This window comes from Stenella coeruleoalba (assembly GCF_951394435.1).
Source record: "Stenella coeruleoalba genome assembly, chromosome: X".
NCBI classification, from domain to species: Eukaryota; Metazoa; Chordata; class Mammalia; order Artiodactyla; family Delphinidae; genus Stenella; species Stenella coeruleoalba.
The window spans coordinates 11,953,091-12,014,038 of record NC_137152.1 but is presented as its reverse complement, the minus strand read 5'-3'; the positions used below and the strand labels follow the sequence as shown (position 1 = coordinate 12,014,038).

Here is a 60,948-nt window from a genome sequence, read left to right as displayed (position 1 = left end):
GTTGACATTTTGACCAGATAACTCTGTTGTAAAGGACTAGTGTTTGCACTGTAGCTTGTTTAGCGGCGCCCTTGGTCTCTACCCACTAGATACCAGTGGCACCTTCCTTCCATTTGTGACAACCAAAAACGTCTCCAGGCATTGCAGATGTCCCTTGGAGAAGGGGAATCACCTCTGATTGGGAACCACTGTTCTAAGAGAAGTGGGAACACAATGGAGTTTTCGGAGTAGAGGAGGGACATACTCTGATTTACATTTTTTTTTTTTTACATCTTTATTGGAGTATAATGGCTTTACAATGGTGTGTTAGTTTCTGCTTTATAACAAAGTGAATCAGTTATACATATACATATGTTCCCATATCTCTTCCCTCTTGCGTCTCCCTCCCTCCCACCCTCCCAATCCCACCCCTCTAGGTGGTCACAAAGCACCGAGCTGATCTCCCTGTGCTATGCGGCTGCTTCCCACTAGCTATCTACCTTACATTTGGTAGTGTATATATGTCCATGCCTCTCTCTCGCTTTGTCACAGCTTACCCTTCCCCCTCCCCATATCCTCAAGTCCATTCTCTAGTAGGGCTGTGTCTTTATTCCTGTCTTACCCCTAGGTTCTTCATGACATTTTTTTTCCCTCTTAAATTCCATATATATGTGTTAGCATACGGTATTTGTCTTTCTCTTTCTGACTTACTTCACTCTGTATGACAGACTCTAGGTCTACCCACCTCATGACAAATAGCTCAATTTTGTCTCTTTTTATGGCTGAGTAATATTCCATTGTATATATGTGCCACATCTTCTTTATCCATTCATCCGATGATGGACACTTAGGTTGTTTCCATCTCCGGGCTATTGTAAATAGAGCTGCAATGAACATTTTGGTACATGACTCTTTTTGAATCATGGTTTTCTCGGGGTATATGCCCAGTAGTGGGATTGCTGGGTCATATGGTAGTTCTATTTGCAGTTTTTTAAGGAACCTCCATACTGTTCTCCATAGTGGCTGTATCATCAAAAAATCTAGAAACAATAAATGCTGGAGAGGGTGTGGAGAAAAGGGAACACTCTTGCACTGCTGGTGGGAATGTGAATTGATTTACATTTTAAAAAGCTCATTCACAGTGCCCTACTGGAAACTGACCAGGATGAAAGAAAGAAGCAGGGAGCCCATTCAGGATAATCCAGGGGCTGGAACTAAGGATGTCACAGTGGACGTGGTGAGAAGTGGCTGGGTACTGGATGTATCTTGGGGATACAGCCCGTAAGATGTGAAAGAAAGCAGTCAGAGATGACTGGCAGATGCTTGGCCTAAACAACTGCAAGGATGGACTTGCCACGAACTGAGATGGGAAGACTGTGTATGGAAAAGGTTTTGGGTGGGAAATCAGCAGCTCAGATTTGGGCATGTGGAGTTTGAAATGAAATTCCAGTAATTCAAGTGAGGAAGTATGGTAGAATATTCTACCTCATGGTAGAACGAGGATGAACCCCTGAACAAAGAAACAGAACCCGGCACAGGAGCTGGCGGGGAGGGAAAGATGGCGCTCTTACTACTAATTCTATTGGGTTTGAGGTGCCAAGGGGGCAGGCGAGAGGAAAGGTCTAGGGAGAGTTGGCAGTGCAGCTCTGGTGCTCAAGAGAGGTTGTGAGGCTAGAGAGAGAAGGAACATACCCTCCCCCCAGGGGTAACAGGTGTATAGAGACCAACAAAATGGAGTGATTAAGGAGGCCAAGAGATGGAGGAGGAATGGTCAAAGGCAACCAAGGAAGGAATGGAGCATGGAATGTCAGGGGCAAGGAGGGTTCCAGGGAAATCCTAATAGAAAGAAACTTAATTTAGCTAATGCTAGGCTACAATACGTGTAACAATATGTGAGATTATTAATGTCCAGGTATGTGCTTCGGAAAGAAAGATGCTTATCAGAAAAACGTTTATGAATTTGCACCTAGACTATAAACTGCAAAATTTAGCATTACAAATAAACTAATACTCATTATTAAATAGGCCCCAGGTGAACCCTGGAACGTATAAATGTAGAATACATTTTCTCAATAAGTTATATTTTGTTGTACAGGCACAGGAAAGGTGTGACCATGAGCTGGATGGGCCCTAGGGAAGGTAAGCTTTCTATGCTACATGCCCTTTGCTATCACTGATTATATATGCTCTTGGGTTTTACTTACACCGTCCTTATCTGCTGTTTTGCAGACAGAAATGTGTGAATGAACAGATTTTAACAGCCTTTTAGAATCACTTGTAGATTGTGTATTTATTAAATGCCTTGGCTCTTCAACTCTGCCTGGTTAAGCCATTTGTACTTATGCAAAACACCAAAAAAAACCAAAAAACAAAGCACAAAAACCTACTAAAGGTTACAGTTGCGTTGAAGAAAAATTCCTTGATTCTTATCAGATGGACCCTTCACTTTCTTGCCTTCTGATTTAGAAAGGAAGACAGCGTTTTTGCAATTCTCTGAAATTTAAATTAGAAGTTATGTTTCCTTATCTTGACTGAGAAAGTTCAGCTTGCTCCTCTCACCCACTTCTTCTCTATGATCCCAATATAGGGTTGCCAAAGGTTACATTTCTATAATTGCTTAGCGCACTGCAATTGCTCCAGCGCACTAATTGCTCCAGTGGAATGATATGAAATGCATTTCCCTCCTTCCATCAGATTTCCTCAATATTCATATTCAGTCAAAAGGAACGCAACTAATTGTATTCCAACTACGAGTGGTGGCAGCCTTTTGCCTGGCTCCAGGGACAACGGGGCAGGCGTGCACAGGCACAGAAATGGTGCCCTTGCTGCTTTCAGCCTTTAGGTGCATTTCAGACCTGGCACTGAGTTTACAATTTCTGAGTGAGGTAGGAAAGCCCTAGAAAGTTGAAAGGTTTTCATTTCCAAAATACTCAAGAACAGTGTAGCTCTTTATCAGGACCCAGAAGGGAGAGTGGGGGCATGGGGCTGGGGAACATTGGTTCACTGTGGACTTCAGTGCAGGCTGAGAACAGAGACCGTTCTGAGGGATGTGCAGGGGCAGCTTATGGGTAGCGTGTGGACAAGCTTCCTTCACCAGAGACTTCCAACTTCTCTCCATACTCCAGCAAGACTTTTAAGCAGCAGAGTGGAGATGACCAGAGTGTCAGCAAACGAAAAAGGGGAAGCAGAAAGCAATGTGGTTTTCAGTGGTTGACAGAGAATGAACTCTACTCAACATAAGGTGTACACATCTTCATTATCTCCCCATATTTCTCAAGCTTTCTCAGCAAAAAATAAACAAGAGAGAATTACACTAATAACAACGACTTTCCAGCATCCTCTGAGCAGTAGCTTTCAACTCACGCCACAAAGAATTACAGCCACCAACAGCGTCTGTATTTGGTAGGTTCTTCCCCTCTAGCTCCAGGACGGGGCACTAAAGAAAAAGGATAGAAGAAAGAATTGAGGAGTAGAGAAGACTCAGACTTGTCCACATGATATAGCTGCTGATCCCCTGCCCCGGGGGTGGTTGTGAATCCGTCCGTAGCCCTTGGTATAGTCAGGAAGAAAATCAACAACGCAGATATGAGTGAATCCAGTTTGCTGGGCCTCGGTTTCTGAAACTGCAACCCCCTTACTTCCCAGACTCTCTGGGACAGCTGTTCTACCTTTAAATGCACAAAACGGTAAGGGGGTGTAGTTTTCTGGTGACCCTCAGAGCGGAGGAACAGGACTAGAGTAGAGATGGAGCGACTCCCTGCCTCCCCTACCCCCATCGTACAGAGAAGCCCCGCCGGGACTGTGGCCATCCTAGCGGGGCCAACAGCTGTCCCGCCTCCGGGGCCCACTGCAGCGCCTGATCGTGTGTATGAGAGGATCCCTGTTCTCTCTGCTAGCCTACGCTCCCCTGCTGCCCACGCTCCACATCGCCGCCGGACTTTACCCGAACGTTCCCCATAGCGGGAACCACTCTGTTCGCTACCGGGATGAGAGGCTCAGGCGCGCGGCCATCTTGGCCACGCCCCCTTGTGCCTAGCCGCGCCCCTCACGCCGGGATACGTCATTTCGCCTATTACGTCACTTCCCCGCGCGCCCGGCCCACGTCCCGAAGAAGCTTAAAGTCCCGCCCTGGCCACGCTCCCCGTGTCGGAGCCCGAACCTGTTTTCCACCCAGCTCTGCACCTGTTCTCTGTCCTGACTGCCTGACTGCCCCTGCTGCCATCGCTCCGGGCCTCCGGCCGCGGTGACGCGCCGGCGCGCTAACTTGGGCCCACCTCTGGCCTCGCCGTGGGCCCACCCCTCCTTGGAGCCGGACCATCTTTGTTGCACACCTTAGAACTGTAAAGCCACGCCCCCACGGACATGCCGCGCCCACGTTCACGGTAAATCCTTACACTGCGCCTACACCAGGGCCCTCCTTTTTGTTACGTCACTTGCATCCCATACGCTACTCCGTGGCCCCGCCTTTTCATCGGAGTCCACGCCCCTGATCCGAGTCCTTTCACATTCCTCTTATCCTCTGGGCCACGCTCGTTTCGCTGACCCCCCGCCGCTCTCTTGTGCCCATTTCTCTGCTTTCCACTCTGGTAATTCCTCTGCCCACCTCTCCCGCAGTCTCGACCAAGCCTGTCTTGCCTTTACGAGCGGCTACGCACCGACTGAGTCCCACATTTTCAGGTCAAGCCTCTGTGCTACGCCGAGGCCACGCCCCTCCCGAAGTGGCCGTCGCTGCCGCTCCTTCCCACGGTTGTCCAAACCCCGCCCCTCAAGCCCGGGTTATATTCCACTCCCCTCTGTCCTGGCCAATCCCGGCGCTCCGCCCGTGCCGCACTGTACAACCCTGAGGTCCCCATTGATCACGCTAACTCCGCGCATGCGCGATTCCCTGCATTCCGCATTCCGCCATGGCCACTCCCTGGGTTCCCAGGCCATCCCCTTCTGGTTGGACTCTGGCCTGGTCCACGCCTCCTGCTCTCCCTCTGCTGGCCGAGCCTGGTCCTGGGAAGCCGCAGAGAAGCGGGCGGGCCTCACGAATTTCAGGAGAAAGTCGCCCGGGTCTCGGAGCTAGATGTTAGTGGCGTGTATAGGGTGAGACGAGCCTGCGGATCTCTGCTCCACGCCTAAAAATGGATTTTCTTCATATTTCTCCCAGTTCCAAACACCAGAAGTCCAAGAGCAGAAACCGGATAGGAAACGTAACTGAGGACCAACTGGAACTGTGTTCCTACCAGCTTCCCAGGCGACTTTAAATGCTAGCAGGCTGCATGGAGTAAGCACACTCCTCTACTTCCTGATGGATGTCTCCTTCAGACGACTTTTTTAGGTACCTTGTGCCCTCCTGCTGTCTAGGACCTGTGGAGACAACACCACACTTAGATTTCTGCTTCTGGCCCCCTACTTTGAGATTAATTTTCTTTACTCTCTCCATTTACATTTCTGGGTCCACGGAGAAAAGTGAAGCGGTTATTACCAGCTTTATTTATTTATTTTTTCCTGTCCAGAAACCTTTGAGTGGGCGCTCCTAGGGGAAGGGCACTTTCCATTAGCCATTCAGTTATTCATTCATTGAAGTCATATTTATGGAGTACTATGTTCCAGTGACAAGACAAACTTCAAGGGAGCTTATAGCCTGTTCCCCAGCTTGGGTTTGGATGGGACAAGAATTGATGAGAAAGTTAGGGAAGATGTGGTAAGGGGGTCGGTTATAGGTGGAAAAGGACTTGGTAAGTGCTGGTCTCTTTCTTTTAAATTGAGGGATAATTGACATGTTACATTTTATTGGTTTCAGGGGTACACATAATGATTCAATATTTATATAATTGTGAAATGATCACCACAATAAGTCTAGTTGACATCCACATATAGCTACAAATTTTTTTTCTTGTGATGAGACCTTTTAAGGTTTACTCTCTGCAACTTTCAAATATGCAACACAGTATTATTAACTGTAGTCACCTTTCTGTACATTGCATCCCCATGGCTTATTTATTGTATCAATATAACTGGAAGTTTGTAGCTTTTCGCCACTTTCACCCATTTTACCCACCCCCACACCCTGCCTCTGGCAACCACCAGGCTGTCCTCTGTATCTGTGAGTTAGGTGTTTTGTTTTTTGTTTGTATGTGTGTTTTTTAGATTCCACATATAAGTGAGATCATATGGTATTTGTTTTCTCTGTCTGGCTTATTTCACTTAGCATAATGCCCTGCATGTTCATTTGGGTTTTTTTGTTTTTTATGTTTTTTTGTTTTTTGCGGTACGCGGGCCTCTCAGTGCTGTGGCCTCTCCCGTTGCGGAGCACAGGCTTCGGACGCGCAGGCCCAGTGGCCACGGCTCAGGGGCCCAGCCGCTCCGCGGCATGTGGGATCTTCCCAGACCAGGGCACGAACCCGTGTCCCCTGCATCGGCAGGTGGGCTCTCAACCACTGCGCCACCAGGGAAGCCCCATTTGTTTGTTTTTGAGAAGCACAGTTTTTCTTGATTTTTAGTCCCAACGGAAATCCTGATTCCTCATCACAATGATGCTATGAACTAAGTAGGAAACAAGTGTCATAAAGTGTAAGTGTCATAAAGAGTTTCATACAGATCCCCTCAATGTAAACTGTTGCCACAATCACAAAGCACAACAAAATCAATTTTATGAACCACCCAAACTTTCCTGTTTATTTGAGATCACAGGCCCTCAGTGGTATGACTTAGCCAGGGCAGCATTTAGATCATCATTCCCCACGATGGCAAGTAAGTTTTAGCTCACATGTCGACTGACTGAATAACTGCATTGGGAAGTTTTGTGGCTGAGTCCAGGCTCCGAAGGAAAATGCTCTGTAATAGATTAACAATGTCTGTTGTGAGTCCAGGATGGATGAGTGGTTGCAACAACCTATCTGGCATCTCTGATTTGTAGTAATAGAGGTCTTGCATGCACGTCTTTTAGGCGGTCTTCAAAAACAACATTTCGTACTGTAAGTTTTTGATGTTTTCAGACAGTAGAAAGATCAAGGTCACCGTCACTGGGCAAAACTTAAGGGCAGAAACTTTGATGTGTTGATTACTTCATATGCTTTGTATATCAAGCAGAATGAGGGTAGCTTAAAATTCTGTTATGAAAATGAGAGCATCTAACCTGAAAGATACATGGCCCCTCTACCTCGTTGTAGAGGTTGGTAAAGGCGGTACCTATTGGCAGGGCTAAATGTGACTGGGTGACACTAACTGGCAGCCAGATATAAGATTAAGAATGGAAAATACTACTCCACAGAGCATGGTTACAATAATCTTTAGCCTAGAAAGAATATCATGACTTGTCAAAACTGTGAGAAAACTCTTTTTTTAAAAAAAATTAATTTATTTTGGCTGCGTTGGGTTTTCATTGCTGGGCACGGGCTTTCTCTTGTTGCGGTGAGCTGGGGCTACTCTTCGTTATGGTGCGCGGGCTTCTCATTGTGGTGGCTTCTCTTGTTGCGGAGCACGGGCTCTAGGCACATGGGCTTCAGTAGTTGTGGCACGCAGGCTCAGTAGTTGTGGCTCGCAGGCTCTAGAGAGCAGGCTCAGTAGTTGTGGCGCACGGGCTTAGTTGCTCCGTGGCATGTGGGATCTTCCCGGACCAGGGCTCAAACCTGTGTCCCCTGCATTGGCAGGTGGATTCTTAACCACTGCGCCACCAGGGAAGTCCTGAGAAAACTCTTAATACAACACCCAAGCAAAGTTGGAAAGAGTTAAACATTCAGGAAGAAATGTCAGTAAAGTCTTGTTTTTACTACATGGGACTTATTTTTTTTCATTTTTATTTTTAAAATTTTTATTTATTTATTTTCATTGAAGTATAGTTGGTTTATAATGTTGTGTTAGTTTCCGGTGTACAGCAAAGTGATTCAGTTATATATATTTTTTCAGATTATTTTCCATTATAGTTTATTATAAAATATTGGATATAGTTCCCTGTGGTATACAGTAAATCCTTGTTGCTTATCCATTTTATGTATAGTGGTGTGTATCTGTTAATCACATACTCCTCATTTATCCCCCACCTTTCCCCTTTGGTAACCATAAGTTTCTTTTCTATGTCTGTGAGTCTCTGTTTTGTATAAAGATTCATTTGTATTATTTTTTAGATTCCACATATAAGTGATATCCTATAACATTTTTCTTCCTCTGTCTGCCTTGCTTCACTTTGTATGATATTTTCTAGGTCCGTGCACATTGCTGCAAATGGCAATATTTCATTCTTTTTTATCACTGAGTAATATTCCATTGTGTATCTATACCACATCTTCTTAAGCCTATCGTCTGTTGATGGGCACTTGGGTTGCTTCCATGTCTTGGCTATTGTAAATAGCGCTGCTGTGAACATTGGGGTGCATGTATCTTTTCAAATTAGAGTTTTCATCTTTTCCGGATATATGCCCAGGAGTAGGATTGCTGGATCCTATGGTAGCTCTATTTTTAGTTTTTTAAGGAACCTGCATACTGTTTTCCATAGTAGCTGCAGCAATTTACATTCTACATAGGACTTATTTTAATGTATTGGTCTTCATGCAGATGAGACACTCAGACAGGCGCATATGCATCCTGTTTATGAAACCGTCCTTTAAATTGCTACCTTAGGAATATAAAGTTGGCAGAATTACACTCACTCAGTTTGTCTGAATTAATCTTCATTTCCAAACATTAGTGATTAACTTTCTCTGAACTAGAAAATTGTTACCCTGTGTGAAAAAAAGGCAAGGTTCATAATGGTTACAGTTGTTGATTAACCTACAAAATTTGATGAGCCTTCGAATATCGTAGCTTCAGATTTTTTTTCTCATCTTGAAAAGGGCATAAGGTACGGGAGTGGAGACAAAAATTTTCCAAAGCCCAGGGTTCCTTGTTTATCAAAGATACTGGGAGTTGTTTTTCTCTGGCTGGGAATGTCAAAACAATTGCAGTGTACCTCGTGATACTTCATTTCCACAGTCTTGAGCTCCTTAAACTGCCCATTTATGATTCAAATAAGTCAATTCAGTGTTATTAAATTACCCAATATTCATGGGCCGTGAGAAATGCAAATGGAACCAAATATAGTCCCTGCCCTCCAGGAGCTTAAAATTTGTAGGACCCAAAAGCAAATCATGTTGGCAATAGATCCATGTACAAATGTGAACAAAATGCTATGGGAACATAGGACAAAGAGAGAATAAAAAGTTAGTACATTAGACAAGTCCACAGCAAATAGTAACAGCTAAAAATCTATAACAAAAAGAAAAGAAAAGAAAGATTCCTCGAAGGAGGTGATCATTGAGATAGACCTGTAATAGTGGTTAAGATGTTTAAAGATTAAAAAATGAAAGCTCACAGTGTTCAAGGTTGTATAGGTTTACAAAATACCTGTTTGTGACAGTGAAACAGAACAATCAGCTTCAAAATTTAAAAGCTACATTGGTTCTCCCTGCTACATCTTGTTTTATTGCAGGTAAATGGAGCATACATAATCCCCCACATGCGTTTACAGCTCTGATGTACTTTAAAAGGCATCTTGTGTGAATCAAAAGAACAACTCACATGTTTTCTTTTCGTGTGGTCTCATATTTAATTCACCCTCCAGAGCAGTAGATCAATAGTTATGTGCCAAGAAACTGCTTTCCAGTAGTGTTGTGGAGTACAAAAAAGCACAGAGAAATCAATTTCTCTTTCCTGTCTCAGGAGACTCAGTGCCTTTCATATTGCTCACGGCTACAGTAGTCTCAATTTTTTATCTGCGTTCTCTAAACTCTAAATATTGGCAGTAAATAGGACCATATTCAGAATGATTGAAAATGCTTTATTTGCCATCATTACCACTGTTACTGATAAATTATTAAGCTCCTATTTGTGAAATTGCTGAAATGAGCATTGTATGAAGCAAGTTTGATATGAATTCTCTGGAGGTTTAATACTTAAAATTGTGCATGAAAATAAAGGCTAAGTATGTACAGGATTTTGAAAAGTGGAAGAAAAAAACCCGATATGTTGAGAGGCAAGAACAATAGCATCTAGTTCCACGTCTTTTATTGAACTCTCAAGCTCTTTAGTTGTTAAATCATTTTTAGCATGTTCCAAGTGATCCAGACCTTGTAAGAGTCTTCATATTTTACGTCAAGTTATTGACGGTGTCTTATTTTATCATTATACATTTTCTCTCTCTATTCATCTGACAGGACCTATAAAAGTCAATATTTTAAATCATTTCATTTTTGGCTGCTGTTTCTTTAGCTAATGACAAGTACTCTTCTAAGCAAATACTGGGGTATAGAAAAATAAAACTGTAACTATAGACTATTTAGAAAATAGAATGAGATCACTGTACATCTGTACTTCTTATGTCATGTGGCCAGAACAGTAGTCCAAGGAAAATTCATAGCCACAGATATTTTCACATTAACTGAGAAAGATTAAAAATAAATAAGCCTAGTAGCCAACTCAAGAGTTATAAAAAGAACAAGAAAACCAGTATGACAGAAAGAGTAAAGACTTAATAAATGTAAAGATAGATGAATCAGAAAGCAGAAAGAAAGGAATTAAAAATTAAATGCAAAATCTTGTTGTTTGATTAAACAACAACAAAAATAGGTAAATTTCTGGAAAGAACAAAGGGGGAATGAGAAAAAATTAATATATAACTAGAAAATATAAAGGGAATGTAACAGTGAATGGAGTATTTTATGGGAAATATTGTATAAAGTCCATGAGAAAACTGGAACATCTTAATGAAATGAATGCATTTCTTGGATACTGTAAACAGCGAAAAGGGACTCAGAAAGAAATACGAAACCTGAAATTACTGGCAATATAAGAAAAATTTAAAAGAACTCTTCCTCCGAAATATGTATGGTCCAGAATCTTCAACTCTGAATATTTTATTTCTTCTACATTTTCAAGTATTTGTAAACATAGACAATGTTAGAAATCTATCTGTACCATTTTCAACATGGTAATAATACGAGGGCTGGAGAAAAGAATCAGCGCTTGAAAAGGAACCTAAATATTCTTCTACAAAAATGGATTTAAAAACCTAAAGAAAGAAAAACACAGCAACTAAGTCCAGAAGCATGTTAGAAATCATCAAACTGAGCTTATCTAAGGGTTGGATCAGTGTAAAGAAATTTTAAACTATAATGTACCAAGTGGTAAAAATTCTCGGATCATAATAGATACTGAAAAGGCAGGGGATACAATTCAATATAGGTTATTGAATACAATTCAATAAAGGGAATTTTCAGTAAACTAGGAATAAAATAAATTTGATATATCTCATGATCTGTCAATTTTAAAGTGACTCACCAGGGAATTCCCTGACCATCCAGTGGTTAGGACTCCGTGCTTTCATTGCCAAGGGCACGGGTTCGATCCCTGGTCGGGGAAGTAAGATTCCGCAAGCCAGACAGCGCGGCATGCATGCATGCATGTATGCATAAATAAATAAATGAAAATAAAGCGACTCATCAGATCCCGTGGAGGGCCCATGTGATTGCCACCGTGATGTTTCCCTGTTCCCATAGGGCCACTACAGTGAGACAAAACAACAATAACATCACACGAGAACATACAAGAAGATCCAAGGCTACGGAAGGTGTGTTTCAACCATTAAAATATATTCACATTGGTCGTCCATGCGGGTAGTAGTATGGGTATTTAGTACTTTTCTCTTTTTGCCTCTCTGTATTTTCTGTACAGAACTTCTATTCTTTTTTCTATTGTTTTTAAAAATGAGACAACAAACATTGAGAAATCATAATTCAGAAGAGAAGAGATTTTCTTCTTTTTTCAAATGAGTAGCTTACACTGACAAAAACTCAGCATTTTACTGTCTTCAAGCCTCGTCACATAAGTGACTAAGTAAAAGCAGAAGAGAGACATTTGATATATTTATGAAGTTTTAAGGCGAAAAGAAGGCTGAATCAGATTTCTGTCTCGCTAACACAGCTTTGTTCCTTGATGCAAATAATCAGCTTTGTTATGTCTCTGTCTATTCCCTCCCCGCCCCCAGGATGCATTTATCTAGTCTAACATTTCCTAAGATAACTTCATCTAGTCTGACTATTTTCAGGGGTCAGCTATGCGGGCCCTTCCTTCTAGGAAATTTCCATTTCATCTAATAGTGAAATTTCTGGAATGACTACTAGGCTAACTTTTGGCCACTTCTCTCTCTAGTACAACTTTTCCTGACTCTGTGCCCCGGCAACCAAGGTGAAGGAGATGAGGAAAAGCTCTTAAGTGGAGTTAGCCAACAGCAGTGGGTCATCTACGATAAGCTGTCACCCTAACCAGGAAGGGGAGATGAGAAGTGTAGCTGTTGATATTTTTCTTGTTGCTGCTTTAAAAATCCAGATTGTCCGTTTAACAGCCGGGTCACCCGATCTAATTTTTCCATTCATGGTTTTCAAGCAACGAGGTGGAATGTGGGGACTGAACACATGCAGAGGCAGCATGGTAGAGAGGAAAGTCCTGACACTGACCCGCTGGGGGGCTTGATCGGCACCTGTAGAATGCCCACTAGGGGAAAGGTTCTTCTCCACTCACTGCCGTAGTCCTCAGAGCATCTCTGAGGTTTCGTTACTATTTCAGTTTTGATCAGTGATGACCCTGAGACACAGTCGGGTTCAGTGTGGTGGAGATAGGGTTCAAGTGTAAGTCATCCAGGCTGGTAAAGTGACACCCATTCCACTCCCTGTTGCCAGCAATGCCTTAAATACTGGATCCTCGGTTTCCTCATATGTAAGATGATTATACCACAGCAACTGTGGGCTGCTGTTTTGAGGATTAGAGAAATAATTCAGCAAAGCTAGTTCATGGTCGGTAGCTCCTAATTACTGTCGTGTAGCTGCACTGAGCAATGTAGTTGCTTAGCCACATGTTTCTACTTAAATTAACTTAGTAAAAGTTCATTTTCTCAGCAGCACTGGCCCCATTTCAAGTGCTCAACAGCCACCGATGCGTAGTGGCGTCCGTATTGTATACATAGTGTATAGTGCAGATATAGAACATTTCCATCATCACAGAATGTTCCATTGGATCGCACTGCTGTACATCATTAACTTTTGATTTTACACAGCTACCAGAGCTTAGCGCTGAGCAAAACCATTCTCTTTGAGTTGGAAACTCTCCTGAATGTTTACCTGTGGAGGTGAGAGTCTAATGAGGCCAGTCTTGGAAGGGTGTCCTTTGTTCACCAGAGATAGAAAGGAGTGATGTTTGTTTCCTAAATTAAGAGAGTCTATCTATACGCCAGAGATATTTCAGCCCTGAAAAGATGGGACGTTCATGCCAAGGTAAACCTCCAGAAAGGACTAATGCTTTCCACTGTGCATTTAACCAGACAACAACAGAAGAAAGGTGGGGGGAGGATTCCGACTTTTGGGTCAGCAGAGAAAACATTCTTTAGAGGTAGAATTTGGAAAGGACAGCTAATCTGTTTTCCAAACAGATTTTCGTAAATAACTGACAGGAGATGGGCTGCTTCTCTCAAAAGTATTAACCCAGATGATGGGGGTTAATCATTAAACCTTTTAGTTGGTGGCTTGCTTGTTTGTCTGATATTCTAATCCGGGTCACAGAATGGCTAAGGCAGCTTTAAGCGAAGGGTGGATTTTTTTTCCCTCCGTTTGTCTTGTGTTTTCCACTTTGAAAGAATGTTGTGGCTGCTCTTTTTTCTAGTGAGTGCTATTCATGCCGAACTCTGTCAGCCAGGTACGTAAGCCTTGAAACTTCAAAATAGATGAACAGTTTTCTAAATGATTGACAAGTCTCTGCCTGAAAGACTTCTTTATTTTTCTAAATCTGCCGTCGTGTCATGGCTTGAAAGTTGAGCCTGTGAATGTTTTATGAGTTTGAAATTAAAATTTCAGCCATTTAAGATGATTGCAGTTAAACTTCCGGAAGTATCTGGGGCAGTTTACTTGCAATTCTGTTGATTCGAGTTGCATTAAATATTAGCATCTATCAGGTTCCATTTTGGCAGATTTTATCATCATATAGTGCTCTCTGTCTTTTCTCTCTCTGGCAGATGCAGAAAATGCTTTTAAAGTGAGACTTAGTCTCAGAACAGCTCTGGGAGATAAAGCAGTAAGTGAAGAAACTTGTATGTTCCATTAAAATTTTGTTTGCTGATAACACTGCTTTCTCTTCATAGTTATCTTAAACTTGTATAGATTGCTTCTAAAGACCTGAAATCTGATATTTTCTTAAAGCAAAAAAGATTGTAGTGAAATAGAAATTGTTAGTAAAGTGATTTTGCCTGAAGTATTTAATCTGCAGTGTGTGCTGGAAAATATGTGAAGTTCTGTGCTGCCCCAAACAATTTTGCAAGCCTGCACGTTTCAGCCTAGCAGAGTGGAGCAGAGGGGCCTGAGTCAGGCTCTCAGGTGTGGGCTGGGCTCTGCTCCTCACCGTTGTGGTCATTTGAACTTTGTCAGTGACTTTTCTCATCATTGAAAGGAGGGCACATTTCACCCGCATGAGATCTTTCATGGCACAAAACGTTCCAATTCTCAGGTGAGGTTTCTTCAATTCTTCTCAGATGTCAAAGTAATAGCATGAAATATATGCTTATGAAATTAAAGTTAAAAAAATACTCATGGGGCTCCGGTAGCTATAGGAACAGTAAAGACTGTTGAATTAATAAGATGGAGTTGTGTCATTCTAGTTTTGGTTTTCCGGCATGGTCTGTGACCATTTTCCCGAATAGAAGGTGATAGTAAGACGCCTCAGGCTAGAGATGATAAAAGAGTGCTAAAGATAGTTGGAAGTATTCAGTTGGCAGGGCAATCCAGTTTTGTTCGCTCACTCGCTCCGTGAGTAATAATCATTCTAACCGCCACCATTCCTTGAGAACTTAGTTTACTTTCTAGCTGGGACCCTTCTAATCACTTTGCTCACATCAGCTCATTTAGCCTTCACAACAACCCTTTGAGGAAGGTGGCATGGGTATTCTCATTCTCATTAGGTGGATGAGAAAACTGAGGTGCAGAGACATTACGTGGCCTACTCAAGATGTCAAGTCAGCAAGGGGCAGGGGTCAGGTTTGAACCCAGGCAGTCTGACTGCAGAATCCACCATCTCTGCCAGTGCGTAGGGTTGCTTATCTCAGGATCCTCTGAGGGCAGGCACCGTGCTGGACGCTGGGGATGCAGTGCAGCTAAAACCAGGCTTATCCTTGCCCTAGGGGAGCTTATAGTAGTGGAATTGGTTGCATATTAATGAACCAAATGCAAGTGTGTAATCTTGGCAAGCGTTACAGGGAGGAGAAGTACGTAGGGGCTTTGGCCTCACGAGGGGCCGCAGGGACTGGCATTTGCTGTGAGGTCTAAAGCAGGAGTAAAAGTGAACCAGGGGATGAAAGGAAAGAGGGTGGAGGGACCAGCACATGCAAAGGCTTATTATAGGAAGGAACTTGGGGAGAGTGAAGGGTGGAAGGAGGGCAAGGTGCCTGGAAGTGGAGCAGTGGGGAGGACCATGGCGCATGATGAGCTTCGGGTGGAAGGAAGGGTCAGGCCAAAGAATGTGTGGACTGTGTTGAGGAGTTTTGATGTTATATATATATATGTATATATATATTTTTTTAATTAATGTATCTATTTATTTATTTTTGGCTGCGTTGGGTCTTTGTTGCTGTGCACGGGCTTTTCTCTAGTTGCAGCGAGCGGGGGCTACTCTCTGTTGCTGTGCACGGGCTTCTCGTTGCGGTGGCTTCTCTTGTTGCAGAACACGGGCTCTAGGCATGCTGGCTTCCGTAGTTGTGGCACGTGGGCTCTAGAACGCAGGCTCAGTAGTTGTGGCATGCGGGCTCAGTAGTTGCGGCTCACAGGCTCTAGAGCACAGCCTCAGTAGTTGTGGCGCACGAGCTCAGTAGTTGCAGCTCACGGGCTCTAGAGCGCAGCCTCAGTAGTTGTGGCGCACGGGCTTAGTTGCTCCATGGCATGTGGGGTCTTCCCGGACCAGGGCTCGAACCTGTGTCCCCTGCATTGCCAGGCAGACTGCTAACCACTGCACCATCAGGGAAGTCCTTGATATTATCTTTAAAGCGACGAGGAGTTTCGTGGAAGGGGCGTCATGACAGAATTTGTGTTTACAAGACACTTTGGCTACAGTGTGGAAGACAGAGTCCAGGCGCCTGGAGTAGAGAGGAGGAGCCAGTTGGGAGGCAGGTGGAGTAGTGCAGGTGGGAGATGATGGCTATTTGGAGTATGGTGTGTTGGTGGAGGGGGGGGGCAGTGAGGGGATTTGAGAGTCACGGGGATGGGATGACAAGGAAGAGAGGACGACGGGTGAAGCATAAGCTTTTGTTTCTAATTATGCAACTGGATGCCTGATGGCCCATTTATGAGTCAGGGAACCAAGAACCAACAAGAAAACCATGGCTTTAATTTTGGACTTACTGAGTTTGAGGTATTATTGACAAACAGGCAAGGACAGAGCTGGCTTGAGATACACATTCCTGCGTCACCTGCACTGAGGTGGTAATGACAGTGCTGAGGGAGAAAGCGGAGGGTGGCAAGAGGAGAGGGGCTAGCCTTGAGTTTAGCGATTCTCGAAAGCTTAAAGCCCTTGTAGAGGAGGGTGAACCTGCAAAGGAGGCAGAGGGGCAGGAGGACAACCAGGACGATGCTGTATCACGAAAGGGAAGAGAGTGCCTTCAGATGAAGGGACTGTTCAAGAGCATCAAATGCTGTTGAGAGGCCAAGCGAGGCGTGACTGAAAACTGCTCATTGTGTTGAGCAACGTGAAGGTCATTGGTAACGTGAGAGAGCCGCTTTGTGGAGTGGAGTGATTGGAAGGCAGATGGTGGAGGAGGTTAAGAATAAGTGGGCAATGGGGCTTCCCTGGTGGCGCAGTGGTTAAGAATCTGCCTGCCAATGCAGGGCACATGGGTTTGAGCCCTAGGTCCGGGAAGATCCCACATGCTGCGGAGCAGCTAAGCCCGTGTGCCACAACTACTGAGCCTGCGCTCTAAAGCCTGCAAGCCACAATTGCTGAAGCCCATGTGCCACAACTGCTGAGCCCGCGTGCCTAGAGCCCGTGCTCCGCAACAAGAGAAGCCATCACAATGAGGCCCGCTCACCGCAATGAAGAGTAGCCCCTGCTCGCCGCAACTAGAGAAAAGCCCACGCACAACAACGAAGACCCAACACAGCCAAAAATAAATAAAATAAATAAATTTATATATTAAAAAAAAGAGTAAGTGGGCAGTGACCATGTAAAGACAGAAGGATGGACAACTCCTTTGGGAATTTTGGCTCTGAAGGGCAGGAGAGAGACAGCAATGGGTAGAAGAAGGAGGACTAAATAAAGTGATTTAGTTTTGCTGTTGTTTTAATGGGAAAGAGTTGAGCGTGGTTCAGAGTCAATGGACAGCCTCCAGTCAGCACTGAATGCACAGAAGAGAGGGGAAAACTGTATTGTTTAGATCCTGGGAAGGGCCGAATGGAAGCGTTCCTAATAGAGGTGGACAGAACAGCCGTTGACAGGAGGAGAAACACCACATCTGGCCCTTCGGGGGAGGATGTGGATAAGACATGTGCCTATGGAGGAAGTTTTGTACTTGGTGTCAGGAGGGCGGGGGAGTGTGAGTGGATGACTCGAGATGTATCAGTAACTTATGAAACAAGAGCTCCTAGTGAGAGTGAGGTTTGAGGGAAGCACTGAGATTTGGGGAGGCCTGAAGGAGCTTTGAAATAGTCATTGTGAAGTTTGAGAGAGAGAAAACTGATGGAGAATCCTAAGGGGATCCCGGGCAATTTGGGAGTAGGTCATCATGAGTTTAGAGTTAAGCCACAGAACCTGTTTTGTGATTTTCTCCAGTTACACTTGATTACCACCTAAAATGTGGGGTCAGCCACTTCAGTTTGCTAGGGCTGCTGTAACACAGTACCACAGATTGAGTGGCTTAAACAACAGAAATTTGTTTTTCTCTCATTCTGGAGGCTGGAAGTCCAAGATCAAGGTGTCAGCGGGGTCGGTTCCTTCTGAGTTCTGTGAGGGAGGGATGTGTTCCAGGGCTCTCCCCTTGGCTTCTAGATGGCTGTCTTCTCCCTGTGTCTACACGTCTTCCCTCTGTATGTGTCTGTGACAAATCTCCTGTTCTTCCAAGGACACCCGTCATATTGGATTAGGGCCCACCCTAGTGATCTAATTGTAACCTGATCACCTCTGTAAAGACACTATCTCCATATATGGTTCTATTCTGAGGTACTGGGGGGTTAGGATTTTAACATATGAATTTCTTTGTAGGGGGGTACAATTCAGCCCATAATACACACATACACTCAAGTTTTCAGCTAAGAGTATAAAAAGTAAAATTGTACCAGTGTTAATAAAGGGAAGGAAGCTGAGAAGGGGAGTCAGTTTATGAGGGAAAGGTGAAAGGGAAGAAGGGAATCAACTGTTTATGTCCAGGATGAGATGTCCAAGTGACCTGTTTGTTGACTGGCTACTAATACTGCAGATTTGGAAGAAGATAATGCAATGGGAAACACACCACACTTACAATGATAGAATAGCCGGGAAACTCTATCCTGAACATTATGGTGACATGATTTATCATGGTCTCCAGTCTTTATTGTATGAGGAAGATGAGAGAGAGACACAGACAGACACACACCAACACCAGTGTGGCCACAGTTAGAACCCAGTGGACCAATTTTTACCCCATGCCTCTTCACTTTACCTTCGGTTTTACTTCTCTTTCAGTACGCCTGGGATACAAATGAAGAATATCTCTTCAAAGCGATGGTGGCTTTCTCCATGAGAAGAGTTCCCAACAGAGAAGGAACTGAGTAAGTAAGCAATGAAAAGTCTAAATTGATTGTTTGCAAGTATTATTTGAGACAGGACATTAATTCAAAACTCAATCTTGAAAATAAGGTATACATCTAATTTTTAAGGGACCCACATTTTAATTCAACATTAAAAAGAACCTTTATAATCTAGCTCAGCTTACAGTTTATATCATGTTCTAACAATGCTCTTCATTCAATAGGCACTATGAAGATAAATATAAAAATTTGTAGTTACATGTCATAAGCTTTCTACATTTCTCTCTCTCTCTGCATATATATATTATATAAGTTGAAGTTATATAAGTTGAAGATTAAGATGCTGACAAGGTAGATTTCATTCTGAGGCCTCTTCTTTCAGCTTGTAGGCAACACCAGATCTTTGTATGCTCACACGACCTCTTCTTTGTTGAGGGGGAAGTGGCAGGGGAGAGAGTGAGCATTCTGGTGCCTTTTTGGATGAGGGCGCTAATCCTCTCTATCAGGGCTCCACCATTATGACCTCATTTAATTGTAATTATCTCCTTATAGGCCCTATCTCCAAATATTAATACATTCACATTTGGGGTTAGGACTTCAATATATGAACTTGGGGGGCAAGGGGATAAGTGCATAGCACTCATTTTGAAAATAACTTACATATGTATAGGTTCATTGCACTGTTGGTATCTATCATAGCACCTTGTTTATTTTCTTCAAAGCCTTAGTACAACTTTTAATAGTTTTACATTTGAATCTGTTCTTCCAAAGGAATCTTCCCTATTTGTGATGTTTCCTTCCATCTCCATTTGTGATTAGGGTAACACTCCTGGTTTCTCTCTACTCCCTTACTTCACTCTTCCCTTGAGAGGTGAAATGACTGATTTGATTGGTGGGCTGGAGGGATAAACTGGGCATGGGTTCCCTTCTCTTGAGGAGCCGGCCTGCCCTCAGCATGCATTTTTCTGTGCTGCCCCTCACACTAAGTACAGAATCAGGCCCTGCCTGGGCAAGCTTACACACCCACACGGCTGTCCGTGCTGTCTGTAGCTGTAGACTGTTTAGATTGGTAGGTGCCAGATCCTAAGGTGTTAAATATCTTGCATAGTACACCAGAATATGGCGATACCTGCCTCGGTTCAGCTCTGCCTGGGTCACTATAGATGAATTTATCTCATCGCAGGATATTTTTAAAATTAGGAAGGAAATTTGCCTTTTATTTTGGTCTCCTGTCTGCTTCATTCTTTTGTCTTAATTTTATTGAGAACTTGGCAGAGAGGGTTTCTATTTTTGTCTTCCTCAGACCCACAATGTATTATGCATGGGCTGTGAATATAAGGGATAAAACAGAAGAGTAAAATTTGGGGGAGCAAAATAAACATATGATATGTGGATTTGCATTACACAAACACACACATATATACACAACACACATATGTATTTTTTCACACATATGTATTTTAAGATACGTAACATATTCACATGATTCAAAAAATTAAAAGAAGGAGGTGTAAGGTAAAACAAAATGATGCCCTACGTGAACTTTACTCTTGTTTTATAGATTTTTAGAAAAGATATATTTGCCTTTATCTTATGCCTTTAAATGGAAGCATTCTTTCCAAAACAATTTATAATAACCTTTTAAAAATTAAAACGAGGGCTTCCCTGGTGGCGCAGTGGTTGAGAGTCCGCCTGCCAATGCAGGGGACACGGGTTCATGCCCCGGTCTGGGAAGATCCCACGTGCCGCGGAGCGGCTGGGCCCATGAGCCATGGCCACTGAGCCTGCGCGTCCGGAGCCTGTGCTCCGCAACAGGAGAGACCACAACAGTTAGAGGCCCACGTACCACAAAAAAATAAAATAAAAAAATTAAAATGAGAAGATTGCCTTCCAAAAAATAAAAAAGGAAAAATATAAGGAGAAGAGGGAACCCATGTACACCATTGGTGGGGACGTAAATTGTACAGCCACTGTGGAAAACAGTATGGAGGTTTCTCAAAAAACTAAACATAGAACTACCATATGACCCCACAATTCCATTCCTGGGTATATATCAGAGAAAAAGAAAAACCCTAACTCAAAAAGATACATGCACCCCAATGTACACAGCAGTGTTATTTACAATAGCCAAGACATGGAAGCCACCTAAGTGTCCATCAACAGAAGGATGGATAAAGAAGATGTGGTGTACACACACACACACACACATATCCACATATATACATATACATACAATGGAATACTACTCAACCGAAAAAATGAATGAAAATTTGCCATTTGCAACAACGTGGATGGACTTGGGAGGCTATTATGCTTAGTGAAATAATAAGACGAGTACTGTATGTTATCACTTATATGTGGAATCTAAAAAATAAAGTAGTGAGTATAACGAAAAGAAACACACAGATATGGAGAACAAGCTAGTGGTTCCCACTGGGGAGAGGGAAGGGGGAGGGGCAAGATAGGGGTAGGGGGTTAAGAGGTACAAACTACTATATATAAAATAAATAAGCTACAAGGGTATATTATACAGCACAGAGAATATAGCCAGCATTTTATAATAGCTATAAATGGAGTTATAGCCTTTAAAATTGTGAATCACTGTGTTGTACACCTGAAACATATAATATTGTACATAAAACTATACCTCAATTTTCAAAAACGAAAGAAAAGAGAAAAATATAAGGAAAACAGCCGCTGGTCGTCTCACAATGCTAGCCCCTCAACTAGTCTCTTTTTATCTTATTGTCATTTTTGATCAACAGATTTTATACATCGCTGTGTTCATTGTATTATTACATCCTCTTAGTACCTAAATTTCACCTTGTAAATGACTATGTTATATCACATTTCCATTCTTAGGAAAAGTTAATTTAAATATGTAACATTTCAGATTAGTTTTGAGGAATTCACTTTGGGAATTTGATTTTTCGGAACCCGGACATTGTAGGAGTCTGTGAATATGTAATCTGGTTTATTTGCAAAGGTGTTTTAATTGGAACTGGGTGCATAGGCTCTATAGAGGCTTTTGTTGCCAATGTCAGTTGAAAAATTGAAAAGCGCACACCTAGATTGGGGTCAACAAATTGTTTTCCTGTAAATGCTCAGGCAGCTTGAGTCCCAGCAGTACTGCTCTCAGGCAGCTGAGCGATGAGGGCTGCCTCATGAATCGGGATGTGTTTAAGATGCAGTACAAGTGCTGCCCCCTAACGGTGGCTGCTTCTTTACATGAGCAGGTTTCCTCTATGGGAAAGGGCACCACACAATGCAAGATGAATTGAAAACAACTTCCCAGACAGGCTGCCTCTCCCGAGTGTGGTGGGTAATAGAAAGGCACCACTAGCTTGGCAAATGGATCCGATTTTAAATGTGCTTTTCAGAGGTCTTTTGGTGCCAGTGTGAGGCAGAGTGGATTCTAGAGGGTGGGAAGTATGCCTGTTAGGATGGCTTTAGGGATTCAAATCTTGAACATTGGCCGATTTTTTAAATCGTTTTTTTCCTATCCTGTCACTGCTTATTCTATGGATACTGCAGAAAACTTAGAGCTACTGAGATGCACTGGGTGGAAGATGTAAAGAGTAACTCACTACAGATAGTCAAATAATGAACAGAGTAATGAAGACTCTTCGTCCCACCTTTCACTCAGTCCTAACTACGGTATCTCATATCAAGCGCGATCACCTCCAGTGACACAGGGCTCAGTGTCTCCTCTGCATATCTGGGAACGTACCGCCAGCCTACCCTTGACCCAGTATAAGCTGGATTGACTCTGCCAGAGGGTGTTCTTTCTAAAGCGAGGTCCTGGCCACATCCATGAAGGACTTGCAGGAGAGCTGAACGGGTCCAGTCACCATGACCCCAAGCGGGCAGTGGAAGAGAAGGTCGAGGGTCCGAGAGGCAGAGGGCGAGGCCCTGCAGGGAGGGTGCGGCGTGTCCACGGCCTTCCCCGCAGGACAGGGGCGGGGATGGGTCCCGGTGCGTGTGCACCACGCAGCCCGCTGGGAGCTGACAGCTGGGTCCATGTGATGGGCGTCCACTAGCGCCCAGGCCACACTAGTGGCCCCCTTGCGTGTTCCCCTGCCCACCTCAGGTCAGGCAGAGCTGCTCGTAGAGAGAGGAGTCGTCTGCGAGAGGAGAGAGGGGCACATCCCTCCCCAGCTCGCAGACGTTCCCAGGGCCACTTCCAGCTGCCACCAGAGTAGCAGCACCTGGAGCGTGAGCCACCGTGATGGTGTCCCCAGCCACTGAGACTGTCCCATGGGTGGAACAGAAACTGGCGCCTGCCTCTTAGCTGGAGAAGTCTGAAGGCAAAGGCTGGCTTGAGCCTCCATGACTGGGTGAGAGAGGGCGGCTTTGCCAACAGCCTGCACTCGGACGGCTGCCCGCCCGGCCCGGGGCCAAGCAGAGGCCTCCGGAGGGAGCTGCACGAGTTGCTGCCTGTGGGGCCCGAGATCCAAGTGCAGGGCAAAGGGAAGGCGGCAGAGCGGGCAGGGAGGGGCGAGATGGAAGCCTTCGGCCCTGGCCAGAGTGCGTCGTCCTTGTCAGGGGAAGGGGCAGTGCACAGGTCCCCAGACGGTCTCCTGAGGCCCCCCGGGTGCACTCTGGGTGGAGAACGCGAGGACCTGCCCCGGCAGGGGCCACCAGCGGCCAGAGGGCAGCACAAGGAGCCTGGCTAGGGTAAAAGAAGCTTCCCTTTTTCTCTGCTGTCGGATCCCCGCGCTCTCCCACCTCCCTTTTCCATCCCCCAGTGAGCGGGACTGCGGGGAGGTAAGGGGCGAAGCGCAGGAGGGGTGGAGCCAGGAGAGTAAAAGAACAGAGCAGGCCGCTGAGGCCAGCACGGCCGGGGCGAGGGAAGCCGTGTGTTAGGGGCGGGAAGACAGTTCGTCTAGGTTTTGATCAGACCAGACCGGCCTGAGCTCTTTAAGGGCCAGAAGTGACAGGCAAGCTCCATCGCGCCTCCTCGAGATGCTGTCAGGGAGTGAGGGAGAGAAAGCTGACAGAGCGCCCACGGCAGTGGTGTGAGAAGCAGAAGCCTCTTCTTCATGGTGCTCCCCTGAGGCCGCCTGTGCGCTACACTGCTGGATGGGGGCCAGAGAATTAAGTAACCTCTGTTGGAAGCCTCCTGTGTAGGCTGCTAGGTAGGCCCTGAGATTTAAATGATGGGTAAATCCAGGTCCCACACAGCACAGGCCCACACCCAAGAAGCCGGCCCTGGGAGTCATGGAAGACGGACGAAATGTGACAGAAACAAGACAGTTCCTTTGAAGCATTACTTACAAATCTTGATATCAAGTGGTTTTCTTGCTCTTCCCTGGATTTTCTTAAAAGTAGAATGGAAGAGGGAAGGACAAGTTTAAGTGGTAGAAAGTTCTGGTTTCATTAGATCAGATTACTTGAAGGTTTCTTGGGACTTTGATTGAAGATGGTAAACAGGTGTTTTCAAGTTTTTATAATAAGGTTTAGGCCAGATTTTCTAAAATAGTTTCATAGGAATTTTTAAATGTTGAAAGTATTATTATCTCAGGAAAATATGATTAAGTTTAAACTTTAGTCTATTTTCCAGGAAAACTGAGAAATCTAATTGCCTAGTTTACTCCAATATTGGTTTTTTAGAATAATTTATCATTTTTAGCAGGAGAGGCAGAAGTCTAACTCAGGCCTAGCGTTCGTTCCCTTTCTGAGGAAAATGCTGTAGGGTACGGAATGGATTTCTTCCTCTGCCTAATTATTCAAGGATAAGCCTTGTGATCTAAGAACGAACAACATGCTCTTGTATCCACGGTAAGGGGATTAACGGTCTCGTGCCTGTTAAACAGCAGCCCAGCTCCTGTTTAGTCCTTTGATTTCCAGAAACAAGAGCCCGATTCTTCCCACCCTAGTTGGCCCTGTCTGGCGCCACTGATGAGGAGTGGCAGTGGAGCCAGTTCTGAGACAGTTACCTTCAGACCAGGGCTCCCCACACTTGAGGAATGGGAGTGGACCCTTCTACCCTTTTAGTGATTTGCTGACAGGAGCGACTGTATATGTGTAAATACTACAGCTTTGTGAAGCAGTCGGACAAAATTGTTATTCCAGTGAATACAAAGAATTCCATCAGACCCATCTATATTTACAAATCTTGAAAGTGTAGGTTTGCTGTTTAGCTGTGCTGATGCCATTTCAGTCATTATTTATTTATTTTATTGAGGTATAATGGACAGATCACATTATATTAGTTGCGGGTACACGACATAATGATTCGATATTTGTGTGTATTGTGAAATGATCACCTCAGTAAGTCTAGTTAACATCCGTCACCGTGCATTGTGATATAATCTTTTTTCTTGTGAGGAGAACTTTGTAAGATTTAGGCATTTCAGTTTATTCATTACATCAAAACATACTTTAAAAGACATGTTTAGTTCAGTAAGTGCTGTCGGCTGATTAATTTTTCATTTTGTGCAAATCTTAGAGGACATTCAGTGTGGTCACATTTAGAAGAAAGGGCGTGGAAGAAGTCACGCTGGTTGGACATAATCTATCACTGGAAGGAATCTGCATCTTTTGGTCGCTAAGTAAATTATCTACCGAAATCTATAAATCACTCTTCATGTTACTCCCTTTAGCACCCACTTTCCTTATATGTACACTTCCTCTTGGCTACCTCTATCTGCACTATATTCAGGAGTCTTCTTATACTAGAGAGTTGTCTGTGTTATGTTGTCTGAATATTTGTGATTGGGGAAACAAAGTTTTAGGGAAGTAATCTCCCTCCTTTCCTTCCTCCCTTTTCTGTTATGGCCGTGCTGGCCCAATTTACTTTCTCAGTTACTCTCTCTTGGAATAAGGTAGAAACAGTGAGTAAAAACAGTGGAGCTCATTACTCCGTTCTGTTAGTTCATTCATCCATCTATTCATATCACAGTCACTGAGCGCCCACACGGGCCACACTTCAGGAGTACAGGGCCGCACAGTGCAGGGTAGGCTTGGGCCTTGGCCTCGTGGCCCAGGGCCCAGAGAAGTCTTGTGTTGCAGATGGACAGAGTGTTTGATAGGCTCCCAGGGAACGCTCAGCTGATAAAATTGAAAACGATGCTCAAAGCTTGGAGACTATGAAGTTCTACTGTGGGTAGAAATTAGAGCCCCTCCTGACAAAGACTGTGGACAAACCACGTGGAATCCAGAAGCCCTGTGCCCTCCCCTCTGTCCTGGGTCTGTTCTCCGACGGAGCATGGCGTCTTGTGGGCAGATCCGGGCATCTCGGGAGTTTTGGCTCCCACTTTGGTTTTAATCTTCTGGTGAGCTCACACTGTGACCTTGATCTTCAAGCGTCTTAATAGCACTAAACTCCTAGACCCGGCACTCATGGGCAAGGTCGTGCAATCTAAATGCGCCTGCAGTAGAACTCTTTTCCTAACCCTCCCTAACCATAGTAGCTAATCATTGTTAGCTCTTGGTAAACATCTGTGAGTGAATGAAGCATGCTTAACGTCCTGACTCTTAAACCAGGGCCCCGTCTACTGGGCTGCAGTGGACACAAGCAGACGGTGTCCCACCCACCATTTCTCCCTCGTGTTGCACCTGAGTCCCCTGGGTGGATACTCCCACGGTGAAGGTGGCGGGAATGGCCACAGTAGAAGGAGCTCCCCGCCGCCTGCATTTTATCTCTTGTTGGACCTCAGTGTCTTACTCTTGCGGTACCCAGGACATCCGTTAATTTCCCAAAGGGTCATCCAGACAAGGAGGAAGCCCCAGCCCACGAGGGTGTCTCCATCGTCCTATGCAGCCTCTGCCTTGCAGCTGGCTCCAGAAGCAGGGCTGTGCTTTCCCCTGGCCCTTTCCCCACAAGCTCGCTACTTTGGGAAGTGGGTTTACTCATTACCAGTTCAACTGCCTGGATCGGAACAAAATGTAAACACATCTCTGTAGTTCTGTTTCTATAGTTGATATTTGTAGAGCAGAAGCTTACTGTTTTGTGTGCTTAAAATCTTTGACTTACTTTTCCTGGCTAAACCATCATGTAGGAGGGATACTTACTACTCTTCTACTGAGGAAGACCCTAAGCAGTTAACCGTACCCTGACTGACACACGAAGGTCTCAAGCCCTTTCTAGTAACTCACGCAGAGTGCAGTGCCTTGTCTCATGTCTAGCAAATGGCAGGTAGTAAACTTCAGAATAAAAGCTTGATTTATAGAGTTTCAGCCCAGGATGTTTTGTATGTAACAGTAACTGTCTCCATTGAAAATGTTGAGTTTAATATTTTCAGCCAGCAATTTTAATGTTTTGGACATCTTTATTTCTAAGTAGATAACATATTTTCCTGTTATTTGCTGAGGTGCTGTGTTAAAGCCTGAGCTGCCACCCAGTGGAAACACGGAATGAAGGACTTGAATTCGTAGTAAGGGATAGTGGGTTCCATGGTGATGGGGACAGAGGAAGCGCTTGGGCCACAGTGTGTCGACGCAGCTGTGTGCATCCCTCCTCCTGCCTTGGTTTCTTCATAGCACATCTCCCCACCTGTCAGTGTGTACATTTATTTAAATGTCTACCTTCTGTCTCCGCCCCCTTAGAAAGCGTGCTCCATGGGAGGGAGAAGGGACTTTGCTATGTTTACAGCTCATTCTCTGACTCTCTAGAGGGGAAACCTTGAAATTCATGTTTGAACAGTATTTGAAGAGGCTTTAGATGGAAAGAACAATACAGGCAAAGTGTCCAAATGACCATTTACTTGGTTTCCGGCCCCCTCTATTATGCCAGCAATATTATTTTGGTTTTTTTTTTGATTTATATAAATGGCTTGTGCTACCCATAATATGCCACTTCCCATCTTTTTCATTTGACAGTGTATTTTTGAGATATACCTTTTTAAAAAAAAATGTGTAACTCTAGTTCCGTAGTTCCCAACTGGGGGTGATTTTTGTCCTTCAGCGAGCGTTTGGCAGTGGCTGGAGACATGTTTGATTGTTTTTACTGGAGGAGGTCCTGATGATATCGAGTCCACAGAGGCCAGGTTTGCTTCTAAACATCCTGCAACGCACAGGGCATCCACATCATAGAATTATCTGGCCCAGACCGCACAGTGCAGAAACCCTGGGCTCTTTCTTTCCTTTAATCTGTGGAATAGTAGTCCCTTGATAGCAATACCATGTTCACTTTATCCCTTCCCCTGTTGGTGGACATTTAGCTTCTTCCAATTCTCTGCTGACAAAGGGGGCTGCGAAGAACATCCTCACCAGTGTGTGTGTGTGCGTGTGTATGTGTGTGTGTGTATGTGTGTGTGTGTGTGTGTGTAAGAGTGTTTCTGGTGGCCGCACTGTGTTCTAGGAAACACTTCCAAATGCCGCTTCAGAAGGGCTGGACCCATCGACACCCACAGCACGGCCTGGGATTCCAATTCTCTGCATCATTTCCAGCATTTGATATTTTTTAACTTTTCAGTTTTTGCCAACCTGAAGATGATAAATGAGTAGCTCATTTTAAAAAACCGCGTTGTCTGATTGTTAATAAGGCCCAAAACATGAGTCATGCGCACCCCACAGCATTCTGCAAAGTGGGGGATATGTTTTTGCCAAGCACACACCACTTCATGTTGTTCATCTCTGTGTCTTTGAAGAAGGCACATTTTGGGAGACCGGGCTTGACTGTTTCTGCCAGTAGAGGGCACTGTTCCTCAGTGGCTCTCCACCAGTGTCATTGTGCACCGCGCGCCCCGCCCCTCGCCCCCAAACATCTGGCAGGGCCTGGAGACGCGTTGTATGTTTACAATATGGATTATCTACTGGCACCTAGAGGACAGAGACCAGGGATTTTGCTAAAACCCTACAATGCAGAGGTCTGCACCCCACAAAGACTTGTCTGGCCCCAACAGAGCCAGGGTGGAGAAACCATCATGTGGATGAAATCCTAATGTTTGAATCTTTGAAAGAAAGACCATGACAATCTCTAGGATAATGAAGCTATTTTAGTATTATTTAAAATAAGAACAACCTTTAAACCGTATGAAGTGGCAATAGGGGAGAAGCACACCTTCCTGAGAAGGGTCCTCCGAGAAGGGTCTTCTCAGGGGCAAAGGCAGCAAGGGTGGGTGGGCAGGAGGGAGTGGACGTCAGCAGTGCTTCCTCGGGGCGGCCTCTGCAGGTAGGAGAGGTGGCTCTGGGGCTTGGCAGCTCCTGGCTGGACTGGAGGGAGCTGGCCTGGCGTTCCGTGCCAGTGACTCAGGCAGGGGTAGGGCAGGTGTCAGCTGGGTAAAAGAAATGTGGGTTTGAGTGTTAGGAGGAGGTGGCCTTGGCTCTCAGGACTCAAGGGGGACGTCAGGCTGCAGGAGGCCCAGGCCCAGGAGTGCTGATCTGCCCCCATCTCTCCAGCGAGGCTCTGTGACTGTGCCCTGGGCGGGTGGGGGGTGGGGGGCGGCCTCACAGCAGGGTGGGCGGCAGGCAGGGAAGGCTCAGGCAGGGCTGCTGTCAGGCCGGGGCTCAGTGTCCTCTTCTCGGAGGCGCTTGCACCGGGAGCAGATGCTTCTTCTCAGAGGCCCCGGCCTGGGCACAAAGACAGGGACCACTCCATTCCTCATCACGGGCCGGAAGGCCGACAGCCTGGGCTCGGGGCTCTTAGACCTGAGAGGCCCGTCGAGCCGCCTTTGTCCTTCCTCGCATCGGCTGAGGGCCCTCAGCGCGGTCTCCTTGGCACAGGGATCCGGCGACTTCTGGCTGGGCGGACACGTGGACAAGCTGCTTAGGCTTTCAACGGGGGCGGTACGGATGTCCACCAGGCTCTGCGTGTGGCAGGAGAGGCGGGCGTTCCACTGGGACCTCATCGTGAAACCGTTGCCATGGCCGGAAAACCCCAGCCCCGAGGAGGTGCGGAGGGGCGGCCCACTGGGAAGCGGCCACCTGCTGCGGAACCAGAGCCTGCGATCCTGGCGGCGGCGGCGGCGGCGGTAGCACAGGATTTGGCACCCGTCCCGGCCCATCGGGAGGCAGGTTCCGCGGGCGGCCCTGTCCATGGGAACCACGGGGACCGGCGCTTCCGGGCGTGGGCTGGCTGCGTGGCCTTGGCCATGCCCAGGTACATGCTCAGGTAGCTGCTCATGCTCACGGGTCAGCGGGGTCGGACCTTCGACGGGCTTTGGCTTCTGGGCGGCCCCGAAGTCTGTAGACGCGAAGCTTACGGCGCTGAGGCGACCGTTGGCATCGGGGTGTGGGACGGTTCGTGGGGCGTCGTCGGAACCTCTGGGCATGAGGTCCTGCGTGCGCCAGGCCGGGGCCTCGCGGACGGACCCGGGGCCTCGCGGACCCGGGGCCTCGTGGGGCGCACCTGTGTTCTGAGCACAGGGGATCCTTCAGCTCCCACTGCTGGCCCAGGCGCTTGGCTCTGGGTGGCGGGGGAGCCCTCCACTTTTTGCCCTTGACATTTAAAGGGAGAAAATATAATAATTTGTACCAGGCCCTGAAAATTGACTGAAGGGCGCTCTCTTTCATTACTGTAAAAATGAACAAAATGCACTTGAATGCTCCTTTAAGGAAAAAGAGCGAATTTACTTGTATTTCTACAGAGGCTGTGTGTTTCTTCTAGAATGGTTGCTAATGTCACTTTTTGTAATTTTATTCTTAAGGACCTGGTGAAAGCCTTTCGGGACTTATTTTTTAGCTCCGACAACGTTGGTTTGTTGTGGATTCTCCTTTTATTTTCTGCGTTCATAGATTTCATACATTCATAAATAGATTGTCTCTAATCTGAACACTAATGCCATTTCTTTCTTGTCATTTCTACTGGTGATCCAGGTATATAGAGTAGAGTGAGGCACATTTCCAATTTATAGTTGGAAGCAGGTACTCGCAAAAACAGTGTTCAAAGCCTGCTGGTAAATGTTACAGCACTTCAGTCTGGGGGTCTGTTGTTGGGCCGACCCCAGTTACTGGAGTAGGAGAGGGGTGGAAACAGTGGCCAACAGAGGAAGCAAGTCCTCGATCAACAGATTTGTCTGGTTCTGAGAGGTGGAAGGCTGAATGAAGAGGACACTAAAAAGATCCTGATGAGGAAACACAAAAGGCTTTTGTGTCAGAGAGGCCAAGAGTTGAGGAAACAGGGATGCTGTCAGCTAACAGGTGATGAAGAATGAGATACGTAATGCCCTCTACTGAGCCATTCTGTTTTTTCTTTCTTTTTTGGTAGATTCCTTATTTTAGGAATGATCCCCAAGTCTATGATTTTGAAATAAAGGAAATTTCCTATATTATTTTCTTCTTAGTAGGACATTTCTTCACCTCTTAAGACGGTAATAACACCAGAGTGGAATATCTAATGCAATTTGGTATTATTCGCTCATAATGTACTTTTTTTCTTCTCATCATCTGCAGAATTTCCCACGTCCTACTTTGCAATGTAACCCAGCGGGTGTCATTCTGGTTTGTGGTTACCGATCCTTCAAGGAATCACACCCTTCCTGCTGTTGAGGTACAGTCAGCCATAAGGTAATCACCGCTAAATATGCCTTCCACTGGTAAATCAAGGTATTGATTAATTCAGCTGTTTTGATAGATTTTGAAGACTTCTCTCTCTGGTTCACAGTGATTTATTTATTAAGATGTCAAAGGTTTCATTTCGTTACTTTGGAATAGAGATTAGTATAGATCAGTGGTTCTCATCCAGGGGCAGTTTTGCCTCCAAGGAGACATTAGGCAATGTCTGGAGACATTGTTGTTGTACAGTGCTGGTGACGGAGTAGGCAGAAGTTAGGGACGCCAGTTAACATCCTCCTGTGCTCAGGATAGCACTTCACAGCAAAGAACTATTCAACCCCAAATATCCATTGTGCTGTGGATGAGAAGCCTTGGTTTAAACATTAGCTAAGAAGGTTTAGTACTGTCTTCTTTTGGCGAGAACACCTTGTACGGCACTATCGTGTGATGGTTTGCCATATGCCTTCTCGAGCCCGAATGCTTAGGTGTTTTTTGTTTTAGGGGAGTATAGTTGCTTTACAATGTTGTGTTAGTTTCTACTGTACAGCAAAGTGAAAGTCTTTACCTTTAAAAGATAATTTTTTGAAAAAAAGTAAAAGCATGACTTTCATACAAATCAAAAATAAACGCTATCCAAGATTCTATTATCTTATTAGTTAATGAGGGAACTAGTAAGATGTTAAAACCAGTTTAAAGGAGACTTCAAGGCAGCATGCAAATGCAGGAATTGAAGAATGGTGATGTTTATTTATTAAAAGATACACCAGTCTATCCATTGGCAGTGCTCCACCAGACACAATTCACCTTGATTTTCTGTGGACAAGAATCATTTACATTGTATCAGTTTTCTCCAACTTACACATATGCAAAATAACTCAAAAACAGTAAAAGGTGGAAATTGTCCAGAAAGGTAGACTTGCAGGACACTCAGTCATATTTTTCACCCATTTGAAGTTTTACCCATTTTTTCCTGACAGTTCCCCTCCTTCTCTCCTTGGGATTATAACAAACTTTCAGAAGTGAAATGTATTCTTTTCTGCACAGAAGCAGAAGAAGCAGTTTGTTTTTATTTCAACTAATGTGCACTTTATGTGTGTCAAAACTTCAAATCCCACACATGATTGGTGTTGGGCAAAGGTATATTGGAAGAATGAGTTCACAAAATAAACTATTTCCTGAAAAAGAATGAAACAAAGTTCATTCTTCTTACAAAGGATTTATTTACAAGTTACTGAAATGCATATTTTTCTCGTTACCAAAGAGAAATGTCTAGTGAAAGAACTCATCTGCTCTTTGTAAAATATTAATGTTTAAGATAATGAGTGTATAATCAAATGCCAAGTGTTTTTGTGTGAATAATCATCTGTTTCCCTTGCTGAAGCAAAGGCATTGAGGCTCTATACCCATGGGAAATGATTTAACAAGGTTTTCTTTGTTTTGTTTTTTTAATAAATAAATTAATTAATTAATTAATTTTGGCTGCATTGGGTCTTCGTTGCTGTGTGCAGGCTTCCTCTAGTTGCGGTGAGCGGGGGCTGCTCTTCGTTGCGGTGAGTGCACCTCTCATTGCGGTGGCTTCTCTTGTTGCGGAGCACAGGCTCTAGGCGCACAGGCTTCAGTAGTTGTGGCTCAAGGGCTCTAGAGCACAGGCTCAGTAGCTGTGACACACGGGCTTAGTTGCTCCGCAGTATGTGGGATCTTCCCAGACCAGGGCTCGAACCCGTGTCCCCTGCATTGGCAGGCGGTTTCTTAACCACTGCGCCACCAGGGAAGCCCTAACAAGAAGGTTTGAGCCAAATTGTTTCTGCACTTTTGCCAGGAAGAATACTGCTAAGAGCCACTACTTAGGGAGTAAGAATTAGGAATATTGTATTTCATGAGAAAAGGGATTTTATTCAAGCCCTGTGATGAGGGAGGGCTACAAGGAAAATGAAGGCCCTGTGGTTAAACCAAGCTTCAGTTAATGTGAGGCGGAGGAGTGAGTGTTTAGGGTGAAGGTTGAAGATCTAGAGGAATATGTTCACAACAAAATGTCTGTTTCAAAGGCCCTAGTAAGAAGGACTATTGAGGGGGTGAGGATGGCCAATAGAATGGGAATTTATGTCCGGGAATGGATAGGACTCATCAGAATTGTATGAAAATAAAGGAAACAGTACCAAGAGGGAAGGATAGACTGAAAAGAAAGGAGATGGTACCTGGAAGGCAGGTAGTAGGAATTTCAAGGCTGAAGAACCTATGTGGTTGGGCAAAATAATGCTAGTTCCACCTAATGCTTGCATAATATTTTCTGGTTCACAAGGCATGTTCTGATGCGTCTGTGGAATTTAGTATCAACACCAATCATTTGTGAGCTATTATTATTATCCCTGCTTTATAAATGAGGAAATTGAGGCTCAGGGAGATTAATTGATTTGCTCAGTTCACCTAGAAAAATAAAGAGTGACGACTTGAACGCAGGCATGCTGCCAGCACATGCAGTGATTTTTTTTTTTCTCCCGGTCTGCTAGAGTATCCACACCTATGGAATTAGGCAAGGGGATGACAGACCAGTTTTAAGATGTCTGCTTTTGATCTGTTTTGAGGGCCTGGCCTTATTCAAGGCCAATCTTGGCTAGAAGATATCCATGGTGATTGACGCCTCTTGGGGATTTCAGTGGTAGATGGAGATATAGTTTGTACTAAACTAGAATTTCTTATCAGCCTGAGTGCTAACCAACCAGGTAGACAGAATGAGAATGCAGAGCAACTTTTCACTTTACTCTGTTATACCTTGGTAGTGGGGTTCATTATTTTGTGGGAAGCTTTTTGTTACCGTGTTAGCAAAATTAGGTTACGATAAAAGAAAACATTCCGTAGTTTGACAAAAATTGCATGGAAATTATCCCCTGCTGCAGATTCCCTGGCTGGGATTCTCCTTCCCATTTATGAACAATCAGGCCTCCCCACAGATTTTCATTTGCTAAAGGAGGTCTTTCCTGATACCCCGGTGCTGGTCTGCAGAGATTCTCCAGCTTTTACTCTCAGGTTCAGGATCAGTAGTCACCAGCCACATGTGGCTCTCAAGCACTTGAAATGTAGTTAGTCCAAGGTTAGATATGCTCTAAGTGTAAAGTACACACCAAATTTCAGCGACTGAGCACAAAATAAAATGTGAACCAACTTAAAATTGATTACATGTTGAAATTATATTTTCTTGGATATAGTGGGCAATATATATATATATTTTAAAATATTTATTTATTTGGCTGTGCTGGGTCTTAATTGCGGCACAGGGGAGCTTTAGTTGTGGCATGTGGAATCTTTAGTTGCAGCATGCGAATTCTTAGTTGCGGCATGTGGGATCTAGTTCCCTGACCAGGGATCGAACCTGGGATCCCTGCATTGGGAGCTCAGAGTCGTAACCACTGGACTTCCGGGGAAGTCCCAAAATATATGTTATTAAAATTAATTTTCCCTGTTACTGTTTACTTTTTTTTTTTAAACGCAGCTCCTAGAAAATTTGACATCACACGTAAGGTTCACATTATATTCTGGTTTCAGTGCTGCTCTGGAGGTTGTTGAAGTCAGCTTGCCTAGTGTGAATTCAGTAAAGGCCACACAGTTATCTCCAAGAAATCTCCTCATCTAATTTGCAAATTCCAGTTAGAAATTTAGTTTCAGTCAAATAAGTTTTTGCTACCAACCCCTCCCTAACTGCCACCAACCCCTCCCTAGGTGCCACTACCACCAAAAATACATATTTTCCCTGGGAAAAGCAATGCATTTACCTTCATATTTTTCTAGACTTTTGTACTCCTAAAGCACCATTTACTTTAGTCATATGGAACTACTTGCAGCTGACGCAACAAATCATACTACATACCATGTCTCCAATTCCTATGCTCACTGCACACTTTGGTCTAAAGAACTCCTACTTGTCCCTCAAAGCACAGCTCAAAAGTTGCCTTCTTAGGAAAGCAGCTGTGACATTTTACTATGATGTACTTACCCCTCTGCTGTGCTCCCACTGTGCCCCTCCCACTGTGCCCCTTGCACTGTGATTGCACTGTGATTGTGGAGGGACTGAAGGGCCACTCTTCTAGACTGTAAGCTTCTTGGGTATTTTTATTTCATTCTGTATCTCCAGCACCTAGCACAGGATCTGGTACTTAGTAAGTTTCCAGCAAATGTTTGTTGAATTGAATGAAAAAAAAAAGATCAACTTGATGGATTTGCAGCTGCTCCTGGCTTCGTGTTCTCTTTTCTGCTGCTGGTTTTGTTTTTTCTTCTCATATTTATCACCTACTTTTTGCATATTATTTTATCTTTTCAGGCTGTTGGTATTTATGTAAGGCACCTTAAATAGAGTTCTGTCATTTTAATCTAGATGCTGCCTCTCAGGAAATAAAACATGGTGGGCAGAGCTCAAAGCTCAAGACTTCCAGTTACTTCTAGGACATTATCAACAATGGAGGGCAGTAGTACATAGAGAAGCATCTTTCTGGCAACCAGCACTGCCACTTATAGACAGAAAACCACAGCATGATTTGTCCTTATCAAACTGTCTGTTCAACCTGAAGTCTCCTGCTAGGGGGATGCTCTGTTTATAGAGATAGTTATAATCGTGGGGAGATAGGGTTATACCTTCTGTTTCTAATGTTTCTTCTGTCTTGTTTCGTTTGTTTTTAATCATCATTGTATTTTAGAATGAATAGGAACCGGATCAACAATGCCTTCTTTTTGAATGACCAGACTCTGGAATTTTTAAGAATTCCTGCCACTCTTGCACCACCTACTGACCCATCTGTGCCCATCTGGATTATTATATTTGGTGTGATATTTTGCATCGTCATAGTGGCAACCATGCTATTGATTTTGTCAGGAATCCGGCAACATAGAAGGTAAGATATTTAAAGGGAGTGATTTAAAGAACATTTTCTTGTTTACTCATGACTTGGAAAAACAAGGAGAGGATTTTCCCCTAGATGAAGAAAATGTGTTATATCTGAAACTGAAAAAATTGGTGATTTTTCAAAATATCACTTATGCTCTTGTTTTTGGAGACTTTTTGGAGTCCGTGTCCCTTAGTTAACTATGGGTCCTTCCATTACTATCTTTCTTTCTATTCTACACCATGTGAATGTTTTATATCTAGAGTTGGTTTTAATATCTGGGTTATGATTTTGTAAGCTGGATATACAGAGCTAAGCAGACTTTTTGGGTAGGCAGAGTTAATCTTTGCTAGTCATCCACCTCCAAAGACTAGTAGTTCCGTAGTCCTTTTCATGCCTCCTCACCCTGGCCTGCCTCTTCCAGTGCCTGCAGCCTCCACCTTGTACTACACACTTTTGCGATGTTTTATATTCCCTCCCTTTGATGGATGCTCTCCCTCTAGTGCCTATGATTTTATATAGACCCGTGTTCTTCACAGTGGCCTTTGAATCAACTTCCTGCATCAGAATTGCCTGGAACACTTGTTTAAAATATAGGTTCCTTTGCCCTACCACAGACCCACTAAAGTTGATTCTCTGAAGGAGGTGCATTCTTTTAACTGAAGTTTAGTTGATGTACAATTGAAGAAAATATGTTTTAATGAATATCTAGGCTATTCTAATTCACTTAGTTTCAGAGCTTCCAAATAAAGTACTTACATTTAGATTCCCACTCCTGGAGTTCATTTAGCTGGATTCTGGGGCACATGCAAACTTTGCTGTCAAAATTATTGGTATTAGAGAATTTCAGACCAGTGGGAGAGTTATTTAGGTAGAGAGGAGACAAGATTTCTTAGCACAATGAAAGGAGAAAATAATTTTGTTTACAAGCACCTCTGATCCAGAGGGGAAGTGAAGAGAGTCCTTAACTCTTCAGTAGACACTCTGATGCTTCTAAACCTTCCCTTCTGATACCAAGGAAGAGGAATTCTGGTAAGTGGAATCACAGGCACACACATTGGTTTTCAAAAGGGTTGGTGCCCACACGGGACATGCAGGTTGTGTTTGGCCAAGTGTGTGTTTGACTAAATGTTTCTCCTGAGACTTTCTACTTTCCATATTGTTCACCCTGGTTATTAGCAGAAGGTAATCATTTTAAATTTGGGGCTTTATAATTTTTTTCACAAATGGTAAGTGAAATGCTATGGAATAAATGTGATTTATGTGTAGTGCCCAAATTAAGCTCAAAGATTAAGATCAAGTTGTACTTGCTTGCTTTTATTGCTCTTGGCGTGACACATAATGCTGAGAGGCTTGGTACAACTTATTAATCTGTTTTGTTTTGTTTTTCAGAATATTAAGAAATATTCTCTTGTAGTATTTGAATACCTATGTTTAATAGTTTTAAGTTTTATATTAATCCTGAAATGCTAGGATTCTATGGTTTCCAACAACTGTAACCTTTGTGAATTCACGCCATCTCCTTGGTTCCCAATTTCCTCACTAGTACAATATGGTGAAGGAGGTAGAAGAATGGGCTCTGGAGATAGACTGCTTGGATTCAAAGTATTTATTGCCTAGACTCTGCTCTTGTATGTAATCCATTAACTGTATGGATATCAGGAAATACAGGCAATGAGTCAGGGAAACCAAGCTCAAGAGGATATGGTTTGTGGTGCTCGAGTCAAGTTGGTTAAATTTTTCTTTACTGTCTGTGCATAGATAACTTTGCTCGAGTGACAGTGAGGTATATTAGAAAGAATTAATTTGCTGGGATCAAAAGAGTTAATAGAGTTCTTGAAGTAGTGCCTGGCACTACTGCTGTTAGCTGTTACTGTTATTTTATTATCCTGCCAGTTGCTGGTCTTTCAGCTCGTTAGTGCTGGGATCAGCTATCTCTTCCTTCCGAGCAGATTCTGCAGTAATATAAAAACTGAGTGTGTAGCATCATAATCTGTTGCCCGGGAGAAGGGAGGCTGTTGTCACAACCTTGCCTTCACAAATTTAGTTCATGTTCAAACCAGGAAACAGATGGACAAATCTCCTGTGTCAACCTGGAGAGCATCAGTAGTTAGCAAATAGAGTCAGGACAGTTATGACAACCTTTTGAAGAGAAATTAATTTGTTGGGTTTTCCATTTGGTACGGAAAAAATTTGGTGGGTTTTTCTTGGGCAAAGTATCACTTCAAAGTTGGGGCGAGGGTGCAGTTTGAAGTGGGGAGAGCCCTGATCATTGTGATGAAAGCCTTTTCTAATTGTGGAAAAATAGGAGTTGCCCCTGAAAGCCTTTACTGTTGAGGAAGACAAAGATTTGTTCAAGAATCCAATTCATACATTAGGTAATAATGAACACAGTTTGTGTGATACAAAATCTTAAACCTAGAAGACCAGGAGGGACCACAGGGTCATCTGAATCACCATTCTGCTTCTGCAGAGAAGAGTGCCCATGTCATCTAAGACATGTGCATCTTTATACTTACTACTGAAGAAATTGCTCAAGTAAAGCTTTAACTATTCTGTTAGCTGTGTCAATAACAGCATTCCATTGACTGTTCAGAACCACTGGGTGGAAAGTATGCAGTCACTGGGGGCCCAAACTAGGTGAACTCAAATACTAGTTATACCCTTTAGCTGAGTGACCTTGGTTGCATCATGTAATTTCTGTGGGTCTGTTTCTCCATCTGTTATAGGGAGATAATGTCTCACAGGACTTAAATGAGGACTGGGTGAAAAAATGTGTATAAAGTACCTAGGTTATAGCATGTACTAAATAAACAGTAATTAGTATTATCCAAGATGAGCTTAACCCATTTCTGTGATTAAGGGATGCTAGAAAAAGATCTCTTTTCCATCCAGATATTGCCACCGTACTGCAGAAGATTTTCCAGTTCAATGACTTATTGCTTGAGATTTTATTAGTTAACAAACACCTATTTTATTTTATTATTTTTTTCATAAATATTTTATTTTATTTGACCATGGAAGTTTATCAGTCTATATTTGACTATGTCCTCAACCAATATAACTACAAATGAGGTCCAGCAATGCCATTCCAACTGCATGATTTTAAGAAATTTATTCTGACATGGTGCCTAGACATTTTCTCCCACAAATTAGCCCCACTCCTAAGGATCAAGCAAGGCTGGAGATGGTCTCTGGAGAATGTGGTCTTGACCATGGGCTCAAATCTCAGGTAGAGTTGGTTTTTTTTTTTTTTTTTTTTTACCATCTTTATTGGAGTATAATTGCTTTGCAATGGTGTGTTAGTTTCTGCTTTATAACAGAGTGAGTCAGTTATACATATACATATGTTCCCATATCTTTTCCCTGTTGCATCTCCGTCCATCCCACCCTCCCTATCCCACCCCTCTAGGTGGTCACAAACCACCTAGCTGATCTCCCTGTGCTATGCGGCTGCTTCCCACTAGCTATCTATTTTACATTTGATAGTGTATATATGTCCATGCCACTTTCTCACTTTGTCCCAGCTTACCCTTCCCCCTCCCCATATCCTCAAGTCCATGCTCTAGTAGGTCTGTGTCTTTATTCCTGTCTTACCCCTACGTTCTTCATGACCATTTTTTTTTTCCCTTAGATTCCATATATACGTGTTAGCATACGGTTTACGTTTTTCTCTTTCTGACTTACTTCACTCTGTATGACAGACTCTAGGTCCATCCACTTCACTACAAATAACTCAATTTCATTTCTTTTTATGGCTGAGTAGTATTCCATTGTATATATGCGCCACATCTTCTTTATCCATTCATCTGTTGATGGAAACTTAGGTTGCTTCCATGTCCTGGCTATTGTAAATAGAGCTGCAATGAACATTGTGGTACATGACTCTTTCTGAATTATGGTTTTCTCAGGGTATGTGCCCAGTAGTGGGATAGCTGGGTCATATGGTAGTTCTATTTGTAGTTTTTTAAGGAACCTCCATACTGTTCTCCATAGTGGCTGTATCAATTCACATTCCCACCAACAGTGCAAGAGTGTTCCCTTTTCTCCACACCCTCTCCAGCATTTATTGTTTCTAGATTTTTTGGTGATGGGCATTCTGACCGGTGTGAGATAATATCTCACTGTAGTTTTGATTTGCATTTCTCTAATGATTAATGATGTTGAGCATTCTTTCATGTGTCTGTTGGCAGTCTGTATATCTTCTTTGGAGAAATGTCTATTTAGGTCTTCTGCCGAGTTTTGGATTGGGTTGTTTGTTTTTTTGATATTGAGCTGCGTGAGCTGCTTGTAAATTTTGGAGATTAATCCTCTGTCAGTTGCTTCATTTGCAAACATTTTCTCCCATTCTGAGGGTTGTCTTTTGGTCTTGTTTATGGTTTCCTTTGCTGTGCAAAAGGTTTGAAGTTTCATTAGGTCCCATTTGTTTATTTTTGTTTTTATTTCCATTTCTCTAGGAGGTGGGTCAAAAAGGATCTTGCTGTGATTTATGTCATACACTGTTCTGCCTATGTTTTCCTCTAAGAGTTTGATGGTGTCTGGTCTTACATTTAGGTCTTTAATCCATTTTGAGTTTCTTTTTGTGTATGGTGTTAGGGAGTGTTCTAATTTCATACTTTTACATGTACCTGTCCAGTTTTCCCAGCACCACTTATCGAAGAGACTGTCTTTTCTCCAGTGTATGTTCTTGCCTCCTTTATCAAAGATAAGGTGACCATATGTGCATGGGTTTATCTCTGGGCTTTCTATCCTGTTCCACTGATCTATATTTCTGTTTTTGTGCCAGTACCATACTGTCTTGTTTACTGTAGCTTTGTAGTATAGTCTGAATTCAGGGAGCCTGATTCCTCAAGCTCCATTTTTCGTTCTCAAGATTGCTTGGCTCTTCGGGGTCTTTTGTGTTTCCATACAAATTGTGAAATAGTTTGTTCTAGTTCTGTGAAAAATGCCAGTGGTAGTTTGATAGGCATTGCATTGAATCTGTAGACTGCTTTGGGTAGTAGAGTCATTTTCACAATGTTGATTCTTCCAATCCAAGAACATGGTATATCTTTCCATCTGTTTGTATCATCTTTAATTTCTTTCATCAGTGTCTTAAAATTTTCTGCATACAGGTCTTTTGTCTCCACAGGTAGGTTTATTCCTAGGTATTTTATTCTTTTTGTTGCAATGGTAAATAGGAGTGTTTTCTTAATTTCACTTTCAGATTTTTCATCATTAGTGTATGAGAGTGCCAGAGATTTCTGTGCATTAATTTCATATCCTGCTACTTTACCAAATTCATTGATTAGCTCTAGTAGTTTTCTAGTAGCACCTTTAGGATTCTCTATGTATAGTATCATGTCATCTGCAAACAGTGACAGCTTTACTTCTTCTTTTCCGATTTGGATTCCTTTTATTTCTTTTTCTTCTTTGATTGCTGTGGCTAGAACTTCCAAACTATGTTGAATAAGAGTGGTGAGAGTGATCAACCTTGTCTTGTTCCTGATCTTAGTGGAAATGGTTTCAGTTTTTCACCATTGACGACGATGTTGGCTGCGGGTTTGTCATATATGGCCTTTATTATGTTGAGGAAAGTTCCCTCTATGCCTACTTTCTGCAGGGTTTTTATCATAAATGGGTGTTGAATTTTGTCAAAAGCTTTTCTGCATCTATTGAGATGATCATATGGTTTTTCTCCTTCAATTTGTTAATATGGTGTATCACGTTGATTGATTTGCGTTTATTGAAGAATCCTTGCATTCCTGGAATAAACCCCACTGGATCGTGGTGTATGATCTTTTTAATGTACTGTTGGATTCTGTTTGCTAGTATTTTGTTGAGGATTTTTGCATCTATGTTCCTCAGTGATATTGGCCTGTCGTTTTCTTTCTTTGTTAAATCTTTGTCTGGTTTTGGTATCAGGGTGATGGTGGCCTCGTAGAATGAGTTTGGGAGTGTTCCTCCCTCTGCTGTATTGTGGAAGACTTTGAGAAGGATAGGTCAAACACCTATTTTAAAAGGCAAGTGATCTTATTAAGCCTGCTGTTTACTATAATAGTGGTGGACTGACTAATGAGCTCTCTCTAAAAAAAAAAATCCCCTGATTTGTAGCATTTGCTGACTTCCTATCCAGTCTGAAATTTCTGAATGTTTGAGTCACCTCTAGCAAGCCTGTGCCAGCCAGTTTCAACACGCCATTACAACTGCCACCTCTTCGTGAAATAATTTGAGGAGGTTGCTTCTCTATTACCATCTAGTTGAGAACAGCAGTTTGCAGAATTGAGAGATTTGTTGCAGGAAAAAAGTTGGAAAAGTGATTTTTTTTTTCTTTTGGGGAATAATTAGGGAGTTGGGTATGTGGGAAGACAACCAAGATGAACTGCATATACTTGACAGTGGTGTCTGTACTAGATCTGTGTCTAGCCCCAGCCTGGAAGTGGATATTTTAGCTCTCTGGTCAGCTTTATGGTAATGGTGATGATGGTGATGGTGATAGTGATCACTGTAATGGTGGGGGTGATGCGATAATGCTAATGGTGGTGAAGTCGATGATGTGATGTGTGTTTTAGTTGAAAGAGCACTGGATCAATACTCCTGGTTTTGGGTTCCAGTCTCATGCCCTGGCATTTTTTAGCTGAATGACCTTGATCCAGTCATATATGGAAAATGAGGATAATATTTTCTTAAATAGTTACGATGATGGGAAGACAAAATTGGAGAATACACACAAGTGCTTCATCCACTGGGGAGTGCTATATCAATGTAAAGAAGCATCATCATCAAAAAGCAGTTACAAAGTGCTAATTCTATGTAACCTGGCACCTTGTGCTATAAAAGAAGAGTCACAGACACAGCACAATTTCAGACTTGTATGTATATAGTAGAATTGATTCATGAGTCCTGCATATAAATAGACTGTTATAATGTTATTGTCTTAGGAAGGGATCTTAAACAATGATCTGAATCCATCTCTCCAGAAGCCAAGGCCCAGAGAGGTAAAAATATCTTATTCCTTTATTGACCATCCATTATGTGATAGGAGCTCTAGAATGTATCATGGAAGAGACGTACATAGATAACATGGGTGGTCTTTGCCTATAAGGAGATGATAATCTTGTAGTTGTAACAAAGCCAGGTCAAGGACTCAGGACATTGAACCCTAGCTAATGCTAGCAGTTGAGCAGAGTCACTAGTAAATTCACTTGGTTTATTTCTGGTTATATTTCTCTTCTCATAAGGTCAATAGTAAAGGGAAGTGCATTTGGATTTCTATGAATTTTTTCACACAAGGGGCTGGGGCTCAGCCAATATTTTCATATACTGAAACTTCACTTTCTTATAGAGTCTCAATTAAGTGAATAAATTGTCTTGAAAATAGAAATGTAAATGAAATCAGAAATGTTAGAGCTAATAATTGTTTTACTTTGCTGTTCTTAAATGTACACACTCAATAGGAGTCAAATATGTGTGCTTCCCTGGTGGCGCAGTGGTTGAGAGTCCGCCTGCCGATGCAGGGGACACGGGTTCGTGCCCCGGTCCGGGAAGATCCCACATGCCGCGGAGCGGCTGGGCCCGTGAGCCATGGCCGCTGAGCCTGCGCGTCCGGAGCCTGTGCTCCGCAACGGGAGAGGCCACAACAGTGAGAGGCCCACGTACCGCAAAAAAAAAAGTGTTTTGAGAGAAGCCTTGGGAGATGAAATAGAGTTCTAGGTCTACTCCTTTCACCAGTCTCATTCCATTATGAAAGACAAGTTGCTCTACATATTTTTTTTTTTTCTCTACATATTTGAGTCTCAGCTCCTGCATTTGAAAAACAGTGATAATAATAAAATCTACATAGTATTGCAGTAGGAATTAGATGAGATGATGTGTACAAAGCACTTAGTCTGCCGTGTAATAGATACTAATTCTTACTGTTCTGCTATCACATCACCAGTCTCACTGTGCTGCAACACCCGTTAAAATCGTTCCAGCAGTGCTGCCATTTCCCCAGGACTCATCCACACTGATTATGACGACAGTCCCAGTTCCCCAGTAATTAACTCTGTCCTGTTTTGGAATCATATTTGTCTGTCCTTTGTTGTTTGTCTGGCTGTTCTTGGGCCTTGGCTTTTCAGCCCTGTCTTGTTTGAAGGGAGACAAAAATACTGTTTCTGCTTTTAGCTGCCACTACTTTATCTTGAGCAAACCCTGATCCTCAACACCCCCTAGCTATGTGGGCCACCCGATACAGGCAGACCTCACTTTATTGTGCTTCACTTTATTGTGCTTCGCAGATACTGTGTTTTTTACAAATTGAAGCTTTGTGGCAACCCTGCATTGAGCAAGTCTGTCAGCACCACTTTTCCAACAGCATTGGCTCACTTTGTGTCTCTGCGTCACATTTTGGTAATTCTTGCAATATTTCAAACATTTTCATTATTGTTATATTTGTTATGGTGATCTGTGATCAGTGATCTTTGATGTAACTATTGGAATTGGGGGGGCGGTCCACAGAGCACATGCACATAAGATGGCAAACTTAATGATGAATATTGAGTGTTCTGACTGCTCCACCAACAGGATGTTCCCCGTCTCTCTCCCCCTCCTCCAGCCTCCCTATTCCCTGAGACACAACAGTATTGAAATCAGGCCAGTTAATAACCCTACGGTGGCTTCTGAGTGTTCAAGTGAAAGGAAGAGTCACATGTCTCTCACTTTAAATCAAGAGCTAGAAATGATTAAGCTTAGTGAGGAAGGCATGTTGAAAGCTGAGACAGGCTGAAAGCTGGGCCTCTTACATCAAACAGTTAGCCAAGTTGTGAGCACAAGGGAAAAGTTCTTGAAGGAAATAAAAAGTGCTAATTCAGTGAGCACACAAATGGTAAGAAAGTGAAACAGCTTTATTGCTGATGTGGAGAAAGTTTCAGTGGTCTGGACAGAATATCAAACCAGCCACAACATTCCCTTAAACCAAAGCCTAATCCAGGCAAAGCCCTGATTCTATTCAATGTTATGAAGGCTAAGAGAGGTGAGGAAGCTGCAGAAGAAAAGTCTGAAGCCAGCAGAGGCTGGTTCATGAGGTTTGTGGAAAGAAGCCGTCTCCATAACATCAAAAGTGCCGGGTGACGCAGCAAGTGCTGATGGAGAAGCTGCAGCAAGTTACCCAGAGGATGTAGCTGAGATAATTCATGATGGAAGCTGCACTAAACAACAGATTTTCAATGTAGATGAAACAGCCTTCTATTGGAAGAAGATACCCCCCAGGACTTCCATAGCTAGAGAAGAGAAGTCAATGCCTGGCTTCAAAGCTTCAAAGCACAGGCTGACTCTCTTGTTAGGGGCTAATGCAGCCGGTGACTAAAAGTTGAAGCCAGTGCTCGTTTACCATTGTGAAAATCCCAGGGCCCTTAGGAATTATGCTAAATCTACTCTACATGCGCTCTATAAATGGAATAACAAAGCCTGGATGACAGCACATCTGTTTACAACATGGTTCACTGGATATTTTAAGCCCACTGTTGAGACCTACTGCTCAGAAAAAGATCCCTTTTAAAATATTACTGCCCATTGACAATGCACCTAGTCACTCAAGAGCTCTGATGGAGATGTATAACAAGATTAATGTTGTTTTCATGCCTGCTAACACAACATCCATTCCTCAGCCCGTGGATCAAGGAATAATTTAGACTTTCAAGTCGTCTTATTTAAGAAATACACTTCATAAAGCTACAGCTACCATAGATAGTGATTCCTGTCGTGGATCTGGGCAAAGTCAGTCAAAAACCTTCTGGAAAGGATTCACCATTCTAGATGCCATTAAGAACATTCATGATTCCTAGGAAGGGGTCCAAATATCAACATTCACAGGAGTTTGGAAGAAGTTGATTCCAATCATCACGGATGACTCTGAGAGGTTCAAGGCTTAAGTGGAGGAAGCAGCTGCAGATGTGGTGGAAAAAGCAAGAGAACTAGAACTAGAAGTGGAGCCTGAAGATGTGACTGAATCGTTGCAGTCCCATGACAAAACCTTAACAAATGAGTTGCTTCTTATGGATGAGCCAAAAAAGTGGTTTCTTGAGATGGAATCTACTCCTGGTGAAGATGGTTAAAATGACAACAAGGGATTGGAATATGACATTAACTTAGTTGATAAAGCAGCAGCAGGGTTTGAGAGGATTGACTCCAATTTTGAAAGAAGTTCTTCTGTGGGCAAAATGCTATCAAACAGCATTGCATGTTACATACAGAGAAATCATTCATGAAAGGGAGTCAGTCGATGCAGCAAACGTCACTTTTGTCTAATTTTAAGTAATTGCCACACCCACCCAGCCTTCAGCCACCACCCTGGTCAGTCAGCAGCCATCGACGTCAAGGCAAGAGCCTCCACTAACAGAAATGTTCCAATTCGCTGAAGGCTCAGATGACGGTTAGCATTTTTTATCTCCAAAATATTTTTAAATTAAGGTATGTACTGTGATTTTTTTAGACATAATGCTATTGCACATTTAATAGACTACAGTATAGTGTGGCTCGCTTTATTGCAGTTGAACCAAACCTGCTGTATCTCCAAGGTATGCCTGTACTTTTTGGTCCCCTCTTTTGCCCATCTTCTCTCTGGATTTATGAGAAATAGCCACACTAAGGCTTCTAAGAGCTAGTTTCAGGTGTTTTAGTCACGGGGTTTTTTTTTTGTTTTGTTTTTAATCCTCTTCCTGAACCACCTGACATGCAGGAACAGCGGAAGTTATTAACACTCATTTTTATTTTTCAGGAAAAAGAATTCATGTTTTTAGCAGAACATCAAATCAGAATGATCCAGAAAGATAGTTAAGTTTTATTATACTTAGAGCAATGTGCAGGCAGTGACTCAGTTTATTACAGGACACACTATGAAATGTGACAAAGGGCTGTATTACTGTTAGATAACCTTTGAACTTCTTATCATGTCCGCCAGCCAGCAAGTTACTGACACTGCAGTTTGTGAAGCCTGGCAGTGCCAAGACTGTGAACAACTAGATCTAAGGTCACAAAAAAATAACATGTACCTAATTTGTCATGGACACGGCTCTCGTTTTGATAAATTTCCACAGCGATTTTGCTCAGAATCTTTTTGATTAAGAAATCCTTCTTCTAAAGAAGAGAAACTTGTCCTCATCCATCTGCACCTTCCTTTTTCGTTCTTCCCCATTCCTTGTGATGCCTGGTGGATTATTTTTCCTTTGTGGTTGGCAGGGGGAGGGGAGGCAGGATTTCTTGCCATGATCTGCAAGTGTCCAGCTCTCTGCAATTTTGCTTCTAATTCTATAAAAACTTTTTTTGTAACTGAAGAAACTGGCAAATGAACACTGGCAACCATTACTTCTAAGACTGCTGTTGCATTGCCCCCTACTTCAGAATGCTCCATCCACAGGATTTTTGTAATATGAGTTTCATACTTACATACACAAATTTCAGGGTAAAACTTCACTGTTAAAAACCTATTTATTGTTATGGAGAATTATTATTCACTCCAAGCCCAATGAGGAGTGACTTGGGGAGAAATTGCGTGAGCTAGGCATTTTTGATGATAATTTATAAATATACATTTGTCGCTAGGGTGTCATTCTTACTGAAACATCACTCCTCTCTTTTATAATCCATGAAAAGGAGGGGAGGATGAGTGAAATTTGGAGTTTTTCTTTTTTATTAAGCCCTTTCTTTCCACTTTAGGACAAGAACTGTGTCCCTTCCAACACATAGTAGGCACTCAAAACATAGTTATTGAATGAATGTTGGATACTATGAATGGAAGTGATGTGTTCGATGGTTATAGAATGTCAGTTGTCTTTGCTTTCTGGATGACGTGGAAAGTGACGAGATACCCCTGTCTACAGGAGGAGGGACCAAAGAATTCTAGTCCTCTGATAGGTGATTTCACCTGGCTGGAGGACCTTCTCATCACAGGAAATTGTATGCCTACTCCAACTGGCACTGATCGTTGACCGCTGATGCTTGGAATGGACAGTGCAGTATCTTCACCCTGAGGAAGGGAAAACACAGCAGCCTGTCCTTACCTAGGTCTCTGGGACTACAACCCACCGACTTCCACTCCCAGCGTTGGGCCTGTAGTGATACATTTTGACATTTGACAGTGGCATGCACAATGGCAAAATACTTTCAAGTGATGACAGTGGGATCTACAGTATTGAAATGCTACTTTACTTTTCTTTATAAACTCCACCTATTTGAAATTATCTAATAAACCATCAGTGAAGCCTGGCAAAATCTGTACTCACTCCTAATTCTTAAGGTATGAAAATGAGTACTTTCCTCCATCCATTTGAAAAAATAACTATTCAATAAATACAAGAAATATCACGTGTACATTCCCTTCCTTCCTTCCTCCCTTCCTCCGTCCCTTCCTCCCTTCTTCCCTTCCTTCCCTCTTTCTTTCTCCTTCTTCTGATAGATCCCATTCAAAATCTACCTTGGGCTGCTGTCTGAGTAACTTTGCCTACAGCATTAGTCCATCCATTCTTCCATCCAGTTGTTTGTTCCATCACCCAACTACCATCCAATCATCCATCCACCCATTCATCCATCCATCATTAATTCATCATCCAGCCAACCAGTCATTGATCTACATTCATTGATCCATCCATTTATCTGTCTAACTAGCTAGCCAGCTACTCATATGTCTGTCCATCCAACTCTAAGCACATTAGTTGAGTGCCTACTCTATGCTGTCAGCTGTTTTACAAAATATCTTTTAATTTGGAGTTGTCTGATTAGTTCTTCCTGAGAGATTCAGGTCAAAAAAATCTGGTGATGGGGTAGGGCAGGAACACAGAACACAGAATTTTATTTTTAAAAAATATGTCTTCTCGGTACATCACATCTAGAGGCACTTGTCAGTTTGTCTCATTGTTGGTGATATTCACCAAATTTCTCCCTTTACAAAAAACAAATGTCTCTTTATAATTAGTACATTGCTTGTAGGGGTGTTACATTGAGACCCTGTGAGTATCCTGTTCCTTAGTCATCTCCCACTCAGTGGTTTAGTATCCATTGAGGAGCCTCATCAGAATCAATTATTATTATTTGGTGATTTTCTCTTTCTGTTGCATCTTCTATATTGGTTGTCATTCTTTTGTAAACAAGAGCTCTTTCTTTTCTCTGCCTTCCTCCACCATATTCTTTAAAGCACTTTGAAATGAGCTCTCATGTAGGACTAATAGGAAATTCTACCTTGATCATCTTTGGGGCATCTTCACCACCTCCTCACCCGCTAGAAATTCACTAAGTTTCTAAGGGACTTCCATAGCGGTGGAAGTCCATCCTGGTCACCACAGCAGTGTCCACCATCCCAGCCATGTGATCCACTCAGGTCTGCCTCTTTGGAGCTTCTACAGATTTCTGGGACAAGAGAATCTTTGACAAGTCTGGGAGCCTCGTGTCTAACATCATGCCTCCATGGTGCCCTAACATCTAACTTGTGATAATCCTGAGGGAAACTCTTCTGCCCTCTGATTGCCTAGAGGTACTCACATCTCTTTTCTCCCCCTACCTCTATGATATCAAGCACAACTGGCTCAGTGTCTTGGCCTTTCACAAAGGACAGGAAGAATGTTTGAATTCAAGGCTACATTTTCCCACACTCCAGGGAAAGATTAAGGATCTGGTTACCATTTGGATTGGGGTAGCAGGGTCCTTAAAGGGTCTGAGAATGAATAACTTAAAAATTTACCTGTTAAATAGAATTTTTTGGAATGACCTGGGATTATAGCTATGAGTTGTAATTAGTAAAATGTGTTCGGAGTTCCAAAAACCTGACTTAACAAATGAATACAACTATTTTGTAATGAGTAGAGCCAAGGAATGATACCTGCAGTTTACAATGGTTACATCCTTTCTACAAAGTAATGTGAGTTTGCTTCTTGGTATCTCATTTCAACCTGATTTTTACCTAACATTTGCAGACCATTAATTTGTCAAATCTTGTGAGAGGAATTTATTACTTTTTTAAATTCAATTTTTGTGAAGTTCTCCTAGGGCTAAATTTTTTAACTTGCCAATTTACCATATGTTTTCCTCACATTCCTTCATGCAGTTTGTGTGTGTGAATGTACATACGTATATGTATGTGTATACAAACATATTCATTCATACAAATATATATATTCATTCATATACATATATATATATAATCCATGCAGACTTCTGATCTTGATAGCATCTTTTCACCTCATCAACTCTTTATGATCTTTGAAATTTATTTGAAAATACACAATGTCATCTATTTTCCCCATCATTCTAGGGTTCCTCTTCCCTTTCCTGATCTCCATGTTTGTACAGAAGACCATCCTTTCTCTTCCTAGATCCCAATCATTCTTTTTATGTGCATTTAGGAAGAACAAAGGACCTTCTGAAATGGAAGACACTGAAGATAAATGGGAAAACACAGTCAAAATTGAAAATGGCATCCCCTGCGATCCCCTGGACATGAAGGGAGGGCACGTTAATGATGCCTTTGTGACAGAGGATGAGCGGCTCACCCCCCTCTGAAGGGCTGCTGTTTTGTTTCCCCCTGAAACTCAACACTTGTTTCTGTGCAACTGCTGAACATCACAATTCATTGAGGGAAGATTATATATTTTGTTTCACCATTCTTCTTTTGTAAGAAATTTTGAATGTGCATGAAATTGAAAGGCAATGAATTATACCCATGAAGACCATTGGAATAATAAGCTGTTGACTATCCAGAATATTCTAAAATATTTCTCTGACAGCACAGTGTGTAAGTGTAGTCATGTGGCATTTGTAGTTACTGATTTTAAAATGCATTAGTATTTAAGCATTTCCAGCAATAAGGTCAGGCCAGTATATATATATATCACACTTTAAAGACCTAAGAAAAAATACTTTTCCAGTGGAGAATGCCTATAATATGGTGTCCAAATCATTGAAAATGGATCCTTTTTGAATATCATTTATATCACTCTGTATATGACAAGATAAGCAAGAAGAACAAGTAATTACTGTAAATGGGTTGGATAAAAATGGGCGTGTTGATATACAAGGTGGAATTTGATCCTGTTATCATACCAACAGTTGCTTATATATATTTTCTGGCTATCGGTCTCTAATAGGGCATCTGTATTCATTGATTATTTCTGCAGTTTGTAGAAGTACAATCTATGCTAACTTAATAAAGTGCTAATCATCTCTTTTTAAGTGACTGATTGTAGTCTGCAATTTATTTTCACACTGTGGAACATAGTAAGCCTTATTTTTATGTTATGTTTAATCTGCTCTCCAGTCCTAGAAATGAATTATTTTTGTTGTGTGTATCCCTGCTTGAAGACTGTAGTTTTTAGACTTGATTTTACTTTCAGGTAGGCCATGTATCATTCTAAATTCTAATAATAATTATTATACATGTATTAATAGAAGGAAAATATGCAGCTCAATCTCCCACTGCTATCACCCATAGTTGGTGTTCCGGCAGTAGTCGCTAACTCACTTCCCTGCCTCCAGTGGATACAAACTCTAAGAGGGGTAGTGGAATGCAGAAGGTTTATTGGGGAGTGCTCTCAGGAGATATACCTGTAAGAAGTGAGGAAGTCACGTGTGGTAGATACTAAGGTGTCTGTCATCTCCTGATGTTCACGCCTTCATGTAACCCTCTCTCCGTGAGTGCGGAGGGGACCTATGACTTACTTCTAATGAATAGAATACAGCAAAGCTGGTGAGATGTCACTCCTGCAGTTAATTTTTTTTTTTTTTTTTTTTTTGCGGTACACGGGCTTCTCACTGTTGTGGCCTCTCCCGTTGTGGAGCATAGGCTCCGGACACGCAGGCTCAGTGGCCATGGCTCACGGGCCTAAGTGCTCCGCGGCATGTGGGATCTTCCCGGACCGGGGCACGAACCCATGTCCCCTGCATCGGCAGGCGGACTCTCAACCACTGTGCCACCAGGGAAGCCCCCTGCAGTTAATTTATATGATATCTGAGTCTGTCTTGCTAGCAAACTTGTTCCAGAGACTCTCCTTGCTGGCTTGATTAAGTAAGTGGGCATGTTGGGAAAGCACAAATGAAACTGTGAGCAGGTTCTAGGAATTGCTGATGGCCTCTCAGCACCAAAGATAGCCTCCGGCCAATAGCCAGCAAGAAGCTGGGATCCTCAGTCCTACAACCACAAGGAAATGAATTCTGTCAACAACTGAAGTGAGTTTGGAAGTGGATTTTTCCAAAGTCAAATCTCTAGATGATAATGTAGTCTGGCCAACACTTTGACTGCAGCCTGAGCAGAGGATCCAGTTGAGCTGTGCCCCGACTCCTGACACATGGACGTTGTGAGATGATAAATGTGTGTTTTTTAGGCCACTAAGTTTGTGCTAAAGCATTATGCAGCCATAGGAAACTAACAGAGTAGGATTAAGCAGAGGGAGAAGTAACCAGAAACATGGTTACAACAGAGGCCTCAGCCAATCCTTCAGGGATCTTAGGAGCTGAGGTTGTCCCTGATTGAGATAATGTGGCTGGGTCTTTGTATCTCTGCATTAGCTGGTTACGGTCATGGGTGCTCTCTGGGAAAGGATCTGCCCTTGGAAAGGGCAGTTCCCTGTGGCTGAGGGCAATTCCCACTGAAGGACTCAGCCATGAACCTTCAAAAGCCATTATTTCCAGAAGCAGGGGATGGGTATGTGGGCCCTAAAGAGGGGGCCTGGGTGGACCCCCAGAATATCCACGACACCTTCGCCAGTTATTTGGCTGCAATGTAGATTGAATGAATATCCAAAATGCAAACCTGATTCTGTTGGTTTCTCACATAAAAGCTTTTAAAAATGGTTTCTTATTCTCTTTACGATAAAGCCAGACTCCTTAACATGGAGCCTGCTGCGGTTTGACCCCCACCTTCTTCTCTAACTTCATCTCTCATACTTCTACCCTTCTGTTTCTCTGTTTCTCTCTCTCTCATCCAATCCTAATAGATCTCTCACTTCCAGGCCTGGAACACTCTGCCCCATCTTCCAGCCACTCTTCCAGCTTGTCCTAGAGTTTCTCTCACTTAAATCTCTCATCCTCCTAGACGTCTTTCGTGGGCCTCCAGGCTAAGTGCTCCTAGACTGCCCAGATAATGATACTCATCTTGTACTAGAATTATATTACACTTAAATGCGCTTTTGTAGAAAAAGGAGACCACAAAGGCAAGAGTGCCCTGGGGCCCACATAAGTCTTCTAATACAACCTTGTCTCCATAAAGGTTTTCATAACTCACTTCATTTTCTTCCCGCCTCTAACCAGATAGAATTAACCACTGCTTTGTAACCTCACCATATCTACACATCTTTTCAGTTATAACCATCACAATATTTTATTTTGACTATTTGTTTATGTACCTTCACACTAAATGTAATATTCTTAGAGGCAGTGTTCAAGTCACTTAGCATACTGCCTTGTCTTCCTATTTCCTTCCCTTTCTGTCTTCATTCTTTCTTTCCTTTATTCTATAACGGTGAGCAAAATCGAAAACAGTCGCTGCCCTCATGGAGCTGAAAGTCTACATAGTCAGAACTCAATAAATGTGTGCTAATAAACAAGCAAATGAGATGGTGGCTGTCACAAGGCCATAGTCTTATACCTTCTGGGAGCAAAGCCTGGCCCCTCTCTGTAGGCGGAGGAGCTTGAATTGGTGGCTGCAAATTTTTTGACTTGGGCACCATTTTGACTTGGGCACCATGTACTCTTTAACGTTATTAGGGCTTCCTTATTTTTAGGAGAGGAATGAGATTTCAGTTGGTTTACTAAAGAACCATTTTCTATCTTACATCCTCTTGAGTTGTGTACTCCGTAATACGGTGGCCTTGCATATAGAATTGGTGAAACATCATCTGAATTCCATCAGTGTGCACTAGCAGGCACCATCCAAGACATTCATTCTCCAGAGGGTGGAAATTGTTCTTGGTGGGGAGAAAAAAAATTCAGTATTACAATGGTTTTTAATCCTCCAAAGGACCACAGTACGTAAACAGGTGTAAAGTGTATCTATGGTATTAAAATGTCCTGGGTGAGCTCTTAGGAGAAGATGTCTGAAAAGTCTCAATAATGGGAAAAAAAATTGAGAAACACCGATCCTAGATAAGCTGCTTATTTTGAAGGCATGGGATGGACCAATTTGATCATTAGATCATTTTCTTCACTGTTTATCCTGAAGGGGAGGGGATCTGTTCCATTGGCAAAGATCTGCTCCACTAAATATCCTTGTTGAGGAAGTTTTCCGTGCTAGCAGAGATGCGCTGTAAACTTGACAGTCAATATAACAGCAAAATAGAGCTTATGTCTCCTGCCCACTGGCTTTGACAAACACTCTGGGTAATTAGAGGGCAGTCAATCATCAACCATACCTTTCATTTTAAAAATAATGATCCTGCAATGTCCCACAAGGGAACACATTGTGAGGTGATATGTACTGGAAATAAAATGCTGTAAAGCGAGTGGAAATATAGCTGTCACTCCAGTCTCCAAGTCCTTAGCAAAAACTGTGATGAAACTGGAAAGACAGAAGCATCTGAAAACCAAGTCACTGCAGAAACAATGAGCTGGGATGGTGATATCTGGACTTGTTTCACAGAAGAAATGTAAATGCAGGTAGATTTTGGGTTTTGGGGTGTAGTTTCATCTACCATGTTTTCCACAAGGACTAACCAATACAAAACATCACTATATAAAAGAATGCAGTGAACTGTTGCATTTAGAATGATACATGATCAGATTCCAGATATTAGTATCACCAAGTGAAGTATGTGCATTTATCATCCCTGGATAAGGAACAAGGAATAGGACAGAACACAGGTGAAGAACCAGAAAGAGCATAAAATCCCTCAAAGTCCAAATTCCCAGTCCTTATTTCAAAGTTATGGAGCCCCTTAACATAGTATTTTATTTCCCACTTTACATCTTGTTTTGTTTCATAAAAAATATTACATGTCTAGTTACCTCAATTACACAAGCAAATGCATGGAAGTTTTTCCTTCTTTCTTACTAACTTTCCTTTCGCCCTTCCTCCCTCCCTCCCTCCCTCCCTCTCTCCCTTCCTTCCTTCCTTCCTTCTTGCCTGAAGAATTTATTGAGCGGAGGCACTCTGTGTAAGATAAGATGCTAGGTTCAGGAAATATAAACAGAGAGATAATTTCCTAGAAGGGACTTGTTCATAATTTATGACGAGATTCAGTTTATTACCAAGAATACCATTCTGTTTTAGGAAATTTTGGTTTGAATGAATGAATAATTTCTAGTTGTTATTTACTGAGTTATTTTGCTCTTTATTTTCACAGCACTGGTTGAAAATGGATTTGATATTAGTTATGGGCAGAGACTATGGGCCAGTTTATAAAGCACAGTGTTAGTCTCTTCTTTATTATAACACATTAGGGGCAGTAGTAGGATGCAAATAGTTGGTACAAGTCTTTATCATGGTACTGGGCAGTAGGGGAGAGTTTGGCCAGTAAAGAAATGACAACTGTGTCCCTAGAAGTAATTTTTCCATAGTTACTCCTTGATATTGCTTATATTTTTTGAAAATTAGTGAACATATGACAATAATATGGGCGTGGGGTGTTGGGTGAAGGGAGAGATTTCATCAGATGCAGAGAAAGTGATCCTAGGTTGGTTGGTTTGTTTGTTTTTTCCCAAGTGTCTGATGTCTTTTGGCCCAATCTGAAAGTAGGTTCCCAGAACAACAGGGCTAGGTCATATCCAAGACCATCGGAAAGGGTAGAACAAGAGCTCCTGGGCCTGGTGTAGAACAAAAGTGAGCACTAGCCGCCATGGGCAGGCAGGCCTAGAAGGTGCCACTGTCAGGTGCCTTGCTGCAGTAAACAAGTGGCCCCTTTTGCACAACTTAGCAAAAGTTCAGTTAAGACTCGTGTTAATCTCTCCTGGATTCCATTTGTCCTCCTCCACCATAATTAGTGAACAGTGAATCAGGGTGGCAATATTCAGTTTGTATCAGGGTAGCTTTTTTTTTTTTTTTTTTTTTTTTGTACGCGGGCCTCTCACTGTTGTGGCCTCTCCCGTTGCGGAGCACAGGCTCCGGACGTGCAGACTCAGCGGCCATGGCTCATGGGCCCAGCCGCTCCGCGGCATGTGGGATCTTCCCGGACCGGGGCACGAACCCGTGTCCCCTGCATCGGCAGGTGGACTCTCAACCACTGTGCCACCAGGGAAGCTCCAGGGTAGCATTTGAAAACTTAGGAGGTGGAACCAGATCAAATTGCTGCTATGCAATCATTTTTGACCTACAGAAATGGCAATTTCCTATACTTCAAGCTGCTAGTCAATTCTTTGGAATTTAGGAAAGATGTTCCCCATGTAAATATGTCATATATGGCAAGACAGCCTTCAGGCCAGTTCACAGGAGCATATTAACCCATAATGCAGCTGAAATGTTGTATATTTATGATGTACAGTATTAGAAGGCAAACTTATAATGCCAGCGATTTAATGGAAACAAACAACAAAAAAAGAAGACTAATAAGAGCCATCTTTGATTGTATTTTATTATCAGTGCTTGAGGAGAAGCAGGTTTTAATGGAACAATAAGGAAGTGCATGGAACTAGTGAAAGGAATTTAACTCTGAGGACCTTTAAAGGATGTTGATCCTGGCTAATTAAAAGTTAGGTCTCTCTTTACTGTCTTGGCTTCACCAATATCCACTTGCTCCCTAACTCTTTGCATTCTGGGTTCCATTCCCATAACCCTGAAGAAACTGCTCCCTCAAAGGTCACTAGGGAATCGCTGGTTGCCAAGGTCACGGCATCTTGGTCCTCACCCTCCTGAATCTTTTTGACACACTTGACAGTGTAGGGCGCTCTGCCCCCCTCTTTGATACACTCTTCCTTCTTGACTTTTCTGTGATATGATCCTATCCTTTTACTCATCCGCTCTCTCTAATCATTCTCCAAGAAGCCAGAGAAGAAGTTGAAAGGGAAAGAAAGACATGGGTGAAAAATTAAGAGATTTTGTGTAAAGTATAGTTGAGCTGTCAGTAGTGAAAGAAAAGAGAGTTGCCTCTTGTGCATAATGAAGGTCATGGAGAAAATACTTGGGCCTGAAGGTTCTCTCTGCTGACCACCAACAGGTTGGTTGCTCTTCAGAGAAGCCTTGGAGTAAGAGATAAAAGGTGCATAGGAGTCATTGTATGTTAAATAATCAGTGCTTCACACGGTGGTGGAGAGCACCAAGGCTAGGGGAATACACATCCACAATCTGCAACTCCGAAATCCAAAACTCTGAAAACCATTTGGCAGCAAGCCTGGCCCAGATATGATACTCTTTATGATCTTTACTGTACTCAGTGGTCTTTATTTATTGTACTTATTGAATGCAGAAATATGCAACTGTTTACTGATAGGATGCTGCCCCAGATCTCACAGGGTGTAGATTAATACATGGTATATGCACAGTATTACCACTAGTATCGCCTGAGTTCTAATCCTAACACCACCATTTACTAAGTGGGTGGCCCCAGGTGAGTAGGGCTTCATAAAAGCGGAGAGGAAGCAATCTGGTGAAATAACTTATTTCCGTTTGATGTAAATAGACTAGCTTTAAAAAGGAACTAATACTTGCCCTATTTGTCCAAAGTGTTGTTGCGAGAATAGAATGAAATAAAGAATAAACACAGCAAAATTAATGAAGAAAGTGTGCACTGTGAGTGAAATTTTTCATTGTTAAAATTGATAGTGAAACTTCTCAACTTGAGGCCATAAAGAGGAATAAGGATTTATTTAAGGAAAATATTTTACTGTATGAATAATTCATAACTACAATGGCTTAATCTCAGAAGTAGATAACCTACCCATCTAGGAAGACACAACTACACACAGATGAAGTATCTATTTGAATTTTCAACCCAAAGAAATTAAAAAAAAACAAAAACAAAAACAAACCTACAAAACTCCACTAGTGTAATTGCAAATAAAAAACTTCCAAGTCCGTACACATTGCTTCTAACTACCACGATGCCTTCATTTTTCCCTAGAGGATATAATTCTATATAAGCCCTGAAGAGACAGAGAGACAGATTGAGACAGAGAGAGGGAAACTTGTGGTAACTCAGCTAATCATCCCAGTATAAACTTCAGTTCAGTTAGGTAATGATGATTATGTTTTCAAATAATTACTCTTTTTTTTTTGACTATCATCATTGAACCAGTTGACATTTGTTGAATCAACTGGCCTCCCAATAAACTGAGTTAAAAATTATACCTGACTGGATGGGCAAGCTGTTTTGTTGAATTAACTACTTAATATGGTAGAACTTTGTGCATCCAGTCAAATTCTACTGATACTTAGACTCTCCTATATTGAGGATTGGTGCCTGTGACTTTTCTGCCAGGTATGTGGGGATGAGTCACCCATCCTATTTCTTCATTAGTTAGGACTGTTACAAGCAAAGACTCAAAGGTCCCTGGGAGGACAGGGCCACAAGACAGCAGTAGAAAAATTTCATATCATAAGCATTTTGGCTTTTTTTTTAAAATTTTACTTGAATTTTATTTTTTCATTTTTTATTTTTTTAATTATTTTTTAACATCTTTATTGGAGTATAATTACTTTACAATGTTGTGTTAGTTTCTGCTGTAGAGCAAAGTGAATCAGCTATACGTATACATATATCCCCATATCCCCTCCCTCTTGCGTCTCCCTTCCGCCCTCGATATCCCACCCCTCTAGGTGGTCACAAAGCACCGAGCTGATCTCCCTGTGCTATGCAGCTGCTTCCTACTAGCTATTTTACATTTGGCAGTGTATATATCTCAATGCCACTCTCTCATTTCATCCCAGCTTACCTTTCCTCCTCCCCATGTCCTCAAGTCTATTCTCTACATCTGCGTCTTTATTCCTGTCCTGCCCCTAGGTACTTCATAACCTTTTTTTTTTTCTTAGATTCCATATATGTGTGTTAGCATATTTGTCTTTCTCTTTCTGACTTACTTCACTCTGTATGACAGACTCTAGGTCCATCCACCTCACTAAAAATAACTCAATTTCATTTCTTTTTATGGCTGAGTAATATTCCATTGTGTATATGTACCACATCTTCTTTATCCATTCATCTGTCGATGGACACTTAGGTTGCTTCCATGTCCTGACTATTGTAAATAGAGCTGCAGTGAACATTGTGGTACATGACTCTTTTTGAATTATGGTTTTCTCAGGGTATGTGCCCAGTAGTGGGATTGCTGGGTCATATGGTAGTTCTATTTTTAGTTTTTTAAGGAACCTCCATAATTTACTCCATAGTGGCTGTATCAATTCACATTCCCACCAGCAGTGCAAGAGTGTTCCCTTTTCTCCACACCCTCTCCAGCATTTATTGTTTCTAGATTTTTTGATGATGGCCCTTCTGACCGGTGTGATGTGATACCTCATTGTAGTTTTGATTTGCATTTCTCTAATGATTAGTGATGTTGGGCATCCTTTCATGTGTTTGTTGGCAATCTGTATATCTTCTTTGGAGAAATGTCTATTTAGGTCTTCTGCCCATTTTTGGATTGGGTTGTTTGTTTTTTTGATATTGAGCTGCATGAGCTGCTTGTATATTTTGGAGATTAATCCTTTGTCAGTTGCTTCGTTTGCAAATATTTTCTCCCATTCTGAGGGTTGTCTTTTGGTCTTGTTTATGGTTTCCTTTGCTGTGCAGAAGCTTTGAAGTTTCATTAGGTGCCATTTGTTTATTTTTGTTTTTATTTCCATTTCTCTAGGAAATGGGTCAAAAAGGATCTTGCTGTGATTTATGTCATAGAGTGTTCTGCCTATGTTTTCCTCTAAGAGTTTTATAGTGTCTGGCCTTACACTTAGGTCTTTAATCCATTTTGAGTTTATTTTTGTGTATGGTGTTAGGGAGTGTTCTAATTTCATTCTTTTACATGTAGCTGTCCAGTTTTCCCAGCACCACTTATTGAAGAAGACTCTCTTTTCTCTATTGTATATTCTTACCTCCTTTATCAAAGATAAGGTGACCATATGTGCGTGGGTTGATCTCTGGGCTTTCTATCCTGTTCCATTGATCTATATTTCTGTTTTTGTGCCAGTACCATACTGTCTTGATTACTGTAGCGTTGTAGTATAGTCTTCTCTTTCTCAAGATTGGCTATTCGGGGTCTTTTGTGTTTCCATACAAATTGTGAATTTTTTTCTTCTAGTTCTGTGAAAAGTGCCGTTGGTAGTTTGATAGGGATTGCATTGAATCTGTAGATTGCTTTGGGTAGTAGAGTCATTTTCACAATGTTGATTCTTCCAATCCAAGAACATGGTATATCTCTCCATCTGTTTGTATCATCTTTAATTTTTTTCATCAATGTCTTATAGTTTTCTGCATGCAGGTCTTTTGTCTCCTTAGGTAGGTTTATTCCTAGGTATTGTATTCTTTTTGTTGCAGTGGTAAATGGGAGTGTTTCCTTAATTTCTCTTTCAGATTTTTCATCATTAGTGTTAGAAATGCAAGAGATTTCTGTGCATTAATTTCGTATCCTGCTACTTTACCAAATTCATTGATTAACTCTAGTAGTTTTCTGGTAGCATCCTTAGGATTCTCTACATATAATATGTCACCTGCAAGCAGTGACAGTTTTACTTCTTCTTTTCTGATTTGGATTCCTTTTATTTCTTTTTCTTCTCTGATTGCTGTGGCTAAAACTTCCAAAACTATGTTGAACAATAGTGGTGAGAGTGGGCAACCTTGTCTTGTTCCTGATCTTAAAGGATATGGTTTCAGTTTTTCACCATTGAGAACGATGTTGGCTGTTGGTTTGTCATATATGGCCTTTATTGTGTTGAGGTAAGTTCCCTCCGTGCCTACTTTCTGGAGGGTTTTTATCATAAATGGGTGTTGAATTTTGTTGAAAGCTTTTTCTGCATCTAATGAGAGTATCATATGGTT

At 42.6% G+C, this 60,948-nt stretch overlaps 1 protein-coding gene across 4 annotated transcripts; it reads left to right on the top strand.

Annotated features, from left to right (window-relative positions):
* Window positions 1-2,086: 2,086 nt before the first annotated feature.
* CLTRN (collectrin, amino acid transport regulator) lies at window positions 2,087-50,993 on the top strand (the record flags this gene model as incomplete). 4 transcript variants are annotated; one of them, XM_079910346.1, is made up of 6 exons in its annotated part: window positions 4,507-4,565; window positions 5,132-5,302; window positions 18,682-18,767; window positions 31,083-31,196; window positions 35,870-36,064; window positions 50,407-50,993. In XM_079910346.1, 4 exons carry the CDS (start codon window positions 18,721-18,723, stop codon window positions 50,561-50,563), a joined length of 513 nt encoding a protein of 170 aa, XP_079766472.1. In that variant the 3' UTR covers window positions 50,564-50,993. The 4 variants fall into 4 exon arrangements, with proteins under 4 accessions (XP_079766474.1, XP_079766472.1, XP_079766473.1 ...); XM_079910347.1 differs by lacking the exons at window positions 4,507-4,565; window positions 5,132-5,302 and adding exons at window positions 11,544-11,566; window positions 14,000-14,058; XM_079910349.1 differs by lacking the exons at window positions 4,507-4,565; window positions 5,132-5,302 and adding exons at window positions 13,626-13,683; window positions 14,000-14,058.
* Window positions 50,994-60,948: the final 9,955 nt, after the last annotated feature.